The sequence below is a fragment of the Staurois parvus genome, unplaced genomic scaffold (assembly GCF_062004578.1).
Source record: "Staurois parvus isolate SC_StPar_1 unplaced genomic scaffold, SC_StPar_1.0 ptg000432l, whole genome shotgun sequence".
NCBI classification, from domain to species: Eukaryota; Metazoa; Chordata; class Amphibia; order Anura; family Ranidae; genus Staurois; species Staurois parvus.
Window position 1 is genome coordinate 1430512 of NW_028318228.1, and position 61702 is coordinate 1492213.

The 61702-nt window shown below is 44.7% G+C and overlaps 1 protein-coding gene across 1 annotated transcript; it reads left to right on the plus strand.

Annotated features, from left to right (window-relative positions):
- Positions 1-24130: 24130 nt before the first annotated feature.
- Positions 24131-60598, plus strand: LOC149454226 (integrator complex subunit 14-like). Its single transcript, XM_089687597.1, has 8 exons — positions 24131-24306; positions 24507-24649; positions 30405-30497; positions 30573-30717; positions 34725-34858; positions 46019-46152; positions 53436-53501; positions 59005-60598. The coding sequence occupies exons 1-8, from the start codon at positions 24131-24133 to the stop codon at positions 59254-59256; spliced, it is 1143 nt and encodes a 380-aa protein (XP_089543723.1). The 3' UTR covers positions 59257-60598.
- The last annotated feature ends 1104 nt before the right edge of the window (positions 60599-61702 follow it).

Consider the following 61702-nt stretch of genomic DNA (forward strand, 5'->3'; position numbering starts at 1 on the left):
ACCATCTCATTTATACAGAAGGAACTGTCATTCCCACTGCAAATATTTTTTATTTATTTTAATTTTAATTTAATTTTTATTTTATTTTTCATTTTATTTTTATTTTAATTTTAATTTTTAATTTTATTTTTATTTTAATTTTATTTTATTTTATTTTTTTATTTTAATTTTATTTTATTTTTATCCAGACTGAATAATAACACCATCTCATTTATACAGAAGGAACTGTCATTCCCACTGCAAATATTTTTTATTTTTTATTTATATTTTGCATTCATAGTTTTTGTTTTTTCACATTGATAAATTAATTTATTTTATATATTTACACAAATCATATATTTAAGTATAATTAATTGATGTAATTATTTGATTATCGGTGGTACACTTATGAATTCATTATATCACATAAGGTAGAATATATTGGAGCGCGGTACACTACTGGCATCCGTGAACATTTTTAGTGACAGCAGGGTTAGCTGAACGTTTTGATATAAGATATGTGTAGGTGGGCTTGAAAATGACATAGTTATGGCAGTTTACAAATCATGTTCTGATTTTTCCTTTCACACTGCAGCATTCTCACTCTAATGTGACTCAGCTGCCCCCTGAGTGACCTTTGCTTGCACCTGTTACCTCAGTCAGTCACAGGTGTGTGAGAAGGTCTGCTCTAAACAGGCTGTTTAAACTTGCCAAGTTCACTGGCGATTGCCATTTTCAAACGCTTGTAGTTTTAAAAGTATAAATGCTACCGTGAAAAGGTTTATATTGCGACAATCACAAGAAAAAGGCCTAAATTTTGATGTATAGTATGTCTCTGCAATATTAAAAATGAAGGCACAGTCGCAGTTTAAAAACGTCCCTTAAAATGTCTGGTGTCTAGAGTGGAGTTTCAATGAAAGTCAATGGGAGGGGTGATGTGCAAACAAATGGTCATATTCTGAAAACTATCAGGAGTATGGCTTAGCCGTGAACATTTTTAGTGACAGCAGGGTTAGCTGAACGTTTTGATATAAGATATGTGTAGGTGAGCTTGAAAATGAAAGAGTGATGGCAGTTTACAAATCATGTTCTGATTTTTCCTTTGCACACTCTAGCTGTGCTGTGCTGCTCAATGCATTCCTATGGGAAAATTTCGCCGCAAAAACCGCGATATTTCTTGAACGATTCGGCGAAACGTTCTACAAAGTAATAGCAATCCGATCGGGATCAATGCGCACGTTTTGATATATTACTTGTCTTTGTAGTGTAAAAACTGTGGGAGGAGTTAGCGTGGCAAATATGGCTATAATAAGAATAAGAATAAGAATAAGAATATATATGTGAGATAACAATAAGTGTTCCTTGCTATGCAAGAACACTTAATAAGAATAAGAATATACTTGTGAGATAACAATAAGTGTTCCTTGCTATGCAAGAACACTTAATAAGAATATATTTGTGAGATAACAATAAGTGTTCCTTGCTATGCAAGAACACTTAACTAGAAAAGCTAAAATTTCTGGGGAAATTGTGTGAAGTGTTCTTGCCTCCACCAGTAGTCTACAACTGGAGTGGGCGGACATTTTTAGTGGCAACAGGGATAGCTGAACATTTTGATATAAGATTTGTGCAGGTGGGCTCAGGGGCCGACTGACAACTCATGGGGCCCCCGGGCAATAGGGGATCATGGGGCCCCTGTGTCCTTGCCCAAACTCAAAAAAGCCTATGAAAAAGGTACCAGGGGCATCTCATTGGGCCCCCTACTGACCCCCCGGGCAATAGGGGATCATGGGGCCCCTGTGTCCTTGCCCAAACTCAAAAAAGTTTATGAAAAAGGTACCAGGGGCATCTCGTGGGGCCCCCTACTGACCTCGGGCCCTCAAGCAGTGCCTGAGTTTCCAAATGGTCAGTCCGCCCCTGGGTGGGCTTGAAAATGAGGGAGTGATGGCAGTTTAGAAATCATGTCCTGGTTTGTCAGCTCCCACTCTAGTTTTGAACATTCCGCCATTCATTCCTATGGGACCAATTTCACCACAAAAACGCTGATATTTCGTGAACCATTCGGCGAAACGTTCCACAAAGTAATAGCACACCAATCGGGAACAATCCACACGTTTCGGTATGTTACTGTCTATGTAGTGTAAAATCTGTGGGAGGAGTTAGGGTGGTAAATTTGGCTATAATAATAAGAATATATATGTGAGATAACAGGAAGTGGTCGCCATGCAAGAACACTTAACTAGAAAAGGTACAATTTCTGGGGAAATTGTGTGACGTGTTCTTGCATCCAACCCTAACCAAGTGATTGATGAAATGTAAGCAGTGCACATGGCAAGCCTGATAGACTGAGAAATGCATTTCAACTTGTATTTTGCAGCTCACAGTCTAGCCTGGGTCACTCAGCTGCCTGGTGAGTCATCTTTGGTTGCTATGGCAACTCACTGAGTCAGTCACAGGAAGCTGAGAGGGGCTTTTATAAACACACTGCTCCAACTTGCCAAATTCACTGGCGATTGCCACTTTCAAACACTTGTAGTTTTAAAAGTATAAATGCTACTGCAAAGAGCTATATTGTGAGAATCACAAGAACCAGACCTACATTTTGATGCATAGTATGTCTCTGAAATATTAAAAATGAAGGCACAGTCGCAGTTTAGAAATGACCCTTCAAATTTCAGGTGGCTGCGAGTGAAGTTTCAATGAAAGTCAATGGGCAGTGTGAGTTGCAAACAAAAGGTGATATTGTGAAAACTATCAGGACTATAGCTTAGCCGTGGACATTTTTAGTGGCAGCGGGGATTGCCGAACGTTTTGATATAAGATACGTGTAGGTGGGCTTGAAAATGAGGGAGTGATGGCAGTTTACAAATCATGTCCTGATTTTTCAGCTCCCACTCTAGTTTTGAACATTCCGCCATTCATTCCTATGGGACCAATTTCACCACAAAAAACGTGATATTTCGTGAACCATTCAAGTGATAGCGCACCAATCGGGAACAATCCGCACGTTTCCGTATATTACTATGTAGTGTAAAAACTGTGGGAGGAGTTAGCGGGGTAAATTTGTCTATAATAATAATATATATGTAAGGGGTCTTGCAAAAACACTTAAAAATGAGAGGTACAGGGAACAACCATTACGCTCAACTTCCAAGCCTCAGTGAACTTCTTTGGTGACATCCTCACCCTGTCATTGAACTTCATTAGATCAGATCCTCATTGTCAGTATCACTGAACTCCCCAGAGAGATCCTCATGGTAGTAAGCACTCATGGGGGAGTCTCACTCCTGTCAGTAATCACTGAACTTCCCTCAGATAGATCCTCACATCAGTATCAATGAACTTCCCTCAGAGGAATCTACACCTCAGTAGTGTCACTGAGTTGGCCCTAGAGAGAGCCTTCACTTGGTGTCCATTGAGCTTTCCAGACCTCTCCATCTGCTCAGTAAGCTTCGAGTCTTTTTATACCGCCCGAACTACCAAAATATCAACCTATGGAGAGTCAAATTTGAATTTAACATTAAAATCTTTCTTTTGCCTTGTATATTCGCATCCAAATCTTTCTGGCTCTGTAAACCATTTAAAAACACAAATAATTCAGATTTGATCAACCCTGAGGTGGCAAAACCCATTTCCCAGAATCCTTTGCAAAGATATGCAAATGAGCAGGTTCAGCCAGTAACTTTCAAATCATACCTCTGCTGATAACTGTCACCAGTGTGCCTATGAGAGCTCTCAACTGACTTTTCATGCCATAGCTGGACACAGGAGCTGGACCACGGCAACCGCCTGTAAAATGACAGCTTTCTTAACTACAAAGGTGAGGGGGGGGGGATTCTGCTTTAACCGTTTCAATACCGGGCAATTTTACACCTTCCTGCCCAGGCCATTTTTCAGGTTTCAGCGCTCTCACACTTTGAATGACAATTGCGCGGTCATACAACATTGTACCCAAACTAAAATTTTATCATTTTCTTCACACAACTAGAGCTTTCTTTTGGTGGTATTTAATCACCGCTGGGGTTTTTATTTTTTGCTAAATTAACAAAAAAAGACCAAAAATTTTGAAAAAAAAACACATTTTCTTTGTTTCTGTTATAAAAGTTTACAAATAAATAATTGTTCTTCATAAATTTAGGCCGAGATGTATTCTGCTACATGTCTTTGGTGAAAATAACCCAAATTAGGATGTATTATTTAGTTTTTAGGAAAGTTATAGAGTTCACAAACTATGGTATAGATCTGAATATTGATCAATCCTGAAGTACTGACAGCCAATCTAATTTCTTGAGGTCTAAGAATGTCAGAACAGTACAGATATCCCCCAAATGTCAGAACAGTACAGATATCCCCCCAAATGTCAGAACAGTACAGATATCCCCCCAAATGTCAGGACAGTACAGATATCCCCCAATGACCCCTTTTTGCAGAGTAGACAGTCCGACGTACTTCATAAGAGGAATGGCGAGTTTTTTGAAGTTGTATTTTTTTGTCATAATTTTTCGGAAAATGAAAAAATGAAAAAAATTATTTTCACTATTTTTTTTTTTACATACTGTCACCAGTGCAGTACAGCGTCATCATATAACTGGCATGGCGGTGAACAGGGACACTGACTGTTGACAGTATGAAAAATATATATATATATATATATTTTTTTTTTTTTTATTATATTTAATTTTTTATTACATTTTTTTTTTATTTTTTTAAAGATTTTTTTTCATATTTCACTATGACCAAAATAGTACACTGTTACCATAGTAACATTGTACTACTTTGGGGAAGTGATCAGTATTTTTTTTTTTTTTACACAATTTGCTTATAGCAAAGAATTACTTTGCTATAAGCAAGCATTTACCTGAATGAAATCGATTCATTCAGCTTTTTTTTTTTTTGTGCTTAGCTGTGATTTGGTCACAGCTAATCACATGACATGTGCATGTGATTAGCTGTGACCATTCACAGCTAGGCACTAGTATACAATGGATGGCATGAATGAAGCCATCCATTGTATACAACTGTCATGTGACCTGCTGTGATTGGTCACAGCAGGTCACATGGTACCAGCAATGGGAGCCGGTACTCGGATCTGTCATCGGCCGTGTCCGAGGTGCACGGCCGATGACAGGTCGCACTGCTGCGCCGTTCTGCACTAGCGCAAACGGCGCATGTGCGGGAGCACGCCAAATGGCGGGCACCCGGAATGCAGATACACATCTGAAGCCGCCAAATGGCCATTGGCCGGGCGGCTAATGGTTAACCACTTGCCTACCAGGCACTTATACCCCCTTCCTTACCAGGCCAATTTTCAGCTTTCAGCGCTGCCGCACTTTGATTGACAATTGCGCGGTCATGCAACATTGTACCCATATGAAATTTTGATCATTTTTTTCTCACAAATAGAGCTTTCTTTTGGTGGTATTTAATTGCCACTGGGCGCTTTACTTTTTGCGCTATAAATAAAAAAAGTGCAAAAAATTTTTATTATAAAATTTTTCAAACAGGTATTTTTTCTCCTTCACTGATGTGCGTTGATGAGGCGGCACTGATAGGCGGCACTGATAGGTGACACTGATGATGGGTACTGATAGACGGCACTGACTGGCATCACTGCTGGGCACTGACTGGCAGCACTGACTGGCACAACCCCTGGGCACTGACTGGTGGCACTGCTGGGTGGCACTGGTGGGTGGCACTGGTGGGCAGCACTGGTGGGTGGGCACAGGTGGGTGGGCACAGGTGGGTGGCACTGGTGGGCACAGGTGGGTGGGCACAGGTGGGTGGCACTGGTGGGCACAGGTGGGTGGCACTTCTGGGCACAGGTGTGTGACACTGCAGAGTGGCACAGGTGGGTGCACTGCTGGGCACAGGTGGGTGCACTGCTGGGCACAGGTGGGTGATCTGCTGGGCACAGGTGGGCGGAACTAGTGGGCGCACTGCTGGGCAAAGGTGGGCGGAACTTGCGCGTGGCACTGCTGGGCACCGATCATCAGGGCACTGATCATCAGTGTCCTGATGATCGGTGCCGATCCCCGCTCTGACAACTGCCGGTTCTCGGTAGTACTTTCCTCACGATCAGACAGCGTGAGGAAAGTGCAGCCGAGAACCGGCACTTGCATTTCCCTGTGATCAGCGTGTCATTGGACACCGCTGATCACGTGGTAAAAGGCCGCTGGGATCGGCCTTTTACCACATCACGTGATCAGCTGTGTCCGTAGGACACAGCGATCACGGAGATTGCCGGGTGCGCGCCCCCTGGGGCGCGCAGGAGAGCGCGTTCTGGGGGGACATCATATGACGTCCACCCAGAACTGGCCGGCCGCAGTGAAGCCGTCATTCGGCTATCTGCGGTCGGCTACTAGTTAACAAAGCCTTCATTTTTCCTTCATGGAATCCTCCCAGCACTTTGTTATGTGGCAATTTAAATGTCTGCTGTCATCTCAGGAAGTAGCTGGTGCAGCCTCTCCATATATACAAGTATAGAATCGAAATTCAAGAAACCTCAAGGTGGTAATGTTGTGTTATTAACCCCTCGCCTACAGGACACCTATACCCCCTTCCTGCCTACCGGGCACTTCTACCCCCTTCCTGCCTACCGGGCACTTCTACCCCCTTCCTGCCTACCGGGCACTTCTACCCCCTTCCTGCCTACAGGACACCTATACCCCCTTCCTGCCTACCGGGCACTTCTACCCCCTTCCTGCCTACAGGACACCTATACCCCCTTCCTGCCTACAGGGCACTTCTACCCCCTTCCTGCCTACAGGGCACTTCTACCCCCTTCCTGCCTACCGGGCACTTCTACCCCCTTCCTGCCTACAGGGCACTTCTACCCCCTTCCTGCCTACAGGACACTTCTACCCCCTTCCTGCCTACCGGGCACTTCTACCCCCTTCCTGCCTACAGGGCACTTCTACCCCCTTCCTGCCTACAGGACACTTCTACCCCCTTCCTGCCTACCGGGCACTTCTACCCCCTTCCTGCCTACCGGGCACTTGTACCCCCTTCCTGCCTACAGGACACTTCTACCCCCTTCCTGCCTACCGGGCACTTCTACCCCCTTCCTGCCTACCGGGCACTTCTACCCCCTTCCTGCCTACAGGACACTTCTACCCCCTTCCTGCCTACAGGACACTTCTACCCCCTTCCTGCCTACAGGACACTTCTACCCCCTTCCTGCCTACAGGACACTTCTACCCCCTTCCTGCCTACCGGGCACTTCTACCCCCTTCCTGCCTACAGGGCACTTCTACCCCTATCCTGCCTGCAGCGCACTTCTACCCCCTTCCTGCCTACAGGGCACTTCTACCCCCTTCCTGCCTACAGGACACTTATACCCCCTTCCTGCCTACCGGGCACTTCTACCCCCTTCCTGCCTACCGGGCACTTCTACCCCCTTCCTGCCTACCGGGCACTTTTACCCCCTTCCTGCCCAGGCCAATTTCCAGCTTTCAGCGCTGTTTCACTTTGAATGACAATTGCGCAGTCATGCAACACTGTACCCATATGAAATTTTTATCATTTTGTTTTGTGACAAATAGAGCTTTATTTTGGTGGTATTTAATCACCGCTGGGTTTTTTATTTTTTCTTAAACAAACCAAAAACCACTGAAAATTTTGTTATAAAATTTTGTAAATAAGTTATTTTTCTCCTTCAATGATGTGCACTAATGAGGCTGCAGTGATGGGCACTGATAGGCTGCACTAGTTGACACTAATAGGTGGCACTGATGAGGAGGCACTGGTAGGTGGCACTGATGGGTATTGACAGGCATCACTGATGGGCGCTGAAAGGCAGCACTGATACATGGCACTGATAGGCGGCACTGACTGGCGCTGTTAGGCGGCACTGACTGGCACTGTTAGGCGGCACTGACAGGCACTGATGCACACTGATAGGCAGCACTGACTGGCACTGATAGGTGGCACTGACGGGTGACACTGAAAGGCAGCTCAGATGGGCACTGATATGGGGCACTGATGTGGCACTGATGGGCACTGGCGGACACTGACAGGTGGCACTGCTGGGGCTGGACACTGATAGAAGTCACAAGACTGCTATATACTGCTGGTGAGAAGAGGTATTTAGCAGTTTATATTTACTAAAATAATTGCATTTCCATGTTGTGTGTACTGTGGGAGACCAGATATAGTGAATGCAGAGTCCGGGGAGAGCGGATACAGTGAATGCGGGGTTTGGGGAGAGCGGATACAGTGAATGCGGGGTCCGGGGAGATCGGATACAGTGAATGCGGGGTCCGGGGAGAGCGGATATAGTGAATGCGGGGTCCGGTGAGCGGATACAGTGAATGCGGGGTCCGGGGAGAGCGGATATAGTGAATGCGGGGTCCGGGGAGAGCGGATATAGTGATTGCGGGGTCCGGGGAAAGCGGATATAGTGAATGCGGGGTCCGGGGAGAGCGGATATAGTGAATGCGGGGTCCGGTGAGCGGATACAGTGAATGCGGGGTCCGGGGCGAGCGGATATAGTGAATGCGGGGTCCGAGGAGAGCGGATATAGTGATTGCGGGGTCCGGGGAGAGCGGATATAGTGAATGCGGGGTCCGGGGAGAGCGGATATAGTGAATGCGGGGTCCGGTGAGCGGATACAGTGAATGCGGGGTTTGGGGAGAGCGGATACAGTGAATGCGGGGTCCGGGGAGAGCGGATACAGTGAATGCGGGGTCCGGGGAGAGCGGATACAGTGAATGCGGGGTCCGGGGAGAGCGGATACAGTGAATGCGGGGTCCGGGGAGAGCGGATACAGTGAATGCGGGGTCCGGGGAGAGCGGATACAGTGAATGCGGGGTTTGGGGAGAGCGGATACAGTGAATGCGGGGTCCGGGGAGAGCGGATACAGTGAATGCGGGGTCCGGGGAGAGCGGATATAGTGAATGCGGGGTCCGGTGAGCGGATACAGTGAATGCGGGGTCCGGGGAGAGCGGATATAGTGAATGCGGGGTCCGGGGAGAGCGGATATAGTGAATGCGGGGTCCGGGGAGAGCGGATACAGTGAATGCGGGGTCCGGGGAGAGCGGATACAGTGAATGCGGGGTCCGGGGCGAGCGGATATAGTGAATGCGGGGTCCGGGGAGAGCGGATATAGTGATTGCGGGGTCCGGGGAGAGCGGATATAGTGAATGCGGGGTCCGGGGAGAGCGGATATAGTGAATGCGGGGTCCGGTGAGCGGATACAGTGAATGCAGGGTCCGGGGAGAGCGGATATAGTGAATGCGGGGTCCGGGGAGAGCGCATATAGTGAATGCCGGGTCCGGGGTTTAGTAACCCTTTACCACTCCTCAAACGTCTAGGCAAATGATACTACGGACAGCCCACAGTGCCGTTCACGTTCGCTAAACAAAGCGTTAGCATTGCTTCAAACGTGAAACCTGATGTTGAGTCTGGAGGAGTTCGAAGTCTTTCAATGCCTCCCATTCAAGCCTGTGGTAACGCTCCACAAACACGCTGACAGGCCTCTGCGGTGCATTAACGTTACGTTGTATTATAGGCATTTGTGGTGCGGTTTTAACGTGCCTCAAACGCACCAATAACGCACATAGGGTGTTTAGGGTATCATTTTTAACGAGTGTTACATGTGAGTCAAATACACCTATTACCGCTATATGTGCATTTGTTAAGCGGTAGCATTTTGAGTCAAGTGTGAACAGGCCCTTAGGGCTAATTCTGACTCGTGCATTATAGTAATGAGCCCATTCTATGGTCAACACCATTTATTGGAAGGCTTTGGTCACACAGAAGGCTGGACTCCGCTAGCAATCGGCATATTATTGCGGCCGGGATTCACAGAAGTTTGGGTTCAGCCACCGGCAGCCAGTACAAGTCAATGACAGGCTGACAGATGCTGCGGCTGTAAGTGTGTCACTGCACATCGAGTACAGAGGGGTGGCGGTGGACGCGGTATACTTGGACAGAGGGGTGGCGGTGGACGCGGTATACTTGGACAGGGGGGTGGCGGTAAACGTGGTATACTTGGACAGAGGGGTGGCGGTGGACCTGGTATACTTGGACAGGGGGGTGGCGGTGGACGTGGTATACTGGGACAGAGGGGTGGCGGTGCACGTGGTATACTGGGACAGAGGGGTGGCGGTGCACGTGGTATACTGGGACAGAGGGGTGGCGGTGCACGTGGTATACTTGGACAGAGGGGTGGCGGTGGACGCGGTATACGTGGACAGAGGGGTGGCGGTGCACGTGGTATACTTGGGCAGAGGGGTGGCGGTGCACGTGGTATACTTGGACAGAGGGGTGGCGGTGGACCTGGTATACTTGGACAGGGGGGTGGCGGTGGACGTGGTATACTGGGACAGAGGGGTGGCGGTGCACGTGGTATACTGGGACAGAGGGGTGGCGGTGCACGTGGTATACTGGGACAGAGGGGTGGCGGTGCACGTGGTATACTTGGACAGAGGGGTGGCGGTGGACGCGGTATACGTGGACAGAGGGGTGGCGGTGCACGTGGTATACTTGGGCAGAGGGGTGGCGGTGCACGTGGTATACTTGGACAGAGGGGTGGCGGTGGACCTGGTATACTGGGACAGAGAGGTGGCGGTGGACGCGGTATACTTGGACAGAGGGGTGGCGGTGGACGCGGTATACTTGAACAGAGGGGTGGCAGTGGAGTACTTGGAAAGAGGGGTGGTGGTGGACGTGGTATACTTGGACAGAGGGGTGGCGGTGGACGTGGTATACTTGGACAGAGGGGTGGCATTGGACGTGGTATACTTGGACAGAGGGGTGGCGGTGGACGTGGTATACTTGGACAGAGGGGTGGCATTGGACGTGGTATACTTGGACAGAGGGGTGGTGGTGGACGTGGTATACTTGGACAGAGGGGTGGTGGTCGACGTGGTATACTTGGATTTTGCAAAAGCGTTTGGCACAGTTCCCCACACACAGCTAATGTGTAAGGTAAAGTCTACAGGCTGGAAAAATCTGAATGTAAATGAATAGAAAACTGACTAAAAGTTCGTATTCAGAGAGTAGTGGGTAATGATTCATACTCTGAATGGTCTAGGGGTGTCAGTGGTGTACCCCAAGGTTCAGTGTTGGGACTCTTACTTTTTAATATATTTATAAACAATATCGGGTCTGAGATTATAAATCCCATTTCAGTCTTTGCAGATGACACCAAGCTGTGCCGTGGAATAACGTCCTTACAGGATGTCTCCAATTTACAAGCCGACCTCAATGCTCTGTGTAATTGGGGGACTATGGGGCCAATGAGGTTTAATGTTGATAAATGTAAGGTTCTGCACTGGGGGGCTAAGAATAGGCATGCCTCATACATATTGGGGGGGGGGTACAACTGGGGGAATCAATGGAGAAGGATCTGGGGGGGGGGTCAATGGTGGAGAAGGATCTGGAAGTTCTGGTAGACCACAAGCTTAATAATGGCATGCAATGCCAAGCTGCGGGATCTAAAGCGAGCAAAATCCTCTCTTGTATTAGGAGAGGTATAGACTCCAGAGAGAGAGATATCATTCCCCCCCCCCCCTTGGGTACAAATGATTAGTAAGACCTCATCTGGAATATAAAGTTCAGTTTTGAGCACCAATTCAATTCACAAAAAGAACATTGGGGAACTGGAGAAAGTACAGAGAAGGGCAACCAAACTGATAAGAGGCATGGAGGAGCTCAGCTATGAGGAAAGAATATAACTGGATATAACATTTATAGGTCAGGTTGATCCAGGGAATATCCGATTGCCTCTCGGGGAATCAAAAAATTATTTTTTTCCCTGCAGGAGCAAGCTTTGCTGTTTTTTTTTGTCTGCCTCTGGATCAGCTGTGGGTATAGGATTATAACTTTTTTTTTCTTTCTCTGGTTGAACTGGATGGACTTTTGTCTTTTTTCAGCCAGACTAACTATGTAGTTACAGGTGATTTTTTATCTATTTTTTTTTTTTAATTTACTACAGGCACCTATATAGCGCTGTCAATTAACGCAGTGCTACACACACATCAGCATCCTCTTACATCAGGGTCCTCATCAGAGACTTACCTTACATCAGGGTCCTCATCAGAGACTTACCTTACATCAGGGTCCCCATGAGAGACCCGCCCTTACATCAGGGTTCCCATCAGCATCCCCTTACATCAGAGTCCCCCCTTAGGGTCGCTGGTTCAAATCCTGACCATGGCACCACCTGCCTGGAGTTTGCATGTTCTCCCTGTGCCTGCGTGGGTTTCCTCCGGGTACTCCAGTTTCCTCCCACACGCCAAAGACATGCTGGTAGGTGAATTGGCTCCTGTCTAAATTGGCCCCAGTATGTGTATGTATGAATGTGAGTTAGGGACCTTAGATTGTACACCCCTTGAGGGTTAGGGACTGATGTGAATGTACAATATATATGTAAAGCGCGGCGTAAATTGACGGCGATATATAAGTACCTGAAATAAATAAAATGATTTTCTTTTAGTTAGGGGGAAAGTGACAGCTAATTCTCTGAGCTATAGTGACAAAAAAAAAAAAAAAAAGCGGTAAATACATTTAAAAATCAGCACCATAATAAATTTAAAAAAAAGGCCTGGGTTCCTCCCTCCCATCTATACCAAGCCCCTCGGGTCTGGTATGGATTTTGGGGGGGACCGCCACACCATTTTTTTTTTAGGAATGAGAGTTCCCCTCAAAATCCACACGAGACCCGAAGGGCTTGGTATAGATGGGAGGAGGGACCTCACGCCGTTTTTTTTAATTATTATAATTGCCGGCAATTCATTTACATTTAGCTGTCAGTGGGGAACCCCGCTGACAGCTGAAACATTAACACGGTTGTCACTAGTAAAATACCGCATTACTTAATAAAATAACTCATGCGGTATTTTAGTAGCTTTTTTTTCTGACCTCTGGAACGGATTAATTGGTTTTCAATGCATTCCTATGGGAAACGGCATTTCGGTTTACGAATTGTTTGCTATAAGAAAAGTCCTGCAGAACAAATTAAATGAGTAAACCGAGGTGTTACTGAACTAGGGCCAATTCACCTCCCAGCTTGTCTTTGGAATGGTGATGAGGGACAGACAAGTGTCCCTTGGAGAAGCAGCTGGCCCCTGCTGAACGCAAACGCGGGTGAATGCCAACCTCTTGAGGCGCTTGTTATTGCCATTTCGGTGATCCACAAAAGGGGTGCCGGCCATCCAAAAGGCGATCTAGAGAACACTCCAACCATGCGCTAAGAAGACGCCACACACGTCCGGCTCATCAAATGGCCGGATGTAAGAACAGCCTCTACCGAGGTCACAGCCTCTGATACGTCTGGCACGTCCCTCCACCCGGGAGTGGACCGGATGGGGAACTCGTCTCTCAGTTCCCCATCAGGCTCCCTAATAACAAGGACCATGTAATTTCCCAAATATGGTGGGGCTTGCCCGTATTTTGGTAATGACGTCCCCTGCATCCGCGGCCCTTTTGTTTACATTTAGCTTGCGGCCGGGAATTTCCCAGATGACATCTAAATGAGGCCGGGGATACATTTCTGTGTGAGGTTACATACATGACGGCCTCCCAGCACAGCCAGTGCCCGCTTTGAGTACTGGCATACCTCTGCATGTTCAGAGTTGATCTTCAAGTGGTTCTAAAGGCTCAACCCCCACCAAATACTTACCTGAGCCCCTTTTCAATCCAGCGATGTGCATGAGAGCCTCGGCTCTCCAGGGACTCTCCCTCCTCGTTGGCGGAGACAGCAGCAGGAGCCATTGACTTTCATTGCTGTCAATCACAGCCAGTGAGCCAAGGAAGGGGGGTGGGTATGGCCGAGACATGGCTGTGTGTGTGTGAATGGACACAGAAAGCAGCGGCCTAGGAGTGAGCCTACTCAGGCTCAAGCAGTTTGCTGTGGGGGGCACTTGGCAGAGGGAGGGGGACCCAAGAAGAGGAGCATGGGGATAGGTATGACAGGTTTGTTTGGGTTTTTTTTTCTTCTTTAAATTGCCTATAATATCACTTTAATCATAGACTACCTCTTCGACGAAGCCCAGAGGGTGGGGCTAAAAGCACTGGCATGGGGTAGCTTAGGATGGTCTAAGACAGGGGTGGGCAGCTGTTGGTGAACTACAAGTCCCATCATGCCTCTGCGAGTCATGCTTGTAACTATCAGTTTTGCAATGCCTCATGGGACTTGTAGTTCTACAACAGCTGGAGGGCCACAGTTGCCCACCCCTGGTCTAAGACAACCACTGACGCATTTCACCCAAAACTCAGAGTATGCGGCTGAGGCAGAACATGTGCAGCGTTTTCTTACCACCTGAGAATCCCAGCTGCACAAATACACCGATTCTTGGCAGTGTACCGCTCTCTGTGACCGTGTGAATGAGGCCTAAATGGCAGCTTAACGCACAGAACAGTAGAGGGGGAAAAAGCACAACTAATTTCAGCACACAAAAACGTATGTAAGAAATGTTGTGGCGCACGGATGAAGAGTAATAAATGGACTGTCACAATGCAATGCACATTAACCTATTCACGTCGGCAGCACACAAATGTGCGGCCTCCCGGCGTCTGGGCCTAGACGCCGAGCGGCCGCACATTTGCGTTCAGGTAAGAAAAAACATATGTGCCGAGAGCGCGCACCCTGCGCGTTCCCAGCACACATGTCCGGTACTCACGGAAAGGTCCCAATCTCCTCTTTCGATCGGGACCTTTCACGATCATGTCACACGTCGTCACGGAGGTCACATGATCCCTAAAACCCATCCCGCCTCCCGGCCCTTTAAGAGTTTCAGAAGCCGGGACGGGTTTTAGAGATCACGTGACCACCGTGATGACGTGTCACATGATCGGGAAAGGTCCCAATCGAAAGAGGAGAAGGGGTTAAAGTGCATCAGTTAAGACACCGCAAAGGATCACAAAAGTGCAAATCCAGCCTAAGGTCAGGTTCACACCTATGCAGTTTGCTTTTGCTCTGTTTCTGTCGTGCGGTTTTCATTTTTTTTTTTTTTTAATTTCAAGTTTCTGGGCAGATTCAAAAACGCAAAAAGCATCAAAAACGCACTAAATGCCCTTCTGCAGCTTTTCCATTAACGTTTATAGGAACAAAAATGCAACTTTTTCCATTAAAAAAAAAGTCCCTGACCCTTTGCAAAAAAACACACTGGGTGAAAACGCAGAGATGTGAACGTGTCCCATAGAAAAATCATGTTCAATGGACTGCTGTGCGTTTCTGCAAAATGCTGCGGAAACCGCTTAGGTGTGAACCTGGGGTAAAGGGGGCAAAAGTGTCTCTGCAGGGCTCACACCATGGTGCAGAGACGTCCGTTTTTCTGCACACGTTCTGATAGGGCATAATGAAATCAATTGTTCTACTAACATTTATAGGTGACGTTGATCCAGGGAATATCCGATTGTCTCTCGGGGGATCAGGAAGGAATTTTCTTCCCAGCAGAAACAAATTGGATCGTGCTTTGCTGGGTTTTTTTTGCCTTCCTCTGGATCAACTGTGGGTGTAGGATTATTACTTTTTTTTTAATGGTTGAACTGGATGGACTTTTGTCTTTTTTTCAGCCAGACTAACTATGTAACACTTTAAAAAACGGTCCTCACTGACCTCTATAGCTGCAGACACTGTGCAGTAATTCATCCTCACTATTTAAAGAAGGTACACTGAGTTTGTCAAAGTCCTTCTGGCAGCAGCTGACCCCTTGTGAGAATAGGCTGCTTATGAGAATACAGGAGGGCATTATTGTGAGATTTTTTTTTTTTCTTTAATGGTTGGCTGAAAAAAAGACAAAGGTCCATCCAGTTCAACCATTAAAAAAAAAAAAAAAAATCTCACAATAATGCCCTCCTGTATTCTCATAAGCAGCCCATTCTCACACGGTGTCAGCTGCTGCCAGAAGGACTTTGACAAACTCAGTGTACCTGCTTTAAATAGTGAGGATGAATTACTGCACAGTGTCTGCAGCTATAGAGGTCAGTGAGGACTTGTTTTTAAAGTGTTACATAGTTAGTCTGAACTGGATGGACCTTTGTCTTTTTTTCAGCCAGACTAACTATGTAACAGTTTAAAAACAAGTCCTCACTGACCTCTATAGCTGCAGACACTGTGCAGTAATTCATCCTCACATTTAAAGCAGGTACACTAAGTTTGTCAAAGTCCTTCTGGCAGCAGCTGACACCGTGTGAGAATGGGCTGCTTATGAGAATACAGGAGGGCATTATTGTGAGATTTTTTTTTTTTTTTTAATGGTTGAACTGGATGGACTTGTCTTTTTTTCAGCCAGACTAACTATGTAACTATGTTCTCTATGTGTCCTGTTCACTCCACAACAGTGGTATCACGGGCAGATTTTTTTTCTGCACAGGAATCTACAACGTGTATAAAACTCATTGATGCGCGCATGAAAACTGATGAATCTGCGCATATGGTGGCACAGTGGCTTAGTGGTTAGCACGTCTGCCTTGCAGTAAATGGGTCATGGGTTCGATTCCTGACCATGGCGCCTCCTGCATGGAGTTTGCATGTTCTCCCTGTGCTTGCGTGGGTTTCCTCCGGGTGCTCCGGTTTCCTCCCACACTCCAAAGACATGCTGGTAGGTGAATTGGATCCATGTGTATGTATGAATGTGAGTTAGGGACCTTAGATTGTACACCCCTTGAGGCTTAGGGATTGATGTGAATGATATATATATATAATGTATGTAAAGCACTGCGTAAATGGACAGCGCTATATAAGTACCTGAAATAAATATGGTGTGAACGAGGCCTAACAATGGCGATTCTGATTCCTCCAAATGCCCCCTTCCTCTCCTATTATTTAGTCCTGGCCTCTCGCGTCATTCTTGCCCCCCTGCGCAGAAATCACATGCTAGAAATAATCATTATATATTACACTCCATAGGTTGCAGAGGTAATCTGCATTTTTGGGCAAACCATGGTGCAGGACAACAGACTGTGGAAGGGCACAAATGATTTTTTTTTTTTAATTTGGAGGTCAATAAGTGGCTCACAGGTGAGTGACAATTGTTTATTACACTTGACCAATCCCTTTCGACTGTTCAGCTTTCAGTAGGAATGCCCTTTGACCTTTGTGGTCCCAGAAAGTAAGAAGACTGAACAATGTACCAAGGAGTAGAACCAGAAGCAGAAAGATTGGGGAATGAAACAAAAATCTTCTCCCACCCGCTATATAAAACAAACAAAAATATGGAAAACATTATGCGGTCTTCCTTCTCCGACTCCCCAGACGCCTGCGCCTTTGCTTGTATAAGTGACGGAAATTGATGGCGAGTCCTGTCAGGAGAGAAAAAGGAGAAAACGCTTTTAGGAGAACGGAATTTCAGGCATACGATGTACAAACTATTAACCCTTTCACTGCCGCAGAGGTAAGGCTCATGTCGGCAGCAGCGGGTAATGCGTGGAAATGTTACAAGCCGACTGTTGGCTCTCGGATGCAAGTGATCAGGTGGCTATTCAGCTGCTATCTTGCTTCCTTGGATTCCCAGAATGTGCACCACCCCCAATGTCTCCTGTCTCACCTGTCCTACGATCCCGCGGTGTCCTCCCCACAGCCCGTTTCACCAGCCGTCTGGCACCAGTATCTCCAGTGTGGGCACCCGGCTGTGACAAAGTTTTTTTTTTTTTTTTTTCAAACCTGAAAATTTGAACATTTCAAACAACCTGCCCAGTGGATCCAGCGATGTCCTGCAGAATCCTCTCAGAATTCTGCCCTTTCTCGGTCCCGTGCTACCATTTTCTTATGTGACGTCATTAGGTTCCGCTGCCGAGCCTCACAATGTGCCGCTAGGTCCGCCCCTTCCTCTATCGATGAAAGTGTGTGCCTCCTATGATGTGTGACTGTGTGATGTGCATATCCCCAAGAGCCACAGCAGGCTTAATGCACGTCATTCGCCTAGGAGAGTGAAGTGCAATGGGGGGAGGGGAAAGGGGGTGGGAACGGGTTAGAACTTTAAAAATAAAACAAAGTACATAAGCCTGGCAGTACTAGGGTCCTGGGTTTGAATCCCAACCACAGCACCACCTGCCTGGAGTTTTCATGTTCTCCCTGTGCCTGCGTGGGTTTCCTCTGGGTACTCCGGTTTCCTCCCACACTCCAAAGACATGCTGGTAGGTTAATTGGCTCCGGTCTAAATTGTCCCTAGTATGTGTATGTATGAATGCGAGTTAGGGACCTTAGATTGTACGCCCCTTGAGGGTTAGGGACCTTAGATTGTACGCCCCTTGAGGGTTAGGGACTGATGTGAATGTACAATATATATGTAAAGTGCTGCGTAAATTGACGGCACTTTATAAGTACCTGAAATAAATAAGCAAAAAAAAAAATTTGCTCTTCATGTAGAGGAGGGGAGGAGGAGTGGAGAGGAAGGAACTATACTCCGAGGGTGAAGATCCGCTTTACACATACACATAAATGCGAATGCAAGCAAACGTCCACGTGAGAGCAGTAATTCATTCACAATTATCTCTGAATCAACAACCTGTGAAGGCTTTTAATTGCATGCCGCCCAGGCACTGTACATATACGGCGGCAGGGCGGCACTCACAGGCAAAACCACGTTTTTGTAAACAAATAGGGGGCGCGCGCGAGGCACGCCTCCGCCCTATTTGTCCTGTGGATCACCGCCGCAGATGTCAGTCGCCGGGTCACAGCCACTCCTTAGCGGCTATGTCCCGGCGATCGGCGGCAAACAGTAACAGAGAGCACAGCTGCAGTAGCTGTCTGTCACTTCCCTGACAGCTCGAGGATGAGCTGATCGAGAAAGAACAGTTTCTGTCTCCCGATCAGCCTTGTCCCGCCCAGTACACAGCCCCGCCCCCTAGTAAAACACTCCCCTCACTCCTATAACCCTTCCCTGCAAAATAAAGTTAACCCCTTCCTCCCCAGTGCCATTAGTACAGTGTCAGTGTTTTTTTTTTTGCACTGATCACTGTATTAGTGTTTTTGGGGATATCAGTGACCCCAAGTCAGTAGTCCCCAATGTCAAAATGTCCACCGCAGTCCCGCCATAAGTCGCTGGTCGCTGCCATAAGTCCCTGATCGCCGCCATAATTCGCTCATCGCCGCCATTATTAGTATAAAAAACCCCCTAAAAATCCCAGTATCTTTCCCGCCATTTGTAAACGCTATAACTTTCACGTAAACCAATTAATTTACACGTATTGGGTTTTTTTTTAGCAAAGACATGTCGCAGATTGCATTTTGGCAGAAATTTATGACTAAATTTGATTTTTGCATTTTTTTTTTACTGGACATGTTTTATAGCAAAAAGTCCAAAATATTTTTTTTTTTTCCTCAAAATTGTCAGCCTTTTTTTTTATAGCGCAAAAAATAAAAACCGCACAGGCGATCAAATACCACCAAAAGAAAGTTAAATTTGTGGGGAAAAAAAGGATGTAAATTTCATTTATGTACCATATTGCATGACCGCGCAATTGTCCTTTAAACTAACGCAGCGCTGTATAGCAGAAAAATGGCGTAAATTGCAGTATCTATACCATAGTTTGTAGACGCTATAACTTCACACAAAGCAATCAATATACACTTATTGGGATTTTTTTTACCAAAAACATGGAGCAGAATACATTTTGGCCTAAATTTATAACCAACTTTGAGTTTACTATATATTTTTATAGCTGAAATTAAAAAATATTGTTTTTCTTCAAAATGTTTGGCCTTTTTATGTTTATAGCGTGAAAAATAAAAAGCGCACAGGTGATCAAATACCACCGAAAGAAAGCTCTATTTGTGTGAAAAAAAGGACGTAAATTTCGTTTGGGTGCAGCATTGCATGACCGCGCAATTATCAGTTGAATTAGTGCAGCGCCGAGTAGCAAAAAGAGGCGTGGTCATTAAGGGGGGTAAATCCTCAGGAGCTCAAGTGGTTAACATACTGTCACCCTAGCAGTACAGGGTTACCATGGTGACACTGTACTACTTGTGGAGGGTGATGAGGATTTTTTTTATTTTTTTTTACACTAATTGCTATTACACCCATAAAGGCTGTAAAAGCAATCATTTCTCCTTCTCTCTGGCTGCATTCTTGCAGCAATTGAGAAATACTGTGTGAGCTGTGATTGGTCACAGCTTGTCACATGGTACAAGGCTGTTGTGAATAGCCCTGTACCATGTGATCTCTGTGATCATTCACAGATTTTACACGTAGTAAGCAATAATGTCAGAAGTGACATCTTGCTTACTACTCTTCATGTGATCACTGATTGGCACCTCACACAGAGGTCCCGTACAGCGATCGGTGTTCGGAGGACACAGCGGGCAACAAATCGCGGTGCCGCACGCTCCCAAGGAGTGCGCACAGGCCAAAATAGTGGGCGCCGTTTATGAACGACAACCCGCCCCTGCCCTGCCACTGTCCGGCCGTTTATATACAGCAGCCGGACGGGAAGTGGTTAAAGCCTAACTATACGTGTCTCTTTTTAAATATTTCTTTTGCGCCAAGATGGTCTAAAATACAAATATAAAAAAATATTAAAAAAATTAAAAAATACAGCGCCCCAAGCAAGAAAACCTGTCAGTGCAGTAGCTGTATTACCTGTATCCCATTCCATCCCATTCCCAAAACAACGTAGCCTCTGGCTGAGAGCTGCTAAGCCATTCATGGGAAGAATTGTAGTCCATGAATGAATACAAAGCTTCCTCTGATTGTGAGGTCAATTGCCTCAGCCAATCAAAGGAAGCTTTGTATTCATTCATGGAATACAAAGCTTCCCCTGAATGGCTGGGAGTGGAAAGCTAAAAAAGCTCACCCAGCAAGCGCCCCTGTTAGTGCAGTAAATAGTTTGTTTGGGCCAGCTTGGCCGAGGCAAACTATTTAAAGGGACCTTAAGCATGGAGTTAGGCTTTAAATGAAGGCATGTGAGATAATAAAACCGAATCATTACCACTTGTATGTACATATACTGCGGCGGGGTGACCACTAAAGGCACTGTGACGTTACTGGTACATCGCTGCCTGTTTCTGGGAGTTGGGCACATGCCCCCCGTCTACTCCGCTGTGATTTGACGTAGCAGGAGTTCGTCAACAGATCCCGACCAATAATTCATGTCTGGGACCTGCTGATCGGCTGTGTCCAATCACCAGGAAAAGAAACAAATCAATATTTATTGAAAAGCAGCACAGTTCACACATTAACACTTGTTAGGCACAAAATTAACCCCTTGATTGACCTTAGATGTTAGATCCTTCCTAGCCAGTGTCAATACAGTGTCAGTGTATATTATTAGCACTGATCACTGTATTAGCGTCACTGGTGATGTCAGTGGCAATTAGTTAGTTCCCACAAAGTGCCAGTGTCAGATTGCCCGCTGCACTATCACTGTTCCACTGATTGCCGCCATTACTAGTAGAAAAAAAAAAAAATTCCAGTGTATAAATACGATAGTTTGTAGACACTATAACTTGCATGCAAACCAATTGTAAAATATCGTATTGACTCGATATTTTATTAACTTGTATTGATGAGAAATGTTCAGATAGAAAGTCCTTCCACTTCTTGTATAAACTCAAAAAGATGATTTAATAATAACGTTGCATAAAATTAGAAATAAAATATTGGCATACAGAATGTTTAAATAATGTCCAAAAAATATAGTTAAGTTCTTGATAATAAGATTGTATATATGTATATGTGTGTGTAGTGTGTGTGTGTCTCTCAAGGCTTCTAGCAATGTGACTAAAAAGTCTTTGTTTCTACTCTTAAAAGAGCAATCCAGCCCCCACCAACCTAAAAGTGGGTTGGTATTCTCTTGTAGTCCCACTAAGATAATTGACACCAACAGATGTGTATATATATAACAAACCCTCCAGTCTACTTCTCTCAAAGTCTGAGTGTAACTTTATCTCTTACATAGATGGGGGAGGATGGGGGAAGGTATAGCTAATTGCTCTCATATGTGGCTTGAATGTAAAGGAAAAACCCAAGAAATATGTTCATATGTATATTCACAGACTATGAAGTCTAATTCCTTACTTTTCCCAATCTAGAACAAATATAAATATAATAACTCAATTATTCTATTAAGATCCAACTCATTCATACTTATGTTAGTACTGTTAATAAGAAGATATTAGATATTGGGTTAAGGAAAGCTTCTAACACCAATTAATATAAATTATTGGGATTTTTTTTTTTTTACCAAACATTTGTAGTAGAATACATTTTGGCCTACAATTTATGAAGAAATTTTGATTTTTAAAGTGTGTGTATGTGTATATATATATATATATATATATATATATATACATACATACACACACACACATATAAAGTATGTGTATCTATATATATTTATTATTATTTAATTTTTTTTATTATTATTTTTACTATTATTATTATTTTTTTTTTTTTTTAGCCGCTTGCCGCCCTGCCACTGTGTATATACGTGTGCAGGGCGGCAGTGGAGTGCAAAACCACGTTTTAAAACGGGTTCCGCGCTCCCGACACTTTCACTGGCAGAGGGCGCGCGCGCTCCCGCCGACCCGCGGGTGACACGATTTGATCCAGGAGGGATCAATCATTAGATTTCAGCCAGTGATTTCTGGCTGAAATCACATGATCGGTCCCTGTCCTATCCTGTCCTGTGTTGATATTTACACAGGGCAGGATATGATGTCATTCTTCTCTGCCTGGACACATTCCGTTCCAGACAGAGAAGAAGACATCCAAAAAGTGAGTACAAAGCACTACACTACAGTTAGAACACTCTAGGACACATTTAACCCCCTGATCGCACTCCCCCCCCCAGTTAACCCTTCACTGCCCAGTGTCACTGATCAGTGAAGCGATTTTTACTGATCAGTGTCGCTGGCGACTTCCGATAGTGTTAGCGCCCCTCCCAGATAGCGCCAGTTTGCCCGGTAGTGCACCAGAAATCCCATTTAACCCCTTGATCGCCCCCCTCCCCCCCCCAGTTAACCCCTTCACTGCCCTGTCACCAGTGTCATTGATTACAGTGAACAGATTTTTACTGATCACTGTATTAGTGTCACTGGTGACTTCCGATAGTGTTAGCACCCCTCCTAGATAGCGCCAGTTTGACCGCTAATGCACGGGATTTTTTTTACCAAAAACATGTAGCAGAATACATTTTGGCTTAAATTTATGACTAACTTTGAGTTTATGATATATTTTTTATAGCTTAAAGTAGAAAATATTGTTTTTTTTCAAAATTTTCGTATTTTTTTTGATTATAGTGCAAAAAATAAAAAGCGCACAGGTGATCAAATACCACCAAAAGAAAGCTCTATTTGTGTGAAATAAAGGACGTAAATTTCGTTTGGGTGCAGCATTGCATGACCGCGCAATTATCATTTGAATTAGTGCAGCGCTGTATAGCAAAAAAAGGCATAAATTACAGTATCTATCCCATTGTTTGTAGACGCTATAACGTTCACACAAAGCAATCAATATACACTTATTGGGATTTTTTTACCAAAAACATGGAGCAGAATACATTTTGGCTGAAATTTATGACTAACTTTGAGTTTACGTAAATTTCGTTTGGGTACAGCATTGCATGACCGCGCAATTATCATTTGAATTAGTGCAGCGCCAAACAGCAAAAAAAGGCGTGGTCATTAAGGGGGGTAAATCCTCTGGGGCTCAAGTGGTTAATAGCAAAAAGTAAAATATATTGTCTGTCTTCAAAATTTTCAGCCTTTTTTTGTCTATATAACAAATAAAAACCAAATGGTGATAACACAACCAAAAAAATGTGAAATTATATAAATTCCATTTGGGTACAGTGTTGCGTGACAGCGCAATTACCAGTTAAAGTAGCACAGTCCAGAATAGCAAAAAGTGGCCTGGTCATGAAGGGGGTAAAACCCTCTGGAGCTTAAGTGGATAATCTACCGCAATACAAACAGTGGGGTTTTTTTTTTCTGTTTTTGTTTTTTTTTGTTTATTTGTTTTGGGGGTTTTTTTATGTTTTTTTTTTGTTTTAGTAGAATAGGGGAAGGCTGGTCCTCCTGCCATCTTTATATTGCCTTTTTGTCCTTGTTGCAGACTTTCCTTCACTTCCTTATGAGAAAAAAAAAGAGAAACTAGACCTCTGGTTAGCAGTTAACCCCGGCAGGTGGTTGTAATCCCCCCGTTCTCTCCTAATATAAAGAGAGAATGTTTTTGGGTGAATTTACGCTTTTTATGAATATATGACGATGTGTTCATTGCATTTCCTTTTCTTTGTCCTCTTGTCCCCCCCCCCACCCCCTCAGCTGCAGAGCTCCGATTCCTTGGATACTCTGGAAAGACTTATTGACCTCAATAATGGGGAGGGTCAGATCTTTACCATCGATGGGCCCCTGTGCTTAAAGAATGTCCAGTCCATGTTCGGGTAAGTGAGCTCGCCTGCCCTGCATGGAGTCTGTCTCTAGTTAATTTACTGCCGGATATTGCCGGGCTTGTTAGAGATTAGTTGTCATGTGAGAGGATTATAGTGTATAGCTGGCTCTGAGTTTTTAGCATGACAGATTTCTCTTCCTAACTGACGTTTTTTTAGTTAATTCCACGTAAAACAACATTTTTCTCCTACAGGAAACTTATTGATGTGGCGTACACTCCGTTCCATGCTGTGCTGAAGTGTGGGAACCTGTCCTCTGATGTCCAGGTCTTCCCCAGGCCGGAATCTGTTGTCATAGATGAAGAGACCGATCCAATTCCTAAATCTTTAAGTACAGGTAGAGGCATGTCATATGGTGTTTACTGTCTGTATTAACCCCTTGCCTACCAGGCACTTATACCCCCTTCCTTACCAGGCCAATTTGCAGCTTTCAGCGCTGCCGCACTTTGATTGACAATTGCGCGGTCATGCAACATTGTACCCATATGAAATTTTGATCATTTTTTTCTCACAAATAGAGCTTTCTTTTGGTGGTATTTAATCGCCACTGGGCGCTTTACTTTTTGCGCTATAAATAAAAAAAGTGCAAAAAATTTGAAAAAAAAAAAATTTTCTTTCTTTCTATTATAAAATTTTTCAAACAGGTATTTTTTCTCCTTCACTGATGTGCGTTGATGAGGCAGCACTGATGGGCACTGATAGGAGGCACTGATGGGCACTGATAGGCAGCACTAAAGGGCACTGATAGGCAGTACTAATGAGGTGGCACGGATAGGCAGCACTGATAGACAGCACTAATGAGGTGTCACGGATAGGCGGCACTAATATGCAGCACTGATAGGCGGCACTGATAGGTGACACTGATGATGGGTACTGATAGACGGCACTGACTGGCATCACTGCTGGGCACTGACTGGCGGCACTGACTGGCACAACCCCTGGGCACTGACTGGTGGCACTGACTGGCAGCACTGCTGGGCTGCACTGGTGGGTGGCACTGGTGGGCAGCACTGGTGGGTGGGCACAGGTGGGTGGCACTTCTGGGCACAGGTAGGTGGCACTTCTGGGCACAGGTGTGTGACACTGCAGAGTGGCACAGGTGGGTGCACTGCTGGACACAGGTGGGTGATCTGCTGGGCACAGGTGGGCGGAGCTAGTGGGCGCACTGCTGGGCACAGGTGGGCGGAACTTGCGGGTGGCACTGAACAAATAATATATTGGATGTGTCGCGCTCCTCAAAGTGAATGTTTACTTAGAAATATGTGATATATATAAAATAAATAAATCTAAATAAATATTACATAAATATTAATACATTGTGATATAATATATATTAAAAACTCCCAGTGCTGTAATTAATTGAATTGTGATTAAAAAATTTTTTTTATTGTACATAAAATTAATTTGTATAACATAAAAAATGTGCAAAGAAACCCTCCTTGCACCGTGATGTATATGTGTGCAAAAATAAATATGTGCAAATTTGCAAATGTTGCCCCAAAACACTAATGTAAGATAAATTTATATATAATGGAGTGTAATAATCAAATTGATATATAAAAAATAAATAACAATAAAAATAAACAGCAAATAATGATGGAAAACTGTGCAAACAATACTTCACTTATTGCAACAAAGGATAGTGGTGTCAGCTGTGTATTACTTATCCTTTGGCTTTAAATGACATGTGATAGTCCCAATTAATTTGTGCAAATATATGGAAAGTATATTATTATTGAGGTAGTCTGTGGTTCTACTTTCCTTCCACTAGATGGCCTCCCAATTCCTTCTGGGTTATGAGGGCTGGATGGATGGATATAGATATCTCCCCTCGTGTTGTCCGGGGTCTATTTCCTATTACCTCTTCCTCCCCTGTATTCCTCCGGTTTAGGCCATAGAAGAAAAAGATATCCACATGGTGTTTTATCCTTTATAAAGGGGTTTAATGCGTTTCCAGACAAATGCGAACTCACATTCCACAAGATAAATACAGAGCGTTTTTGTATAGATGTGTGCACTCACACAAAGACAGTACTCGCCGTTCCGCTGCTATTGGCGTCGTGATGTCAGAGCCCCTCCCCTCCCCTACCTTAAGGTTACATCCCCCTGAGGAAGCCACGTGACCCTGTGGCGCAACGCGTAGGGGAGGGGCTCTGACGTCACGACGCCAATAGCAGCGGAACGGCGAGTACTGTCTTTGTGTGAGGGCACACATCTATACAAAAACGCTCTGTATTTATCTTGTGGAATGTGAGTTCGCATTTGTCTGGAAACGCATTAAACCCCTTTATAAAGGATAAAACACCATGTGGATATCTTTTTCTTCTATGGCCTAAACCGGAGGAATACAGGGGAGGAAGAGGTAATAGGAAATAGACCCCGGACAACACGAGGGGAGATATCTATATCCATCCATCCAGCCCTCATAACCCAGAAGGAATTGGGAGGCCATCTAGTGGAAGGAAAGTAGAACCACAGACTACCTCAATAATAATATACTTTCCATATATTTGCACAAATTAATTGGGACTATCACATGTCATTTAAAGCCAAAGGATAAGTAATACACAGCTGACACCACTATCCTTTGTTGCAATAAGTGAAGTATTGTTTGCACAGTTTTCCATCATTATTTACTGTTTATTTTTATTGTTATTTATTTTTTATATATCAATTTGATTATTACACTCCATTATATATAAATTTATCTTACATTAGTGTTTTGGGGCAACATTTGCAAATTTGCACATATTTATTTTTGCACACATATACATCACGGTGCAAGGAGGGTTTCTTTGCACATTTTTTATGTTATACAAATTAATTTTATGTACAATATAAAAAATTTTTTAATCACAATTCAATTAATTACAGCACTGGGAGTTTTTAATATATATTATATCACAATGTATTAATATTTATGTAATATTTATTTAGATTTATTTATTTTATATATATCACATATTTCTAAGTAAACATTCACTTTGAGGAGCGCGACACATCCAATATATTATTTGTTCATTGTCACACAGTTTTTTGAGTATGTGTTTTATGTGTTGATGCACCATTATATTTGAAGGAGTTAATTAATTTTTTAATATTTTTTATAAGTATCTCTGTGCCACCATAGTAGCTCACAAGTATACACTTATATAAGATTTGCGGGTGGCACTGCTGGGCACCGATCATCAGGGCACTGATCATCAGTGTCCTGATGATCGGTGCCGATCCCCGCTGTGACAACTGCCGGTTCTCGGCAGTACTTTCCTCACGATCTGACAGCGTGAGGAAAGTGCAGCCGAGAACCGGCACTTGCATTTTCCTGTGATCAGCGTGTCATTGGACACCGCTGATCACGTGGTAAAAGGCCGCTGAGATCGCCGGGTGCGCGCCCCCTGGGGCGCTCAGGAGAGCGCGTTCTGGGGGGACGTCATATGACGTCCACCCAGAACTGGCCGGCTGCAGTGAAGCCGTCATTCGGCTATCTGCGGTCGGCAACTAGTTAAAGCAACAGTGTGTACTTTAAGTGGTTCTAAAGCCTCCCTCCCCCCCCCCCCCCCAAAAAAAAAAAAGTTAGCAGCTACAAATACTGTAATACTGTAAATAATGTCCTTTTATTATAAGGACACTTACCTGTCCAGGGATCCAGCGATATCCTCACCCCGAGACTATTCTTCATTCAGCTTTGGGTCCAGGCACCGGCTTCTTAACCATTTCAATACCGGGCACTTTTCCCCCTTCCTGCCCAGGCCAGTTTTCAGGTTTCAGCGCTCTCACATTTTGAATGACAATTGCGCGGTCATACAACATTGTACCCTAACTAAAATTTTATCATTTTGTTCACACAACTAGAGCTTTCTTTTGGTGGTATTTAATCACCTCTGGGGGTTTTATTTTTTGCTAAATTAACAAAAAGACACAAAAATTTTGAAAAAAAAACACGTTTTTCTTTGTTTCTGTTATAAAAGTTTGCAAATAAATAATTGTTCTTCATAAATTTAGGCCGAGATGTATTCTGCTCCATGTCTTTGGTGAAAATAACCCAAATTAGGATGTATTTTTTAGTTTTTAGGAAAGTTATAGAGTTCACAAACTATGGTATAGATCTGAATTTTGATCAATCCTGAAGTACTGACGGCCAATCTAATTTCTTGAGGTCCAAGAATGTCACAGCAGTACAGATATCCCCCAAATGTCAGAACAGTACAGATATCCCCCCAAATGTCAGAACAGTACAGATATCCCCCAAATGACCCCTTTTTGCAGAGTAGACAGTCCCAACGTATTTCATAAGAGGAATGGTGAGTTTTTTGAAGTTGTATTTTTTTTTGTCATAATTTTTTTCGGAAAATTAAAAAATTAAAAAAAATTTCACTTTTTGTTTTTTACATACTGTCACCAGTGCAGTACAGCGTCATCATATAACTGGCATGGCGGTGATCAGGGACACTGACTGGTGACAGTATGAAAAAAAATATATATTTTTAAAAAAACTTTTTTATTATTATTTTTTTTTTTTTTTAAGATTTTTTTTCAGATTTCACTATGACCAAAGTAGTGCAATGTTACCATAGTAACATTGTACTACTTTGGGAAAGTGATCAGTATTTTTTTTTTTTACACAAAGAGGTTAAAGTGTTACTGAACCCACCACAGTACAATCAGTCTGTATGTGCAGTAAAGCATGCTTGTTATACTCACTGTGGACCCACCGCACCGCATTCCTGTGCAAATCCCATGCGATTTGTGTGCGGTGCGATCGGAGCCGTACGTTTTGTATGGCTCTAATCACATCGCACCAAAAATGTGCAGGACCCCTTTTTTTTTTTTTTTTTTGGTCCGCACTAGAATCGGATTGCATTGGTATTCACACCTATGCGATCCAATTCTGCACATCGCACCGCGTTTTGTGGACCGCTATTGGGGTGTTGTTGACTTAACATACACACCTGCAGCGGTTCGCATGAACGGGGTGCGATTCTGATGCAGTGCGGAATTCGCACAGAAAACGCTGCAAATTTTGCATTGTATCAGTGTGAACCCGGGCTAAAGGGCGTTAAGATAAAAGGTTCTAGAGCTGCCTGATCACTTTTATAGGGCTCTGAATGTGTTCTGGCCTGCAATTTGACAGCAAGGCTCGGTTCACAATACTACGGGCTGTTTTCTGTACAACAAAACATGGCCGCAGGGTCAGCTCATGGTCTTTTTGACCATGCGGTGTCCCTGTGGTTCTTGCATCCGCACTCGCGCTATAGGCCTAAAATGCGTGGTGTCTCGTAAGAGTAGCATGGTTTGGCTGCGGGTGGTTGCGGATGTGGGAAGAGATGCGATTCCTGCGACCAGTCTTAAGGAGTAGTGACTCGCAGATGAGGATTTCTCTGCGCTCTCCTCTACTACGTGCAAACTCCCAGTGATAGACTGAGGGCATTGTGCAATATAGTCTGACTGACTCAGAGTGCTGCTCATATCCCTCCCAGCTTAGCAGAAGTTAAAGAATATAATGAGAAATTCAGGTGCTCCCAAAGTAAGTTGAAGCTGATTCCTTGCCATGTCCCTGTCCACCCCCTTCCCGATCAACATGCAATTATATGTTTTTCAGTCAAGTTATTCTGTTTTCACTGGGTCTGACTGCTGTCTCTTGATGGTAGTGGCCAACAGGCTATTGTAAAGGTTGCAGCACTTTGCCTTGGATCTTCTTTTAAAAACATTACATGAAAGAACACATCCCTGGACACCCTTTAGATGTGCATGTTTCTCCTTGAAGACTTGAGGAGTGCAATTTCTTTGAGGAAGACTTTAGCTGTGCCATTTACTGGTTGATATCCTAAGCCAGGATGCCAAGGATGTGCTCTTTTGTTCATATAACACTTGGGAACAAAATGATTGATGGCAGAGAAAGCTAATAGCTGTGAAAGGGGAGGGCGCCGACCATACAAATCAGGAGAGGAATTGAGCAATGATTGAAAGTAGGTTTAAGATAGTTGCTGGGTGAACTCAATTTACAGAAATATTTTTTTTACTCCCAGTATTGCATGAGCCAGAAGGGTGAATTTTCAGCATGTATTTTCAGTTTGTTGGTATTCTTTCTTCAGAACTGGAAATCATTGGCTTTATTGACATTGCGGACATCTCCAGTCCTCCTGTCCTTTCTCGTCACCTGGTCCTACCTATTGCTGTTAATAAAGGTGAGTATTTAATGAGATGTGGCTTAGCTGGGTCAGGTTGGAAGTGTATGTGCTAATTATTTGATGTCTCCATAGAGGGTGATGATATTGGGGCCGGAATCATGGATGACTTAGAAGATGAGAATTCTGCCAGCCAGATAGCAGGAAAAATCCCAAATTTCTGTGTTCTTCTACATGGTAGCCTGAAGGTGGAGGGTATGGTGGCCTTAGTACAGTTGGGGTAAGTGTGTGTGTATATGTGTGTGTATATAAATATATATATATATTAATATATATGTGTGTGTGTGTGTGTGTATGTGTATATATATATATATATATATATATATGCACAGGTGAAACACGAAAAATTAGAATATCATGCAAAAGTTCATTTATTTCAGTGCAGCAACTTAAAAGGTGAAACTAATATATGAGACTCATTACATGCAAAGCAAGATAGTTCAAGCCGTGATTTGTCATCATTGTGATGATTATGGCTTACAGCTCATGAAAACCCCAAATCCACAATCTTAGAAAATGAGAATATTCCATGCAATCAATAAAACAAGGATTGTACATAGAACAATATTGGACCTCTGAAAAGTAGAAGCATGCATATGTACTCAGTACTTGGTTTGGGCCCCTTTTGCAGCAATTACTGCCTCAATGCGGTGTGGCATGGAAGCTATCAGCCTGTGGCACTGCTGAGGTGTTATGGAAGACCAGGATGCTTCAATAGCGGCCTTCAGCTCTTCTGCATTGTTCGGTCTCATGTCTCTCATCTTTCTCTTGGCAATGCCCCATAGATTCTCTATGGGGTTCAGGTTAGGCGAGTTTGCTTGCCAATCAAGCACAGTAATCCCACGGTCATTGAACCAGGTTTTGGTGCTTTTGGCAGTGTGGGCAGGTGCCAAGTCCTGCTGGAAAATGAAGTCAGCATCCCCATAAAGCTCATCTGCGGAAGGAAGCATGAAGTGCTCCAAAATCTCCTGGTAGACGGCTGTGTTGACCCTGGACTTAATGAAGCACAGTGGACCAACACCAGCAGATGACATGGCTCCCCAAATCAACACAGACTGTGGAAACTTCACACTGGACTTCAAGCATCTGGCAGTGTGTGCCTCTCCATTCTTCCTCCATACTCGGGGTCCTTGTGCCTCTCCATTCTTCCTCCATACTCGGGGTCCTTGGGCCTCTCCATTCTTCCTCTATACTCGGGGTCCTTGTGCCTCTCCATTCTTCCTCCATACTCGGGGTCCTTGTGCCTCTCCATTCTTCCTCCATACTCGGGGTCCTTGGGCCTCTCCATTCTTCCTCCATACTCGGGGTCCTTGTGCCTCTCCATTCTTCCTCCATACTCTGGGTCCTTGGGCCTCTCCATTCTTCCTTCATACTCGGGGTCCTTGGTTTCCAAATGAGATGCAAAAGTTGCTCTCATCAGAAAAGAGGACTTTGGACCACTGAGCAACAGACCAGGTCTGTTTTTCTTTAGCCCAGGTAAGACGCTTCTGACGTTATTTGTTGTTCAGGAGCGGCTTGACAAGAGGAATGCGACATTTGAAGCCCATGTCCAGGATCCATCTGTGTGTGATGGCTCTTGATGCACTGACTCCAGCCTCACTCCACTCCTTGTGAAAGTCCCCAACACTTTTGAATGGCCTTTTCCTGACAATCCTCTCCAGGCTGCGGTCATCCCTGCTGCTTGTGCACCTTTTTTTCCCCACATTTTTCCCTTCCACATAACTTTCTATTAATGTGCTTTGATACAGCACTTTGGGAACATCCAACTTCTTTTGCAATTACCTTTTGAGGCTTTCCCTCCTTATGGAGGGTGTCAATGATGGTTTTCTGCACAACTGTCAGGTCAGCAGCCTTTCCCATGATTGTGATTCCTACTGAACCAGACTGAGAGACCATTTAAAGGCTCAGGAACCCTTTGCAGGTGTTATGGCTTAATGAGCTGATTAGAGTGGGACACTTTGAGCCGAGAATATTGCACCTTTTCACAATATTCTCATTTTCTGAGATTGTGGATTTGGGGTTTTCATGAGCTGTAAGCCATAATCATCACAATGATGACAAATCACGGCTTGAACTATCTTGCTTTGCATGTAATGAGTCTATCTCATATATTAGCTTCACCTTTTAAGTTGCATTACTGAAATAAATGGACTTTTTCACGATATTCAAATTTTTTGAGTTTCACCTGTGTGTGTGTGTGTATATATATATATATATATATATATATATATATTGTGGGGTTAGCTCAGGTGGGGGATCTCCTTCCCTGGGACAAAGGTAGACCGTACAGCAGGCTTTCATCAAAATCTGACTGGTTGTCAGCTTTATTTAAAAGGTTTGCAGAAAATAAACAGAACATGAAAATAAACCCTTGCCATCCAGGCACTAACTAAACAAAAAATGATTCCTCTCTCAGAGGTGAAGGGCTTCTCCCTGTCACCAAAACAAAGTAACAGCAAACCTTTTCTTGCAGGTATAGTCCATACACACAGCTCTCTCAGAATACCTCTCTGAGTCCCAGGCCACGAGCGACTCCTTGCTCCAGCCCTGCCCTTTTTATATCACCTGTGGGTGGACATCAGTGGAGTCCAAACTCTGGTCCGGAACCACCTCTGCCATTGTGGCCCCGAAAACCCGGAGTGGACCCTACCTTACACCTCACCGTATGACCTCATGCGAGGTGACACATATCGTCCATCCAACACTTTGCCGTTCATACTGTCACATAATATATATATTGTAATGGGGTTCGCTCGGCTGCGGGGGGGGGGGGGGGGTGACCCCCTGGATGGGTGCACAACACAAAAACACAGGCACAGCACAACAACAGTGGAGGTGAAAAAACAAAAAGGTGCAGTTTATTTACAATATTTACAGGAAAACGCCAGACCAAAAAGAAACATCAAATAAAATCCTGGCCAACTTGACTACTTACTGTACAAACAGCTTCCCTAGCTATCCACTAGGTACAGCCTGATGCTATACCTAGTCGCTGGTAGTTGGAGGCTAGCCACACAGGCTTTTGGCTCCCTGCACACAGATAATATGTTGCTCCCGAGTCAGTTCAGGCACAGATCTGGTTCCAGGTTGGAGCCACTCCCTAAGCAGGCTGGGAAGTTTTATAACAGCCTTAATGAGCCCACTACCTTCAGCTGGGCTCATTACCTCAGTGCCGAAGGACTCAGCACTTCCCCCCCCAGTGGAACAAATCCCCATAGAGTCTGAACCTTGGACAAATGTATCGTCCATCTAGGACGCAACCAGGTGATTTCACCTGCCTACTGTCACTACACACGCACGCGCACACACGCCATAGCATAATGGCCTGTGACCGGTAAAGTGAATAACATTGGTTATCTCATTATGACACCAGAAAGTGGGTGGGATGGATTAGGCAGCAAGTGAACATGTTGTCCCTGAAGTTAATGTGTTTTTGAAAAATGGGCAAGCATAAGGATTTGAGCGACTTTGATAAGGGCTAAATTGTAATGACTAGAGGACTGGGTCAGTGCGACTCCAAAATTGCAGCTCTTGTGTGATGTTCCCAGTCTGCAGGGGTCAGGACCAAACAAAAGTGGTCCAAGGAAGGAAAACCGGTGTCATCGGCGGCCAAGGCTCGTTGATGCACGTGGTGGGGCAAAGACTGCCCTGTGTAGTTTGGTCCAATAGAAGAGCTACTAGAGCTCACACTACTGAAAAAGTTAATGTTGGTTCTGATTGAAAGGTGTCAGAACACACAGAGCATCGCAGATTGTTGTGTATGGGGGCTGTGTAGCCGCAGACCGGTCAGGATGCCCGTGATGACCCGTGTCCACAGCCAAAAGTGCCTACAATGGGCACATGAACCCCAGAACTGGACCACGGAGCAATGGAAGAAGGTGGCCTGGTCTGATGAGTCGTGTTTTTTGTTTTTTTTGTTATATCATGTGGATGGCAAGGTGTGTGTCACTTTCCTGGGGAAGAGATGGCACCAGGATGCAGTATAGGAAGTAGGCAAGCTGGAGAAAGCAGAGTGATGCTTTGTCTAGTGGAGTCCATGTCTCAACAAGTCAGGGCTGCTTTAGCGGCAAAAGGGGGACCTACCCAATAGTAGGTGGCTGGTCATACTGTTTTATGGCTGGTGTGTGTGTTCTATATCTCGAAATAAGTATTCTATAAACTCTTTGATGGTAATAACCTTGTTTTTTTTTTTGTTTTGGTTTTTTTCTTGCCCCGTTACTTCTGTAGGAATGACTGGTGTGGTATGCTGTACTCCCAAGCTGACAGCAAGAAGAAATCCAATCTAATGATGTCTTTGTTTGAGCATGGACCAGAGCCCTTACCCTGGTTGGGGAAAATCTCACAGCTTGGGCCTATATCTGGTACAGTGGAACTAATAAGATGTTACATTTCAGTTGCCCACGTTTTAAGAATCAGTCTGTGAGGCTATAGAGCCGTTTTCTTAACCACTTCCAGTCCGGACACTTTCAGCCCCTTCCAGTCCGGACACTTCCCCCCCCTTCCAGTCCGGACACTTCCCCCCCCTTCCAGTCCGGACACTTTCAGCCCTTTCCAGTCCGGACACTTTCCCCCCCTTCCACTCCGGACACTTTCAGCCCCTTCCAGTCCGGACACTTTCAGCCCCTTCCAGTCCGGACACTTTCAGCCCCTTCCAGTCCGGACACTTTCAGCCCCTTCCAGTCCGGACACTTTCAGCCCCTTCCAGTCCGGACACTTTCAGCCCCTTCCAGTCCGGACACTTTCAGCCCCTTCCAGTCCGGACACTTTCAGCCCCTTCCAGTCCGGACACTTTGAGCCCCTTCCAGTCCGGACACTTTCAGCCCCTTCCAGTCCGGACACTTTCCCCCCCTTCCAGTCCGGACACTTTCCCCCCCTTCCAGTCCGGACACTTTCCCCCCCTTCCAGTCCGGACACTTTCACCTCCTTCCTGTCCAGGCCAATTTTCAGCTTTCAGAGCTGTTACACTTTGAACGACAATTGCGCAGTCATGCAACACTGTACCCATATGAATTTTTTAGCATTTTCTTTTAAGACAGATAAAGCTTTATGTTGGTGGTATTTATTCACCGCTGGGATTTTTTTTTTTTTTGCTATGTAAATGAAAAAGTCCAAAAATTTTGAAAAAAAGTTTTTCTCTTATAAAATTTTGCAAATAAATAATATTTCATCATAAATCTTGGCCAAAATGTATTCCGTTATCTTTTTATTAAAAAAAAACAAATTAGTTTATAACCAAAAATTATAATTTTTAAACTTTTTTTTGTTTACATTTTTATTTTTTTTTATATTATGTTTTTTTTTTTACATTGATTGCTTTTACACCCATAAAGGCTGTAAAAGCAATCATTTCTCCTTCTCTCTAGCTGCATTCTTGCTGCCATTGAGAACTACAGTGTGAGCTGTGATTGGTCACAACTTGTCACATGGTATAAGGCTGTTGTGAATAGCCTTGTACCATGTGACCTCTGTGATCATTCACAGATTTCACACGTAGTAAGCAACGATGTCAGAAGTGACATCTTGCTTACTACTCTGCATGTGATCACTGATTGGCCAATCAGTGATCACATGATCGGGACCTCGCACAGAGGTCCCGTATGACAATCGGTGTTCCACTGTTTTCAGAGGACACAGCTGGCACCGGATCGTGGTGCTGCACGCTTCCAGGGAGCTCGCACAAGCAGGGAGGCCTTTTATAAACGGCCACCTGACCCTGCACTGCCACCGTCCATCCAGCCGTTTATGTACAACGGCCGGACGGGAGGTGGTTAAGACAGACCACTAAGAATGTATGAAGAAGAGGTGCTGGGACTTTGAATGGCGTTCATACAATGTAGTGAGAAGACAAAAACATGCGGAGAGCTCTCTGGCTCATTTTAGGCAGCTCACAACAGGCAAGTCTACCCTCCAGTGGGTACTCCAGCAGGTTACCTCAAAATAAAACATGCACCAATGGAAGGAGCACCAGGCCAAAGGATAAGAGTGTCCACATTCATTCATTTACATATTAAAAAAAAAGCAAAAAAACAGCCAACGTGTTTCAGGTGTTAGAAAAAAACGACCCCTTCATCATGGCTTCAGTTAAAAGATCAAGCTTGCTCACACATTTACTGCTGGCCAGTATCTTTCCTGATCCAGCAGTTGGCTTCCTTACACAGATTAACATGGGAAAGCTCCATATTGAGTCAATTCGAGCTTCTTTTAACTGAAGCCCTGATGAAGGGGGAGTTTTTCTTCTGACCCCCTGAAACGCATTGACTGTTTTTAGTATAATCTATTAAATGACAACTAGAAACTGCCTATGCAGATCACGGGTGCTTGAAGATGGACACAAACTGTGAAGCTTTGACCAAAGTATAAGTGATTTGTAAAGCATTTATTTTCCATTGAAATAATAAACATACTTACCTGCTCTGTGGCCCTGATCCTCCTCTTCTGGGGTCCTTCCCTAGGGTTTTTGGCTCCTTCCCACTGCCGAGTACCCCCCTAGGAAACCGCTTCCTATGGGGACACTTGTACGTGCTTGATCACGAGCCAGGCTGTTTGTGTCTATTCAGACACACTGCCCAGCTTGACCCCGCCTCCACTCTCTGCTTGCAGGGTTTGATTGACAGCAGCAGGAGCCAGTGGCTTCAACTGCTCTCAGCCAAGCCTTTGAGAGCCAAGAGAGACGGCAGAGCTGCTGCTTGCATATGGGTGCAGTGTTGCATGACCGCGCAATTGTCATTCAAAGTGTGATAGCGCTGAAAGCTGAAAATTGGACTGGACAGGAAGGGGGTAAAAGTGTCCGGACTGGAAGTGGTTAAAGTAAAAAAAATCTTTTACCTTTTACAACCACTTTAAATAACTCGCCTACTATAGTTTTATGTCATTTTCGTACCTCCCAAAGCCTGACTGGAAAAACTCCCAGGGGTGGCATCATTCTGCTTGCCTTGTTGCTAGGACGTTGCTAAGACACTCTGAACTGATTCAAACCCCTTACACATGTGCTCTCTCCCCTGTCGCAGTAGCTCTAAGCTCAGCGATGCTGCAGTGGAGAAGATAGTGGACCGCACATGTGCAGGGGTTAGAGAGCATGCTCCTGTGATGATTGGGGGGGTGGGGGGAAGCAGGTACGACTGGCAGTGTCTTAGAAACGTCCTAGCAACAAGGCAGGATGGGTTGATGCTGTCCCTGAGAGTTTTTCAGCCAGGCTTTGCAAGTTATGTAAATAGCCCACACCTATATCCAACTATTATTATTATTATACAGGATTTATGGCACCAACAGTTTGCTCAGCACTTTACAATATAACGGGAGACAATACAGCAACAATACAGTTCAATACAAGAGGGATAGGAGGGCCCTGATCCTGGGAGCTTACAATCTAGGAGGGAGGGGCTAGCGGTACTGTGGTAACTGTGGGGGATGGACTGGTAGGAGGAATAAAAGATTCCATTATTGGCTGAGGGCAGGATAGGCTTCCCTGAAGAGAGAGGTTTTCAGAGATCGCCTAAAAGTGAGCAGAGTAGGCGATAGTCTGCTAAATTGGGGTAGAGAGTTCCAGTTCCAGAGGATGGGGGAAGCTCTGGAGAAGTCCTGGAGACGACCATGGAAGGACAAGACCAGGGAGCCTAGAGAGCAGGAGGTCGTGCGAGGGGCGCAGAGGACAGTTTGGGTGATATTTGGAGACAGTAACTAACTATAGTTAAAGCTGCAGTTCGATTTCATCTCCAGCACCTTTACTTGCTTAGACAGTTTTTTTGGTAATGGTGAACTATCCCTTTTAACATTCTAGCATATTTGGTTGTTACTGGTCTGGGAGATATTAGGGGGGATTTACTAAAACTGGTGCAGCTGTGCATAGTAACCAATCGGCTTCCAGGTTTTATTGTCAAAGCTTAAAGCGGAGTTCCACTCAACCTATCAATAATTAAAAGTCAGCAGCTTCAAAAACTGTAGCTTCTGACTTAAAAAACAGCCAGTTAGGGGGGCGTGTCCAAGATGGCGACCGGAGCGGCCGCATAATCCGGAGCTCCGGCGCCGATTTTCGGAATCCGCTGCCATCCGTGCAGCAGCGGATCACAGTGAAGCAGAGGAGGGCCCTGGTGTCATTCCGGATACCTGGGAGGTGGAATCCGGGCGACATTTCCGCCCCTCGTGGCGGCGGACATCCGCGGCCTAGTGCGGCCGCGCGGGCCGGGGCTCCGGCGTCTTCCATCTACACCCGCTGCCATCCGGGCTGTGGGGGATCATCCGAGGACGTCTGCAGCGTCCTCTGTATCACAGAGGCTGGGAGAGGGACGCCGCTGTGTATTGCTGCTCCCCACGGCGGCGGCGACGGTTGCGGCCTACACCTTCTGCCAGAGGCCTCCTTTCACCTGGACACAGTGAGTGGGGGGTACAGGCGGCATCCTGTCACTATGATCTCCCCACAGTGCTTTGGGGAGTGGGCCACATATTAATAGCCCCAGAATCCATCATCCTCTGTGACTGTGGCCCTTACTGTGCTCAGGGGCCTACTGGGGCCTTGATACTGCCCCAGAGGGTGTCTCCCTGCGGGGCCCTGTACTCAGAATTGGAGGTCCTCTGCTTCCTGCTTCCCATCCGTCCCTCTCATGTCCTGAGTTGGGATCCAGTGCCATCATCTTGCTCCAACGTGAATTTATTGCAGGATTACTGCGACTTATGTTCTATCTACCCTCTCAAGGCTTGCTGAATATTTTTACAATATAATGCTATCGCATATGGATCTGACAGCTTCCATGTAACTACAACCCTGAACCTATTTTGGGCGCTATAGGTCCCCTGGGGTTATAATCTTCACTCACTTTCCAATTTTCAGTTGATCACCCCCGGGAGATTACTTGTATGCCGGGAATCTATGTACGCCAAACTAGCTGCCAAATTTCAATCAGAATTGCATAAAAGCACTAATGTTCTCTCTCAGGAAATAGCCACGCTGGGCTCTAGGACAGACCGCTTGGAAACCAAACACGATGAACTTAGCCTGGCCTATGGTGAACTTTCCAGAGAACATGATCATTTACAAACGGCTTTTTCACAACTGCAGGCGCAGGTCGAGGATCTTGACAATCGCAATCGCAGGAATAATCTGCGAATCAGGGGAATCCCGGAGTCTATGTCAGATCTTTCATTAATTATAACCAAATTGTTCCAGTCACTCCTCCCAGATCGTGACCCTGGATCTTTTGCTTGTGACCGCATCCACAGAGCTCTACGCCCTAAACCTCCTGCTGACAAGCCGCCTAGGGATATTGTCTTGTGCATGAAGGATTTTCTGACCAAGGAAGAAATCCTCAGAGCTGCTCGCAATACTCCAACAATCTCCTTTGAGGGCTCGATTTTACAAATCTATCCTGATGTTTCCCCGGCCACGTTGGAAAAACGTAGAAAGATGAAAGAAGTAACAACTGCCCTGTTCTCAGCTCGTATCCGCTACAAGTGGGGCTTTCCTTTTAAGCTGATAGTTCCACACAATGGGAGCACATATATAGCTACATCCCCTCCCGAAGGTAGAGCAATCTTGGCCAAATTGGGCTTGGCGGATGCCCCATCACCTCAACGTCCACCCTCCACCCCTCGTATTTCTCCCATTTGGCATACCCCTTCCCCACGGAGGAATAGAAGGAGAGTCAGACAAGAACCGGGTTGACGTGTCCACTCTCACTTGCCTAATACTCATTGTCTTGATAGTCTTTGGTTTGGTCTATTGTTTTTTTATGACTTTACTAAGATTTGGGACACAGGGATTTTGCTCTCTATTTTTTACATTGTCAGGTTGTGTATTTCTGTGGTTGTTGCTGTGCTATTTTTGCAATACTGAATATTTTGTATGCCTTGCATTGATAATTGTACGGGTTAAGGTATAACAAGGGTCATCGGACCCTCCTAATTGCGCCCATTAATTCATGGTTGTACTACTCTTTGACACGTTACCCCACCCTGCCTCCTGACATGGCCGGAGGTGTCGCCGCCCGATTGCGGGGTGGCAGCTCTGTTCTCCATGTTCTAAGGAGACAGGGTTTGGGCCCATGTGGCCCCTTATTGTTTGAACTTTTTGTTTTATCAGGTATGACGACTTTTCTGCCTGATCCACGTTCTTCAGTTACCCTTTCAAATATAGAAGATGTTAAAGCTTCTTCTCCATTGTGTTTTGCTTTTTCTTTTCTTAAAACTTTAGTGCATGTGGATGGTATTATGTCGGTCTGTGGACGTCACGACCCCTATGTTGGGGTCTGGAGGTCCCCTAGGCTGGTTCTGCCACCTGTATGTCTGTCTGATGCAGACTTGCGGGTTTCTATGTCTAGTCAAATAACTTTAGGGGATATCCTTGTAATGTGTACTTTTATGGTGATAGTGGCAGGCTCTGTTTATTATGGTAATGCAATGTATTTTGCATAATGTCCAGGGTTTCAATTCGCCAAATAAGCGCAAAACAGCCTTTCTTCAATATAAAAAATTAGGAGCAAAAATCATCTTATTACAAGAAACACATTTTGCAGCCGCAAAACACCCGACCTTTTTTCATAGATCCTATAGGCAGGGGTATTATACCCTACATTCCTCCAAGAGTAGGGGAGTGGCCATTTTTCTACATAACTCATTTCCTTTTGAGGTTCAACAAGTGTATCGTGATCCGGACAGTAGGTTTATTATTCTTAAGGGCACCCTTTCAGGTCGAGAACTTACAATTGCTAATGTCTATGCACCAAATTCGGCACAGGCTACCTTTTTTTCTAAATTCTTTGGTGCTCTGGATAAATTTTTGTCCCCCCATCTATTGGTGGGTGGTGATTTTAATCTGGTGGCAAATCCTCTTTTGGACCGTAGCTCCGCCTCGCACACTTCCCAAGCTTTCCCAAAATCCCTTACTAAGAAACTAGATACCCTCCAGTTGGTGGATGCTTGGAGGGCGCACAACACGGGAGCCAGGGATTACACATTTTATTCCCACCCACATGACTCTTATGCTAGACTAGACTATATCTTTTGTACCCCTATTTTGCTAGCTAATTCTAGGATAGCTAGTATTCATTTGTGCACCTGGTCGGATCACAGTATTATGGCCTTATCTATCACGTTTGTGGGATTGGCACCTACTCCCTTTTCATGGAGACTTAATGATTCTATGCTAACTGATACTGACTCTCGGCAGGAGGTGGTTACGTCTCTTAAGGAATACTTTCAATCTAATTCAACCCCTGATATTTCCCCAGCCACACTCTGGGTAGCCCACAAGGCGGTCCTGCGGGGCCGACTTATCTCTATGGCTTCGGCCAGAAATAAAAAACGTTGGCAGCAGATACTACTTTTAACCCGAGAATTAGAAGCACACTATAGAAGCCATGTAGCTGATCCATCTCTACTTAATAAACAGCTGTTGTCCCAAAAACGCCTGGAACTGAATGCCCTACTTTCCCAAAAAACTGAAAAGGCCCTCCGCTGGTCGAAGGCCTCGTTCCTATTACATAGCAACTCAGCATCTACCATGTTTGCTAGGAAATTGAACCATTCTTTGCGCCCCCCACATGTGTATAAATTGCGTACTAATTCAGGTGCTAGCTCATCATTACCTCAGGAAGTTTTGGGTATTTTTGAAAATTTTTATTCTAAACTACTGGCTTCTCCACAGTCGGATTCTGTTTCTCTATCAGATTCATGGCTAGATTCTATACCCCTTCCTGTTCTCACACCTTCTCAGATTGCCTCTCTTAATGCCCCCTGTACTTTAGAGGAAATAACATGTGCAATAGGAACGCTGAAACGCTCTACTGCACCGGGTCCTGATGGATTTACTGCTGGCTATTATAAACATTTTGCCTCTACATTGGCTCCATACTTGATAACACTATTTAATGATGTTTTACAGGGGGGTAAATTCCCCGAGGAGATGTTGTTAGCTAACATGTCTCTAATACCCAAGCCACAGAAAGACCACTGTCTGCCACAAAACTATAGACCAATCTCAGTAATGAATAACGATCTGAAGATATTTAGCCACATTTTGGCGAACAGGTTGGCTCCTATTATCTCCTCTTTGGTATCTCCAGACCAGTCGGGTTTTATTCCCGACAGATTTATTACTGATAACATTCGTCTCACTCTAAACGTTATCCAAGATGCCAATTTACATTCCAAAGAGGTTCTGTTGATGAGTTTAGACATAAACAAGGCCTTTGACAGTGTCCTTTGGCCCTACTTGTTTTCTTTGCTACAGAAGATGGGCTTCAGTGATGGGTTTTTGGCAGGCATACATGCCCTATACGACTCTCCTAAAACAAGAATAAGGCTTCCTGGCTGTAACTCTGACTTTTTTACATTGGGTAGAGGTACCCGTCAGGGTTGTCCTCTTTCGCCCCTTTTGTTTGCGCTGGTGTTGGAACCTTTGGCATTGGCGATCAAATCACATCCGGATATTTCTGGCTATTCGTTATTAGTTTCACACTTTAAGCTGAGCATGTATGCTGATGATGTTATGCTTTTTATTACTAACCCGTTGACTTCTTTGCCCAATTTGTGTGTCGTATTGAATGATTTTGCTAAAGTGTCAGGCCTCACTGTTAATTTTACCAAATCGGTAATTATGCCTGTTAATGTTCCTGACTCCCTAAGTGCATCTCTCCGTAGTTCTTTTCCATTTCGCTGGGTCAAGGACAGGATATCCTATTTGGGGATTAATCTTGCTCCAAGATACTCTGATGTGTTTGTGGCTAATTATCCAAAATGTGTGTCACGTCTCTCTACTCTACTGAAGATTTGGCATGGTTATCATATCTCCTTTCTGGGTAGAGTCACGGCGGTTAAAATGAATATCTTGCCCAAACTGCTTTATCTTTTTAGAGCACTTCCAGTTCCGGTTTCAAAAACGTTTTTGGATCATTTTCAGAGGATTATTAACAATTTTATTTGGGGAAATAAGCATCCACGTTTTGCCTCATCCATTTTATATCGCTCACAACGGACGGGAGGTCTTGGTCTTCCCAACTTTTGGCTATATTACCTCTCGGCTCGTTTTGCGCAATTATCACAATGGGCTACTATTAACTCTCAAATCCCATGGATTAAGTTTGAGTCTCAGTCGATACGTCCTTTTTATTTACCGGGAATTTTGTGGTCTAAAATCTCCCCCCGATCGCTTACTTTTCATAACTCTATAGTGACCCACTCACTGACACTTTGGTCCAAATACAAGGCTAAGCTGAGTTTAATCTCTCATATTCCCCCAGGTGTTTCATTTTTTGGTGACCCTACTTTTGTTGTAGCCTTCTCTTCCCCTCACGTTTCGTTGGTGGTATGATCGATCCTTTATCAGATTGTCTGATTTCCAAAGAGGAGGATCTTATATTACCTTCGATATGCTGCGCGTGCTATTTGATGTTCCTCTTCGTGAGTACCTTCGTTATAGACAGATTAGGCACTTTTTTAATGCGCACTTTGGCCTTACCCCGTCTTCTCCGATCTCTTTTTTTGAGCGTGTCAGCCGTGACTCTCCTAGAGGTAGGGGTCTTATTTCAGATCTTTATCACCAATTTTTGATCTGTCTTTTTCATGCTCCTCCTATGTACAGACAGAGGTGGGAGGAGGATTGTGGTATCACCTTTTCGGATGAGGATTGGGACTCCATGGTGGATAATATATGCAAGAGCTCTAGATCTCTTTCGGTTCGTGAGACGGCCCTTAAAGTTTTAACCAGATGGTATTATACTCCGTCCAGACTACATACAATGTTCCCACAAACATCCCCTTTATGTTTCTGGGGCTGTGGCCACACAGGTACTTTGGTCCATATGTTTTGGGATTGCCCAAACATATCTTTGATCTGGCGTAAGATATCTGAGGTGGCTACCTCACTATCGGGCAACCCGATACAGTTGTCTATACAGACCTGTTTATTGGGGGTTCATATCCCAGGGGTCTCTGATGCCACTCTGAGATTGCTACACACATTATGTATTGCCACTTTGTGGTCCATTGCCCTGCATTGGCGGTCTAATGCTGTACCCTTGGACTCTGTTTTACACAGAATTGACGCTGTAATGCTTATGGAACGTATTCACTATACACTACTGGATAAGATGCACTTATACGATAAAAAATGGGAGTCATGGAAGGATTGTAGACATTTATTGCATGATTGACAACATCCCCGGTAAAGAATGGCTGACATATATTGTTGATAGCTGTATCACTCAATCTGTTTTATCATTTATGTATCTCATGCACTCATAACTTTCTTTCTTCCTCTATCTTCTTTTTTATGTTAATATACTTTTATGTATTGTACGGTTCAAATGTGCCATATTTTTGTTGACAATATCACTTTCATACTGTGCTGTTGTTTTACTGTCTACTTATGTACAATAAAATCGTTTGTAAACAAAAAAAAAACAGCCATTTACCTGTACCTCGGTCCCGTGGTGTGTCCCCCGCAGCCCGTTTCACCGGCCGTCCTGTATTCCAGAAGGGCAGCATCTTCAGTGTGGGCACCCTTCATGAATGGTCCTGTAGTCTTCTGGGACCTGTCACGTGTCCCAAAAGACTACAGGGAGGGAGGGAGGACACCTTCTGCTTTCAATTACCTAGGCGATCAGACCGGAAGTGGGAGCTGGTTCCTGTCAAATTTGGGTACCTGCTTCCCCCGCGGGCGCCCGGTGATATCCAATGATCACCGACGGAAGAGGACTGTTTGTTTGCTAACTGTTCTCCTCCCTGTCAGCTCAGGCACACTGCACAGCACAGCCATCCAGAGCAGTGTGATTACAGTGAAACACACATACACACACACACACACACACAGCCCTCTAGTAAAAAAACTCACTGCACACAGTTAACCCTTTGATCGCCTCTCATGTTAACCCCTTCCTGCCCAGTGCCATTAGTACAGTGTCAGTGCTTTTTTTTAGCACTGATCACTGTATTGGTGTCACTGGGGATGTCAGTGACACCAAGTCAGTCCCCCCCCCCCCTCCAGTGTCAGATTGACCACTGCAGTCGTGCTATACGTCGCTGATCGCCGCCATTACTAGTAGAAAAAAAAATCTCAGTCTATATATACCGCCTTTTGTAAACGCTATAACTTTCATGTAAACCAATTAATTTACACGTATTGGGATTTTATTTAGCAAAGACACGGAGCAGAATACATTTTGGCCTAAATTTATGACGAAACTTGATATTTTATTTTTAATTTTTTTTTTACTGGACATGTTTATTAGCAAAAAAAAATATTTATTTTTCTCAAAATTGTCGGTTTTTTTGTTTTTTTTATTTTTATAGAGCAAAAAATAAAAAACGCACAGGCGATCAAATACCACCGAAACAAAGCTATATTCGTGGGGGGAAAAAAAGGACGTAAATTTCATTTGGGTTGCATGACTGTGCAATTGTCAGTTAAAGTAACGCAGCGCCGTATCGCATAAAATGGCCTGGTCAGGAAGGGGGGTAAATCCTCTGGAGGGCAACTGGTCAAAGTGTAAAATGTTCATTCGTCATATACTGAGAACACATTTCTTTTTTAGATGCCAAGGAGAATCCATATGGTGAAGAAGACAACAAGAGCCCATTTCCCCTGCAACCCAAGTCAAAGAGAAGCTATGCACAGAATGTAACCGTATGGATTAAACCTAGTGGGCTGCAGGTAACTGCCTTGATGGTATGTTCTTAGTTCAGTACTGCGTCCTGTAGTAATGTAGGGTCCAGCAGAAGGAATCGCTGTGCATGGCAGAGAACCAGGTACCCAAGACTCCGGAAAGTATGTCATGTTCTTGGTTCAGTATTGCATGCAGTAGTGATGTAGGGTCCAGCAGAAGGAACCACAGTGCATGGTAATGGACCAGATATCCAGGACACCGGAAAGTATGTCAGGTTTCTAGTTCAGTACTACATACAGTAGTAATGTAGGGTCCAGCAGAAGGAATCGCTGTGTGTGGCGGAGAACCAGGTATCCAAGACACCAGAAAGTATGTCATATTCTTGGTTCAGTACTGCATACAGTAGTAATGTAGGGTCCAGCAGAAGGAATCACATGCATGGTGGAAAACCAGGTATCCAAGACCCCAGAAAGTATGTCATGTTCCTAGTTCAGTACTGCATACAGTAGTAATGTAGGGTTCAGCAGAAGGAATCGCCGTGCGTGGCGGAAAACCAGGTATCCAAGACTCCGTAAAGTATGTTATGTTCTTGGTTCAGTACTGCATACAGTAGTAATGTAGAGTCCAGCAGAAGGAATCCCTGTGCATGGTGGAGAACCACGTATCTAAGACACTGGAAAGTATGTCATGTTCTCGGTTCAGTACTGCATACAGTAGTAATGTTAGGGTTCAGCAGAAGGAATCGCTGTGCATGGCGGAGAGCCAGGTATCCAAGACCCAGGAAAGTATGTTATGTTTCTAGTTCAGTACTGCATACTGTAGTAATGTAGGGTCCAGCAGAAGGAATCGCCGTGCATGGCGGAGAACCAGGTATCCAAGACACCGCAAAGTATGTCATGTTTCTAGTTTAGTATTGCATACAGTAGAAAATGTAGGGTCCAGCAGATGGAATCGCCGTTCATGGCAAGGAACCAGGTTTCCAAGACAGCTGTAAGTGTGTTGGTGGTGGTGACCGATCAACTCCTTCATGATAGTGAAGATTTAACACACCACCCACATAAGTATGTATTCATCTTCTTTCTTTACAGGGTGGATTTATTGTTGGTTTGAAGAGTTGGGAACAAGGTTGCTTTAAAGCCACAGCCGCCATACTTATTGAGGAAAACACAAAAATAATAGAGGCTGCTACTGCTGACCTCTACCTTAAAATGCTTGTTGTCTGGCTGTCAGCTAACCGCTTGAGTTTAGTATGTTCTAAGACTCTGAAAAGTACACAGAGCAGAGGATCCATACTACACACTACTTCCCCCAGCACCATTCCACCCTCCCTCCTTGGCCACTGCGCCCATCACACTGACAGGTGCTTGGCTGGATCGTTTTATACTGAAGATGGGCTGAGCCCGATGGGGGAACTGAGAAATTGGTTCCCCCATCAGGTCTGCTCCACATTTGACTGACAACATATGGCAGTGGGCAGATCTATAGGTGTTGTTCAGTCCAATAGTGTCTTTCGACTCTGCTCCGTGCTGCGCACCCCTCTGATCTTTTTTTTGTCGCTGGAGCCCTTTCTGTGTGAGATCCGAGCAGATTGTAATATCTCTGGTTTTCATAAACCATCTGGGGAACATAAAATGACCGCGTTTGCGGACGATCTTATCTCTTTTTCTTAACGACCCTCTTATTGCCCAATATTTTGCAGGTGCTTGGGGACTATGGTAGCCTCTGCTACTTCAAAATCAGCCTCATGAAATCCTTGGCACCGAATATTTCCACCGAGTCCACGGTCCTTAGTCACCTTCGCCCTTCCTTCTCTTTCCGTTGGGCCACGGACTCAATCAGGTACCTGGGCACTAATATTATGCCAGATTCTGCTCTTAAGGAAGACCTTCTCCGATTGGCAATCCCTTACGCTGACATGGTTTGGTCGATGTAGTGCACTTAAGATGACAGTGCTGCCCCGTATACTGTACTTATTACAAGCCCTCCCCATCAAGCTTCCCATCAAGCTTTCGGAAGGTCAATGCCCTATTTCGCACTTATATCTGGTCACATGGGGGGGTCACGTTTTGCTTTCCATGTTCTGACCCTGCCTAAGAGGTGGAGGTGGGGGCTGCCGGATATTCGCTCCTAATATAGAGCCGCTCACCTCACTCGCCTGGCTGATTGGCACTGCCATGGTGCTGCCAAACATTGAATGGCCATGGAATTGGAGGACTCTGGGGGCACGCCCCTGTGTTGGCCGTGGCTGCGATGTCCTTTACCTCCCGACCTAGTAGCACGCCCAACTCTTGGTGCCACTCTTGTAGTTACTCGAGAAGCATTCCACAGCACGTCCAACTCTCCAGCGCCTTATTCTCTGGTTACAATTCTGGGAAACCCTGACCTCAGTACAAGAAGACCCTCAATTTGCTTGTCTCACAACTACTGGCTACTCTCACTTAGTGGACTTTCTCAATCCCACTGGGGTCCTTCTTGCCAATGATTTTACTCGACTGTTGGATCCCCCATTGAGTTTCTGGAGAGGTATTCAGCTCCGCTCCTACCTGCTTTCCATTTTGCGTGCTCCTGGTATTTCTTGAAAGTTGAATGCCTTGTGAAGCTCTATGTCACAAGGGAGAACCAATTCACCATAGCCTGTCCATCATCTACTTTTCTCTTATTCCCCCTGGAACCCAATTTTGTTTGTCCTTTCCTATACAATTTTGTTCGTCCTTTCCTGGACAACTCCTTTACCACGTTACAACGGGAAAAGATCTTGCACTTTGCCCATAAGTCTTCTTTGGCCACCAAAGTACAGGAGACCAATTATAAGCTCCTCACACGTTGGTACCGGGTGCCGTCTAAACTTCACCATATTTCGTCATAGCTTCCTGATGTGTGTTGGCGATGTGGTGCCAATGGTGGCACTCTCCTCCATGTCGTTTGGCAGTGCTCAAGGCTTCAGCCCTTTTGGTGAGGGGTGACTGACATTCTCAAACAACTTACCACTGTGGACCTGCGAGTAGTTCTCCAAGGTGAACGAGCTTAGGAACATGGAGGATCTCACGGCCACCCTGTATAATGAGATATTTTGGAACACCTGGCGCCCTTGGCAATATTTTGTGTTTTACAGATGCATACCTGACTGAATATACTCAGTGAATGTCTTGCCTCTGAATTTATTCTCTCTCGAGAAGAGGAGATTAAGGGGGGATATGATCTCCATGTGTAATACATAAGGGGGGATATGATCACCATGTATAATACATAAGGGGGGATATGATCTCCATGTATAATACATAAGGGGGGGATATGATCTCCATGTATAATACATAAGGGGGATATGATCTCCATGTATAATACATAAGGGGGGATATGATCTCCATGTATAATACATAAGGGGGGATATGATCTCCATGTATAATACATAGGGGGGGGGGATATGATCTCCATGTATAATACATAAGGGGGGATGTGATCTCCATGTATAATACATAAGGGGGGGATATGATCACCATGTATAATACATAAGGGGGGGGGGGATATGATCTCCATGTATAATACATAAGGGGGGATATGATCTCCATGTATAATACATAAGGGGGGGGATATGATCTCCATGTATAATACATAAGGGGGGGGATATGATCTCCATGTATAATACATAAGGGGGGATATGATCTCCATGTATAATACATAAGGGGGGGGGATATGATCTCCATGTATAATACATAAGGGGGGATGTGATCTCCATGTATAATACATAAGGGGGGGATATGATCACCATGTATAATACATAAGGGGGGGGGATATGATCTCCATGTATAATACATAAGGGGGGGATATGATCTCCATGTATAATACATAAGGGGGGGGGATATGATCTCCATGTATAATACATAAGGGGGGGGATATGATCTCCATGTATAATACATAAAGGGGGGGATATGATCTCCATGTATAATACATAAGGGGGGGGATATGATCTCCATGTATAATACATAAGGGGGGGTATGATCTCCATGTATAATACATAAGGGGGGGATATGATCTCCATGTATAATACATAAGGGGGGGATATGATCTCCATGTATAATACAGAAGGGGGGATATGATCTCCATGTATAATACATAAGGGGAGATATGATCTCCATGTATAATACATAAGGGGGGATATGATCTCCATGTATAATACATAAGGGGGATATGATCTCCATGTATAATACATAAGGGGAGATATGATCACCATGTATAATACATAAGGGGGATATGATCTCCATGTATAATACATAAGGGGGGTATGATCTCCATGTATAATACATATGGGTGGGATATGATCTCCATGTATAATACATAAGGGGGGATATGATCTCCATGTATAATACATAAGGGGGGATATGATCTCCATGTATAATACATAAGGGGGGGGGGTATGATCTCCATGTATAATACATAAGTGGGGGATATGATCTCCATGTATAATACATAAGGGGAGGATATGATCACCATGTATAATACATAAGGGGGATATGATCTCCATGTATAATACATAAGGGGGGGTATGATCTCCATGTATAATACATAAGGGGGGGACATGATCTCCATGTATAATACATAAGGGGGGATATGATCACCATGTATAATACATAAGGGGGGATATGATCTCCATGTATAATACATAAGGGGGATATGATCTCCATGTACAATACATAAGGGGGGATATGATCTCCATGTATAAATACATCAGTGGTTATATAGTGAACTCGGTGTAGTTATTCCCCCTGAGGTCATCACAGAGGACAAGGGGGCGCTCTTTACACCTGGAGGAAAAGAAATGTAATCTCCAAACACGGAAAGGTTTGAGCTGAGAACATATGGAATAGACTCCCTCAAGAGTTGGTTGTGGCCAGCTCAGTGGATTGCTGTAGGAAATTCCTGGATATAACTGGATATAACATTTATAGGGAAAGTTGATCCAGGGAATATCCGATTGCCTCTCGGGGGATCAGGAAGGAATTTTTCCTCCTGCAGGAGCAAATTGGATCGTGCTTTGCTGGGTTTTTTGCCTTCCTCTGGATCAACTGTGGGTGTAGGATTAGAACTTTTTTTTTTTCTATGGTTGAACTGGATGGACTTTTGTCTTTTTTCAGCCAGACTAACTATGTAACATGGCTTGACCTCTCACTCCAGGAGGGGATGCAACCCCCAAGGCTCTTGTTCTGTTTCTCCTATATCCCATCTCTCCTCTCCCTCTGCTCTCTCCTTTTCATTTAACTCTCTCTGCGCCTTTCTGACTTTGTTTTTCTTTTTTCCTATCTGTCCCAGCCCCTACAGTATCCTACTGTGGGGTCCCCCCTCACTTTTTCCCCCCATTCTATTATGTCTTTTCGATACTGGTAGAGATTTTTCTCTCTCGGTTTGATATTCTCTCTATGTTCTTTTTCACATCTTTGTAACTATACATTCGATCCGCTCTCTTTGTGCTTTGGCATAATCCTCCTTTTCTTAGGATGTCATTTAAACGATCACCCGATGATTTGTTCTGGTCCTGTTTTGTTGTCATACAGTATATGTGCTGTTTCATTCGCTCTTGATACTTTCTTCTCACATGCAAACTTGATGAACCCCTAAAGATTCTATGTGACTATTTCAGGCTTGGTCTAGATTTTTTTCCTGTATTCTGGTGAATCTTTCTCCTGGTTCTTTTTATTGTATGTTAATTTCACCAATAAATAATTACAAAAAAAAAAAAAAAGTATCACTTTAATTACTGCCAGTTTCCTAAACAGAAAACTTGTTAATTCTTTAAGAATTTGTCACTGATAGATTCTTGAAGCGGCGTATGGTAGCATCAATGCATACCGTAGTTCTTAACCATTTCAATACCGGGCAATTTTACACCTTCCTGCTCAGGCCAATTTTCAGGTTTCAGCGCTCTCACACTTTGAATGACAATTGCGCGGTCATACAACATTGTACCCAAACTAAAATTTTATCATTTTCTTCACACAACTAGAGCTTTCTTTTGGTGGTATTTAATCACCGCCGGGGTTTTTATTTTTTGCTAAATTAACAAAAAAAGACCAAAAATTTAAAAAAAAACACGTTTTTCTTTGTTTCTGTTATAAAAGTTTGCAAATAAATAATTGTTCTTCATAAATTTAGGCCGAGATGTATTCTGCTACATGTCTTTGGTGAAAATAACCCAAATTAGGATGTATTTTTTAGTTTGTAGGAAAGTTATAGAGTTCACAAACTATGGTATAGATCTGAATATTGATCAATCCTGAAGTACCGACGGCCAATCTAATTTCTTGAGGTCCAGGAATTTCAGAACAGTACAGATATCCCCTAAATGACCCATTTTTGCAGAGTAGACAGTCCAACGTACTTCATAAGAAACGTGGCGAGTTTTTTGAAGTTGTATTTTTTTTAGTCATAATTTTTCGGAAAATGAAAAAATGCAAAAAATAATTTTCACTATTTTTTTTTTTTTACATACTGTCACCAGTGCAGTACAGCGTCTTCTTATAACTGGCATGGCGGTGATCAGAGACACTGACTGGTGACAGTATGAAAAAAAAAATATATATATTTTTTTTTATTTATTTATTTTTTATTACATTTTGTTTCTTTTTTTTTAATATTTTTTTTTCATATTTCACTATGTCCAAAGTAGTACAATGTTACCATAGTAACATTGTACTACTTTGGGGAAGTGATCAGTATTTTTTTATTTTTTACACAATTTGCTTATAGCAAAGAATTACTTTGCTATAAGCAAGCATTTACCTGAATGACATCGATTCATTCAGGGTTTTCTTTTTTTTTTTTTTTTTTTTGTGCTTAGCTGTGATTTGGCCACAGCTAATCACATGACATGTGCATGTGATTAGCTTTGACCATTCACCGCTAGACAGTAGTATACAATGGATAGCATGAATAAAACCATCCATTGTATACAACTGTCATGTGACCTGCTGTGATTGGTCACAGCAGGTCACATGGTACTGGCAACGGGGGCTGATACTCAGATCTGTCATTGGCCGTGTCTGAGGTACACGGCCAGTGACAGATCGCGCCGCTGCGCGGCTCTGCAAGCGCGAAAAGTACGCATGTGCGGGAGGACGGAACGCTGATGACATTTGCCGGCCGCCATTCGGCCATAGGGCGGGCGGCAAATGGTTAAAGGAACTACCACCAGAAAAATGGCATTAAAGCCGTTTTGAATTGACGCCCTCATATTGTACCGTAGTTGTCAGCATTAAAAATTAGCAGTTCTTGCAGTTGTTAAAATCAGTAGTGTATGGAACCCTCTTGCTTGTTTGCCACATTTTACTTTTTTTTTCTTTTTCTTTTTTGTTAGACTGATGTGCAGAAGATTCTGCGGAATGCCAGGAAACTTCCGGAGAAAATGCAGACGTTCTACAAAGTAAGATAAAGTTCCCAATATCTTTTACTTCTTTATTTATTAAAGCGGAGTTCCACCCAAAAGGGGAAGTCCTGCTTTAAAGATTGGTCCCCCGCTCCCCATTAAAGATTGGTACCTTTGAGGAGCTGGTACCCGAATTTGACAGGTACCCGCTCCCACTTCCACTGCGATCGCCTAGGAGATCGGAAACGGAAATTGTCCTCCCTCCCCGAAGTCTTGTGGGACACGTGACAGGTCCCAGAAGACAACGGGGCCATTCAGGAAGCGCAGCTCTACTCGCGCAGTGGGCACCCGGCTGTGAAGCCGCAAGCTGTCACAGCCGGGTGCCCACACTGAAGATGCCGGCGCCGGGGAGAGAAGACGGCCGGTGAAACCAGCTGTGGTGAGGCCGTCGCCATCTTGAAGTGGTGTGCCCACACTGAAGATGCCGGCGCCTGGAATACACGACGGACGGTTAAAAAACGCTGCGGCGGGGGGCAACGCGGGATCGTGGGACAGGTAAGTGGCTGTTTTTTTAAATGTCAGCAGCTATAGTTTTTGTAGCTGCTGACTTTTATTTTTTTACAGATTGAGTGGAACTCTGCTTTAAGATGAAACAATTCTTTGATTAGTAGGATGCTGTGCAAACAAACCTAAAAGAGGAAGTGGAAGCAAAAGAATAATAGAGGTATTATCCCCGGCTCTTCCATCCTGACTTGTGCTCCATCTCTGTAGCCTCTCTGAATCTGTTTTGAGGTTGAGAAGCCAAGCCTGGACATTTTACAGCACCTTCGTTTATTTATAAGGGATCTTTATCTTTTGAGTAACAATTTTTCTTAATTTTTAGTATTTTCCAAAGATGTGTTTAATAAATTAGGCAATAACTTTTGATCATGTCTCAGCTGGCCTGCTCTTCTTCTTCTTTCTTTTTTTTTTTTTTTTTTATGATGTATTGCAGGAAGATGTTCACTGATGCTGTGCCTAGTCAGCTTTCTGTTCATTTTGTACCGGTAGTATACCGAACTATAGCTGATGTTTTGCTGTTGAGCCAGCTTTTTAGGTATGTTACACTATATGCAAAAAGTTCAGTATGTGGACATCACTCCAAATGTGATTCTCTTAGTTTCCCGTGAAGGGTACTAATAATGCTACAGTATTCAGACATTTTAGGCCAGGGTTTCTCAACCAGGGTTCCTCCAGAGGTTGCCAGGGGTTCCTTGAGCAATGAGCAATTGTTGCCTCTCAGGTAAGTTCCCGCTGACACCATTGATATTTTTAGCAATCTGTAAGGGGGTAATTCTTCCCAATGACCACAAGTGTGAGGAGCATTGTTCCCAATGACCACAAGTGTGAGGAGCATTGTTCCCAATGACCACAAGTGTGAGGAGCATTCTTCCCAATGACCACAAGTGTGTGGAGCATTCTTCCCAATGACCACAAGTGTGAGGAGAATTCTTCCCACTGACCACAAGTGTGAGGAGCATTCTTCCCAATGACCACACGTGTGAGGAGCATTCTTCCCAATGACCACAAGTGTGAGGGGCATTCTTCCCAATGACCACAAGTGTGAGGAGCATTCTTCCCACTGACCACAAGTGTGAGGAGCATTCTTCCCACTGTCCACAAGTGTGAGGAGCGTTCTTCCCACTGTCCACAAGTGTGAGGAGCATTCTTCCCACTGTCCACAAGTGTGAGGAGCATTCTTCCCAATGACCACAAGTGTGAAGAGCATTCTTCCCAATGACCACAAGTGTGAGGAGCATTCTTCCCAATGACCACAAGTGTGAGGAGCATTCTTCCCAATGACCACAAGTGTGAGGAGCATTCTTCCCACTGACCACAAGTGTGAGGAGCATTCTTCCCAATGACCACAAGTGTGAGGAGCATTCTTCCCAATGACCAAGAGTGTGAGGAGCATTCTTCCCAATGACCACAAGTGTGAGGAGCATTCTTCCCACTGACCACAAGTGTGAGGAGCATTCTTCCCACTGATCACAAGTGTGAGGAGCATTCTTCCCACTGACCACAAGTGTGAGGAGCATTCTTCCCAATGACCACAAGTGTGAGGAGCATTCTTCCCACTGACCACAAGTGTGAGGAGCATTCTTCCCACTGACCACAAGTGTGAGGAGCATTCTTCCCACTGTCCACAAGTGTCAGGAGCATTCTTCCCACTGTCCACAAGTGTGAGGAGCATTCTTCCCACTGTCCACAAGTGTGAGGAGCATTCTTCCCAATGACCACAAGTGTCAGGAGCATTCTTCCCAATGACCACAAGTAAGAGGAGCATTCTTCCCAATGACCACAAGTAAGAGGAGCATTCTTCCCAATGACCACAAGTGTAAGGAGCATTCTTCCCAATGACCACAAGTGTGAGGAGCATTCTTCCCAATGACCACAAGTGTGAGGAGCATTCTTCCCAATGACCACAAGTGTGAGGAGCATTCTTCCCAATGCCTATACCTCTGACTATCACACTAATGCATCATGAATAGTAAATAAAGCCATTTTTAGCAGGGGTTCCCTGAGACCGGAAAGTTAAATCAAGGCTTCCTCTGTGTTAAAAAGGTTCACAGAGGCTGTTTTAGACAATTGTGTGCTACTAACCTTGTGGCAACAGTTTTAGGATGGTCTTTTTTTCTGTTCAGCAAAACTGTGCACAAAGCCAGGTTTATAGACACAATGGAGGTGGGGGGATTTACTAACAATAGAGCATGCAAAATCTGGTATGGCTCTGCATAGAAACTAATGGGCTTCCAGGTTTTAGTCCTCATGCACACCTGATGTTTTTACAGCTGCTGTTTTTGGCTTTTGATGTTTTTTGTTTTTCTTTCTACAGCCAGTAAACCCCCCAGCATGTTATCCCATGTGTCCATACACACATAGACTGGAATCAGCATTTTTTGGCAGGGGTGTTTTTTGGCTGGAAAAAACCCCCAGAACTAGTGGGTTTCTAGAGGAGTATTTTAGCTGTAAAAACGCTCTAATGCTAAAAACGCTGAAAAACTCAGGTTTTTCCTGAGCAGCGTTTTCAAAACGCCCTCCCCCCAGTGTGTATGGAGCCTTATTGTCAAAGCTTAGTTGAACAAGCTGAAGTTGGAAGCTGATTGGTTACCATGTACGTCTGCACCAGATTCTGAGTGCTCCAGTTTAGTAAATCTTCCCCATGGCTTGATGTGGAGGAACTGCACAGGCACCTTTCTGGTAGAATGCAAATGCAAGCCAAGTCTTCTAATCCAGTATCAATATCTGATGTCACAGGTGCTCTTTCAGGCTAAATGACTAAAACAAATCTGGCGCAATGTCCTCCCAGGATGGTGTCGGCTGTTATAGCAGTGTAGCAGATGAGGGGGGTGGAGCTCTTGGATTTAGCGCCATATAATTGCCAGTGATTTTGAAATGGGACATCCAACAAGCTTATTTAGCTGTGATTGTCTGGACACGACAAACGTTTGGCCATGTATTGCATACTGTATTAGCAGGTTACCCTTGGAACATGTATGTTTTAAAATTCACACATTTTTAAACCCTTCTGCCCAGCCCTGCTATTGCTTTAGTTGGGCTATATCATCCGGGGGGTTGTGATGGTCTGCCCAGTCACACAGGGTCGTGGATAAAGGGGTACCACCTGTCCTCCTGTATGGGCCCCGGGCTAGCAGGGGGGCCCAGGCAGCTGGGTGAATCTGATGTGGGCAGGGAGGGTGATTGGCACAGTGGGGGCAATTACTGGAACAGATTCCATGTATGGCTCTCTGCAGTAGCTGAAATCTGGCTTTTTCTCCTCTCCCTCCCAATGGCATTCAGCTGCTGCAGAGAGAGCTATAGAGGGGATTGGTTCCAGTAATTGACCCGCCACACCCATAAACCTCAGTGTGCACTATATGTTTCTCCCTGCTACCCAGGCCCCATTGTATTCCTCTCCTTCCCACCGGTTGCTGCCAGCACACAACAGGATCCTTTTCGTAATGAAAAAATGCAGTAATGTAACGAGTCATCTGCTGGGGCACCTGCTGAAAAAAAAAAATTGCTAGCAATTAAAAAATAAGAAACAAACGGTATGGAGTAGCGTTCTCCAAACCCCCCCCCCCAAAAAAAAAAATCCATAGCAAGCCCTTTGGGTCTGGTATGGATTTTGAGGGGAACCTCCACGGCAAGCAAAATAAAAAAAATAGTGTGGGGATTTCTGAGCGTGCAGGTCAGGAAGGGGGGGGGGCTGGGCGTTGGGGCTGGGGGCAAGCAAGAAGTCACCCCCCCTTCCCAACATGGGGGGGCAGCTCTGCTCCCCCATTGATGCCACAAGGGGGCGTGGTCACCGGTTGACTTTGCCCCTTAGTTATTTAAGAACTGTCAGGCAGCGGAGCTGTGGGGGAGTCTTTGTCGGGAGCGGAGCCCTTTTTTTTTTTTTTTTTGGTTTGTTAGGAAGTTCCAGTAATTGACCCCCCCACCCCCGCCACACCCATAAGCCTCAGCGTGCACTATATGTTTCCCCCTGCTACCCAGGCCCCGTTGTAAAAATGCAGTAATGTAACGAGTCATCCGCTGGGCACCTGCTGAAGAAAAAAAATTGCTAGCAATTAAAAAATAAGAAAAAAACGGTATGGAGTAGCGTTCTCCAAACCCCCCCCCCCCCCAAAAAAAAATCCATAGCAAGCCCTTTGGGTCTGGTATGGATTTTGAGGGAAACCTCCACGGCAAGCAAAAAAAAATGGTGTGGGGATTTCTGAGCATGCAGGTCAGGAAGGGGTGGGTGGGTGTTGGGGCTGAGGGCGAACAAGCAGTCACCCCCCCCTTCTCAACATGGGTGGGCAGCTCTGCTCCAGTCATTGATACCACTAGGGGGGCGTGGTCACCGGTTGACCTTGCCCCTTAGTTATTTAAGAACTGTCAGGCAGCAGAGCTGTCAGACGGGGAGTCTTTGTCGGGAGCGGAGCCCTTTTTTTTTTCTTTTTTTTTTTTTGTTGGGAAGGCGGTGGCAGCGGGCATTGTGATTGACGAGGGCTCTAAACCAGGGGATGTTTTTTATATTTTTGTTTTTTTTAATAAAGGACTTGTCAAAAGGGCATGTGGGCTGGTATGGTTTTGGCAGGGAGGGCGTGACAACCTGCTGGCAGCTGATGACTCGTTACATTACCGCATGTTTTCACTAACTCATGCTGTATTTTGGTACACTTTTTTTAGTGAATGCCAACAATTTTTTTTGAAACATACTTGGATGCGGTAAGATACCGCTTTGCGAATTGTCCCCACAGACCTAAAACGTATTCTGCAAGAAGAGAGTTTTCAGCACCGCATCACTTGCATTGCGTTCTTGCTGGAAGAATCTGCAAACATGCTGGCATGAATACATAGAAGAAGCTGGTTTTGTTCCCATAAGAATACATTCAATGTAGAAGATTGGCATACAGGGTGGTGATAGCCTCTTCTGCTGCTTGCTCCTGTACTTCCAATATAGGATGCTACTTTTAATGGCGTTTTGTGTCTTTCTTGTCTCACGTGACATTCTTGCTTGTGATTTTTCTCTCAGGAGTTGAATCATCTTCGAAAGGCAGCACTTGCCTTCGGGTTCCTGGACCTCTTGAAGGGAGTGTCTGATATGCTGGAGAGGGAATGTACTCTGCTTCCTGACAACGCTCATCCTGATGCCGCCTTCCAGCTCTCACATGCAGCAGCTCAACTCAAACTGGCCAGCACTAGAACCTCTGACCACGCTTCCTATGACAATAACATTGCGCCTCTGCAGACGGACTTCTCTGGCCATGGCTCTGAAAGAATGTGAAGACCGGATCTATATCCTTGTGGGGCCTCAGCGGAGGACTTCTCCTCCACCTTGGAAAGCCGGTTGGCTTTCTAGCAAGTAAACCACTGCAGACTTCCAGAACCTGCCACAAAATAATTCACTGGTAATGGGCCAGGACTGAGAACCCGTTGGCTCAGGTATAGCTGCCCGAAATGTGGAAGCACAGTAATCTCTATTGATATGTGTACTGTATATAGTAACATCAGGAACCACACAGGTCTGCGGATCCTAGGATTACAAGGCTTGCCTGTTTCCACTTTCCTGTGGCAATATGTGGCCCTAATTTCCATGTTTTGTGACTGATGGGAAAATTTTTTGCAAGAATTGCACTATACCAGTAGCAAGGATGTACAGGTATCTAAACGACTTGTATACAAAGGGTTTCCTAAATGTGTTAAAATCTCTCTTGGACCAGTAAGTGATCATTACTTTTTGCTATAGAAGGCTCATCGCTGAATGTCTGCTAGTGTCAAACATCCTCTTAAGTCCGGAATAAATGTTCTGGCAGGTCTTGAAGGGACACCATTATGGCAAAGGCTGAATTTTTACCATCCATCATTCTGAAAACAGATTAAAGCTTCTAAGGGCAACCTTAAGCTGGTGCTATGTGGGGGTGGGGATATCGGCACATTCTGAAGTTCTTGGATTTTTCCAAGAATCTCCAAGAATCTGATCACTCATCTCTGACCTATGACCTTACCCCCTTGTGGAGGGCTGAGCTGTAATTTGCAAAGTAATAAGCCTTTTGCTCACAGGGGGGATTATTTTTCAAAACGCTCTTCAGTTTTAGTGAGGTTTGTGGACCAGTGGACTTTGTAGGCACATATACATCAATCCTAAATGAAATAAATATGAAGGAGGAGCCTGCACGCTGTGACGTGACGCCGCCGGAACACGGAGGTCCGGCGGCCATCTTTATACACAAGCTGGTTAGTCATCAAGCAGCTTTAACCCCTTTGCGCCGGTGCCTCCCGACCCTTTAAGGGTTTCAGCAGCCGGGGGGCAGGGTTTAGGGTCATGTGACCGCCGTGACACCCCGTCACATGATCAAGAAAGGTCCCGATCGAAAGAGGAGATCGGGACCTTTCCGTGAGTACCGGACATGTGTGCTGGGAGCGTGCAGGGCGCGCGCTCTCAGCACATATGTCTTTTTTTAATAGAACGCAAATGTGCGGCCGCTCGGTGTCTAGGCCCAGACGCTGGGAGGCCGCACATTTACGTTCGGCCGGCGTGAAGAGGTTAAGCTGCATGTATCTCCTGCTAATTTTGGAATGCTTTCTGGAATTTTAACCCTTTAATAAAATCTGGTATTTAATTACTACACTATGGGCAATATCCATTTTTACTCTGTACCGAGCATTTAATTCCCCAGAAACCCTGTTGACCACCCCAGCATCCAGAGGAGGGCAATCCACCACACTCCAGCTTATCCTATAGGGGACCTATAGGAAAATTTCACCACAAAAACCACGATATTTCGTGAAACATTCGGCAAAACGTTCCACAAAGTAATAGCACACCAATCGGGAACAATCCGCACGTTTTGATATATTACTTGTCTTTGTAGTGTAAAAACTGTGGGAGGAGTTAGCGTGGCAAATTTAGCTATAATAAGAATAAAAATAAGAACTAGAAAAGCTAAAATTTCTGGGGAAATTGTGTGAAGTGTTCTTGCCTCCACCAGTAGTCTACAACTGGAGTGGGCGGACATTTTTAGTGGCAACAGGGATAGCTGAACATTTTGATATAAGATTTGTGCAGGTGGGCTCAGGGGCCGACTGACAACTCATGGGGCCCCCGGGCAATAGGGGATCATGGGGCCCCTGTGTCCTTGCCCAAACTCAAAAAAGCCTATGAAAAAGGTACCAGGGGCATCTCATTGGGCCCCCTACTGACCCCCCGGGGGTCAAAACGTGGTTTTGCCTGTGAGTGCCGCCCTGCCGCCGTATATGTACAGTGGTTGGGCAGCATGCGGTTAAGATAACTTCAGGAGACCTTCCAAAATGCCCAGAATGCACTGAAAAATAGTAAAAAATTAACTATTTCAGACATTTTAGAAGAAATAGAGAGAGCAGAAGCAGAGAGAGCAGTATGTGTTGAGATGACCGGTCTTTTCTGGTTGTCTTCACTATGGATCCCATCATGAGCATAATGCAGCACATTCTACCATTTTTTTCCTTCACGCAAAACCTGGGACTGACTGCGCTGGTGCACCGGGTCCATTTGAATACATGGAAAACACTTTGCATGCATTTCTGATGATGATAAAGGCTCCATACAGCATCTGGATATGGAACAGTTAAAAAAACGCTTCTAAACGCAAACGCGGTTAAATGCGTTTACATACGTTTACAAGCATTTGGCATTTGAAATGCTGATAAAATCTACTCCTGAACGCAAGTTTGGTGCATTAAAAAAAACGACT

Excerpts from the sequence above, each read along its gene's own strand:
- LOC149454226 (XM_089687597.1), top strand. The coding sequence starts at position 24,131 with ATGTGTTCATTGCATTTCCTTTTCTTTGTCCTCTTGTCCCCCCCCCCA. Across the intron at positions 24,307-24,506 it reads AATGTCCAGTCCATGTTCGG|GAAACTTATTGATGTGGCGT; the intron begins GTAAGTGAGCTC and ends TTTCTCCTACAG. Across the intron at positions 46,153-53,435 it reads TGCAGGTAACTGCCTTGATG|ACTGATGTGCAGAAGATTCT; the intron begins GTATGTTCTTAG and ends CTTTTTTGTTAG.